Source organism: Kogia breviceps, chromosome 11 (assembly GCF_026419965.1).
Source record: "Kogia breviceps isolate mKogBre1 chromosome 11, mKogBre1 haplotype 1, whole genome shotgun sequence".
Lineage (NCBI taxonomy): Eukaryota > Metazoa > Chordata > Mammalia > Artiodactyla > Physeteridae > Kogia > Kogia breviceps.
The window spans coordinates 15,414,040-15,486,128 of record NC_081320.1 but is presented as its reverse complement, the minus strand read 5'-3'; the positions used below and the strand labels follow the sequence as shown (position 1 = coordinate 15,486,128).

At 36.9% G+C, this 72,089-nt stretch overlaps 1 pseudogene; it reads left to right on the top strand.

Moving 5' to 3' along the window:
- The first annotated feature begins 51,163 nt into the window (after window positions 1-51,163).
- LOC131765774 (large ribosomal subunit protein P2 pseudogene) lies at window positions 51,164-57,690 on the top strand (annotated as a pseudogene).
- The last annotated feature ends 14,399 nt before the right edge of the window (window positions 57,691-72,089 follow it).

Sequence of the window (72,089 nt, the reverse complement as noted above, 5' to 3'; positions counted from 1 at the left end):
CAGTCTGTTCTAAAGAATCAATTCAACCTTGCTTCTCCTTGTACCGACTTAGCATCAAACTAGGTGAGGCAGAAGAAAATCCTATCTCACCCCCCAGCCTTCCTCAGGTAAAAATGAGAAAGTTTTTTCTATCTCAGAAATTCAGATGCCAACTTGAAAAGGATAAGAACAATCTCACCAGCTAGAGTTTTGGGAAAATGACACTTCTTTGAACAAAGCAGTCTCCTGAGGCTAATTATTTTAGAGCTTTGTGCCCTCAGATAGCTTCACCTTTGATGTGTCACCCACCATCCACTTTTTCAGATTAAGTAACAAAGAGATAGAAAGGTCAGCTGGCTTTTCAAGATCAGGAAAACATATCAAGGGGTTAGAGTCACAACTTTCTGATTTCCAGGAATTGAGCTTCTATTGCTAGGCTGGCTCTGTCCTGGATACTCTGTTTACATTCAGAGGCTGTTGTAATGCTTCCTTGGTATACAACAATCTTTTCAGTTTATTGGGTTTCTCTGCAAATTTATTATAGCAGCTGCTTAACTTACATAAGTCCCCTGATTCTAATTGTTGAGTTCATTCATCCCTGGTGTTAAGGGTGCTGATACAATCTGTCTTCCAAAGGCCCAGATCTGAAGGCCAGATTCTGATCCTTGGTGAATTGTCCAAGGCAAATACTCCTTGGAAAGCCTTTTCAGCTAACAACCTGGTGTAGCACATGAAACTGTCCAAAGCTATTAGTCACCAATACATTAAATCACAAGGCTTGCTTAAATGGTCTGTAGACTTATATGTTGGATGAGACTTCCTTAAACCAGTCTAGGAAGCAAAAAAGACCCAATAAAAGGCCAGAAGGTATGGCTCTAATTTGTCTAAAATTATTAAACTGATTATCAGCTAACTCAGTTCAAATTAATTGCAATCATGATTTGACTGAGGCTTCATTACCTAACAATACACTCTTTTTGGCAACAAGGTAAAGATAAATCTGTAATAGAATTCACTTCACTGTCAGGCAGTCCACAGTATAATTGACACCCCCGTCAAACACCCTGAAACCTCACATGGTTTGTGAATTCTAAGAGTGAACTTCACAATTCACCTTGCATTTTATGTGCTTTCACTACTACTCAAATGGAAAAAAGAAATAAAAAGACAAGTGATTGTCACTTATGGAATTATTTAATCTCAAATTACATTGTCTTTTCCGTTTCTTATTGTGTTCCCACTTTACCACGTAAGAATGTCTCCACCCTACCCGCCGTGGGGCAGAAGCAAGTTTATGATGTTCTCAGAGAATTAACATCTTACAGAAGTATTCTTAAGACTCATCCTTCAGTTGCTGAAGAACTACTTTGGAGTATTCTATGAACTCTTAACATAGTGGGGGTATTTGGGCTAGGCATTGTGCATTTGCCTGTACTGGTGCTTGATCTTGGTTAAATGATAGGTCCTCAATGCTCAGTTGACATCCTTAAAGTACCACAGTACCAAATGCTGGCTTTAAGATGCTCTATTCTGAGATATGCCTGCCTTTGGCTAGCCGAGGGTACGTGTTCTTATCTTCTTGGTAGTGTTATGTTTCATTTTAGAGCAAATCTAGAAAAGCTGTCTATTTTTCTTTGGCTAAGGCTGAGATGTCTATCTAAGACCCAGAGGAGAGTTCTCTTGGAAGAGTCAAACACAAGTTCTCAGGTGTCTCACGTGGGAAGAGTTGTGAACCCACCTTCTATATCACCTTATGGGAAGAAGGGAAGAGGTGAGGGGAGTTGGAGCTCTTCCCATAGGTTGAAAAGACGAGGAAAAGTTTTCCATCACTGAAAGGATGAGAGATCCGGTTTTGCAAGGAGAAGCAAAGCATTCAGGAACTTTGGAGTCAGGGCTGGTACAGCTCAGTGATATTAGCCTTGTGAAAATCCTTCCACAGAGTGGCCTCAAGATGCCTATCATGGTTTGTGCAACCCGGGTGATCTCCCCCACCATTGAGTACCAGCAGGAGAAGAGCCCGTGCAGGCAGCCATGAGCAGGAGAAGTAAGTGGCCAGAGAGCATCTTGCGCAGCGTCACCCCCCTCCCTCATCCCCAGTAATTTCTTTGCTTACCTTAACCAGTCTACAAGATAAATACAGAAGGAAAAGTTTTCCCTGTTTAACAGCAGAGAAAACAGAACCTCAGAGAGGCTCATGCTTACCCCATGTGTCAGGAATTTGTTCTGTTTTCTTCTATCGCCCTATGTCTCTCTCTAGGTCCCATATTACTGTTCCTTTTCTTTCCCACTCCTACCCTAAACGTATGTACTCAGGATACAAAATAGCCCATTTACTGATAAAATCATGCATATGATTATTTAATAATAATAATAATAATAAGCCTTACCTAAATGTTAAGATCTGTGCAAGAACTTTTGCAGATTTTGCCTTTTTTTTTTCTATTGTGAATTGACTTTGCTTTTCCTCATTGTTGTTTACAAAATGCAGATTTTAAAATCTAAATTGAAATGTTTTAACTCCTTCATAATTCTGATTAAATCACTGTTATATAAAAAGACAATTGATTTGTATTTTCTTTAGAAAATGTACGTCTATAGAAAGAGGTAACATGCAGCAGTGTCCCACTTTTATAAATTATCCAGATTAACAGTTCAAAACTATTTTTCCTATCTTATCTGCCTGAAATAATGTCCTAATTCATTTCTATGAATCTGAGAGACTTAAAAATGAGGAATAATTCTAATATACTTTTTTTTAGTTGTTGAGTATATTGTTCACCTCAACTGTTAAGAAAAATAAGAACAATAGATGAATATCTCCATCTAGAGCCTGTTTAGGAAAAATGTAATTGCTCAGAAGAAGTCATTCTATATTCTGATAATGGGCTGCAATTCAACAGCTCATCAGTATGTCAGGAGAAAATATCAAGGACATGACTAACCTCAGTTTAGGATGGACACCGTGTGATCAGATTTATATTCCCTGGGATGCTGGTTTAGTTTCTATTCATGTGTCCTAAGATTGCTGGGCACAAAGTAATTTAATGTTTTATAGCTCAAATGAACCAAACAGAGCTCTAACTTCTCTCTGTGCCTGATACCAACCCTGCATAAGCAGCAAATAAATTATTTGGAGTCTGTGTAAATTCCATCATAAAAATAAGCAAAGAGTGCACTGGAAAGAAAAGAAATGTTACTTAAGTCATGAATAGGTATTTTTATTTTTAATGATAATTTTATTTAATTTGTCTTTATGGACATTTTGAGTTTTAGTTATAAATATTCACACACACTCCATTCCATCTCCTCCTTCATCTTACTCTATCAATTATTCATATCTCTACTTTTTTCCATTTCTAAGGGGACCTTCCCCTTGGCTCATTATCAGTTCTTCTTTTACTTATTTGATTTGTCAGTCCTTTGTGACGTTGTTTAATACATCTTCCTCCCAGGAACCCTTCCCTTGCTTCTCATGGCACTAAACTGTAGCAGGTACTGTTCATGTTCCATCCTTGGCTCTTAAGCCTTTAATATTTCCATGCGTGACAGCCCAGACTTACAATCACCAGCACATGATGCTCTTTTGCCTGACCACCAGAACCCACTCTTACTGCACATGTGTTAGGCCAGCAGTGCCAGGGAATTAACCCCTGAGAACCCCACCCCCAGCCAGTAACTAACAGCAACTGGCATACAAATATTTGTGCTCATTCACTCCTCGAGCAGGATAATTCTGCCACACATGTCTACACTGAGTGTCAGAGTTCTGCAGTGAAACTAAGCTTCAGTTGCTCACAACTAAAAACAGCCTTTATTGGCTTTATTCTCTTCTCTGGCTCACCTCTTCACTCATCTATTGCTATGTCCTAGGGTCGTTTACCAACTAAATTCCTTGCACTCAAACCTTGTCTTGGCATCTTCTTATGGAATCCAAAGATAAAATTTTAGTTTTATAGTTACTTCCCTAAATTTTTCTTTCAGGATTTTTTTCTCTCCCTGAAGCTCTTTAACTATCAGGGATTTCAAAGTTTCATTCTCTGCTTGAGCTCATGAACATTCTTGTTTGCACTTACCATCTATAGATTGATGACTCTCAAATCAATTCATCTAGCTGTATAACTTTCAAAGATTTACTTTCACCAGGCTGTTACTGTCCCCCAAACTACTGTGAATTCTTTGAAGACTGGCCTGTCTTTTTTTATTTCTTTATTTCCAGGCTTTAAAATAGTATCTGACATGCCATACATATTGAGTAAATGATATTTGAATTTATTAGAACATGAAACTACAGGACAAATGTCAATTTATTGCATACACGCAAGTACTAGAATCATTCTGTGCCTACATAGTAACAAAAGAAAGACCGTTTAATCAATTAATATGAAAATATATTCACATCTGTGAAGAAGGAAAAAACCCGACTTTTTTGGAGCATGGTAACATAAATCTCCAGCTGACTGAGCATCCCATGTTCTGACTGAATTTACTGATAAATTCAACAATTTGAGTATTAAGTGCTAAATATCAGTATTTAATAGCTGTAGCTTTTATTCCCCTCTCAGTTAATCGGCTATTCAAAAAGTATCTTGCTCAACTGAAGTCAATTTGTCTAGTTTTCAGTATATCTGTTAACCACCAGGAACTGTATTTCCTATATTTAAAATAAATGAGAGCACCAGCAAGGCTTCTCCTTTCCATTTAGAAAATGGAAGGCTGCCAGATAGAGTACCCAGCTCAACTGCTGACATTTAAATAGCTATTTGCTTAATTCCAATGAAATATTTCATGTGTAAGAATTAAGATTGTAAGCAATAAATTAGGCACATTTTTGTCATGAATCCTTTAAGGAATCATCCTCTAGAGTAGCAGAATTTTAGTGTTAATTACAATTTAAGTCAACTGCCTTATTTCAGAGGGAAAGCAGCTGAGATTTAGACACATGGAGCAGCTTTTCTAGAGCACAGCACAGATGCTGAGCTGAGACCAAGGCATCACCCTATGGTTTATACCCAGGCCCTCCCGTACCCCATCTGTATATTGTTTCAAAAACTGTAATGTCAAAGATAATACAATGGCTCTGCACCCATTGAATTTATGGGGCAATATTTGTTAGAATTAGAAAAAAAAATGACCTGGAAGAGACTTTAGAGATTATTAAGTACAGCTCTTTTTCCTGATAAATATATCCACTCTATAATATCTAAAAAGTGGGTTTCAATAATTTAGTTTCCAGTCTGACATACACAAAGTTTGGATCATCACTTTTGTTTTCACAAGAAAAGTAGCTGAACAAAATGAAAATCATCAACTCTACTTAGATCCATCAGAGAATTGAGATCACAGGTCAAACTGCCACCCTGAAACTGGAGAGACAGATAATCACAGCTTACCAGGGGCAGAAGCTTCTGCTGGAGCCTTTTAGGAACACTTAAAGGATAATTGAATAGTTGCTGGAGATGAAACATTGACTAATGAATGAGAGATAAAGACTCATGGGGGCACCCATACTTTCTTGAGATTTACTTCAAAGAACTCCACTGAGTTCTCACTGTGAAAATCAGAGAAAAAGCCTTTCATGTTTCTGACAGAAGGAGGGGAAAGTAACAACTTTTAGATAAGTTCAGAGCTTGTTCTCCTTAACAACTGCCTGTCCTCAAGGGAAACTATTTTACCAGAGCTTAACCAACTAGGGTTGTACTAGAGCCTAAATGACCTGTAGGAAGGGACTTGCCCAATTCCAGCCTCCTATAGACTTCTTGTCTCACCTAAAAGGAGAGGTGTAAGCTGAGAAGCACTTGTGAAAGTAACAGCCGAGGGACACAGGCTCACTAAAATACTGAGAATTAATCATAAGACTATAGAACACTTCCCCTCCCCTATACCTTACCAGCCTCCAGAGGGACTGCATCTCTATTGACACCTTGATTTTGAGCTTTGGACCTCCAGAAATGTGAGAGAATAAATTTATGTTGTTTTAAACCACCAACTTTGTGCTAATTTGTTACAGCAGCCACAGAAACTAATACAATATTCAACTCAACAGCTAGTTTCTTTGGCAAAATTCCCATAGAAAATACCATGCAATTAGCCAAACACCAGCTAATAGCATCAAGCTACAGGAAATCATTTAAGCTGAATTGTCAGCCTAAATGACAAATACTGGCCTGTCAAGATATTCCAGAAATCTTAAGTACTTTTCTCATAATGATGTTTTTTTTTTGTTGTGTTTTGTTTTGTTTTAAATGGAAAGCTTTGATAAATGTCTGTGCTTCTCTTTTAAATTTATATTTATTATATTGAATTGGCTCTTGGAAATTTCACTTACTTGAGTCCAGTCAAACTGTACATACCATTTATAGTAGTCTTGAGTATGAACAAAGGGAAGACAAATTTAAGGTAGAGGTACATCAGTTGTGAAGGTATTGTCCACAAACTCAGATAAAGTGACTTATACAGTCCTCTGTTTGCAGCTCCGTATTAATATGTACCTGATTCCTGACTACATAGCTCCCTATCTGCACACTCTCTTCGTTATAGGAGAAAATCAGAAAACTGTTTTCCTTTCCTTCTCCAACGTCAAAACTTCCATACTCAGCATTTTCAAGCCATATCATTCTGTTCTTACTGAAATTTTCTCACAACTCAAGGCCTGGCTCACAGCCACAGGTATTGTGAAATTCACATGGGTTTCACTACCTCCTAGTCCATGTCAGTGAGACCACATTTTAGAAAGGAGTTCATCCTGTCTTTTTGTTTTATTATTATTATTGGGGTATAGTTATTTTACAATGTTGTGTTAGTTTCTACTGTACAGTGAAGTGGAGTTCCCTGTGCTATACAGCAGGTTCTTATTAGTTATCTATTTTGTACATATTAGTATATATATGTCAATCCCAATCTCCCAATTCATCCTACCCTCCTTCCCCCCCTTGTGTCCATATGTTTCTTCTCTATGTCTGTGTCTCTATTTCTGCCTTGCAAACTGGTTCATCTGTACCATTTTTCTAGATTCCACATATATATGTTAATATATGATATTTGTTTTTCTCTTTCTGACTTACTTCATTCTGTATGACAGTCCCTCGGTCCATCCACATCTCTACAAATGACCCCATTTCATTCCTTTTTATGGCTGAGTAATATTCCATTGTATATGTGTACCACATCTTCTTTATCTATTAGTCTATTGGTGGGCATTTAGGTTACTTCCATGACCTGGCTATTGTAAATAGTGTCACAGTGAATATTGGGGTGCATGTGTCTTTTTGAATTATGGCTTTTTCTGGCTATATGCCCAGTAGTGGGATTGCTAGGTCATATTGTAATTATATTTTTAGTTTTTTAAGGAACATTCATACTCTTCTCCATAGTGGCTGTATCCAATTCCCACCAACAGTGCAAGAGGGTTCCCTTTTCTGCACACCCTCTCCAGCATTTATTATATGTAGATTTTTTGATGATAGCCATTCTGACCAGTATGAGTTGATACCTCATTGTAGTTTTGATTTGCATTTCTCTAATAATTAGTGATGTGGAGCATCTTTTCATGTGTCTTTTGGCCATCTGTCTGTTCTTTGGAGAAATGTCTATTTAGGTCTTCTGCCCATTTATGGATTGTGTTGTTTGTTTTTTTGATATTGAGCTGTATGAGCTGCTTGTATATTTCGGAGATTAATCCTTTGTTAGTTGCTTCATTGGCAAATATTTTCTCCCATTCTGAGGATTGTCTTTCTGTCTTGTTTATAGTTTCCTTTGCTGTGGAAAGCTTTTAAGTTTCATTAAGCCCCATTTGTTTATTTTTGTTTTATTTCCATTACTCTAGAAGGTGGGTCAAAAAAGATCTTGCTATGATTTATGTCAAAGAGTGTTTCTTCCTATATCTTCCTCTAAGTTTTCCTCTAAGTGTCCAGTCTTATATTTAGGTCTTTAATCCATTTTGAATTTATTTTGGTGTATGGTGTTAGGGAGTGTTCTAATTTCATTCTTTTCCATGTGCAGTTTTCCCAGCACCACTTTTTGAAGAGACTGTCTTTTTTATCCTTTCTTAAAGTGTATTTATTTAATGTTTACCATTTATCTTTCCCATCAGGCCAGTAATTTTCAATCTGGATTAGGGGTGAGATCCTACAGAATGACCTAGAAAAATAGTTTGTAGTTCTGTGCGTCCCCCTCCCTGAAATTCTGACTCAGTAGATGGTCGATGGGAATGAGCTCCTCAGATAGCTCTGAAACTTACCTCCCTTCCCACTCCCTCAACTTCAACTTTATCTGCATAGCATTGGAATATTTTGCCTGAATAAAAATAGGCATTTGACAACTGCCTATTTTATTGAAAGTAATCCACTCTGATGGGTTTTGTACTGCACACTGATTTTCATACCAGCAGACACAAAGGAAATAAAATATAAGTCCTCTGACCATAGAGAGCTTGGATTTCAAAGTATTTTTGAGTTTATAGATCCCTTTAGAAATCCCATCAAAGCTGTGGATTCATACTTTTAGATAAACATATACATAAAGTTTGCCTGTAAATTCAGGGGATCTATAGCCTTCTGAAAATCATTCTTGAACCCCCTAAAGATCCAAGAGCCTCAAGTTAGAAGCCCTAGGTTAAAGCGTAATGTGGAAGATAGTGTTACATGGAGGACACCCCAAAAATATTTGTTTAATTAAAAATGCTATATAAATTTATACACTAATCTCCTGAGTTGCCTACAGCAACTTTGATTTGAAATCATGAAGGATACATGCATTTGCCTATAACCAGTCTCTTGGTATCCCTGCATGAGACAAATTATAGAGTGAATATATTTATAAAAATGACACAAAAGAAAAGAAAAAGGGGTAATACACAAGAAACAAGTCAGAGCTGAACAAATGTCATTTCTTTTGGAAAAAACAAATCCCAAAATGGCCAGTCTTATCATGCACTAAAAACATAAATCCTCAATCATTCTCTTATTACTGCCTCGAGTTCCTGAGGAAAATAAAAAGACAGTTGTCCAGGCAAAGTTATTTCATTTATTTAAATATTTTCCTCAAACAATATTAAACTTTCCTGATTGGTTAGACAAGGCCCCATAAGCTATAAAGAAGGCTTTGTCTCAAAATAAATGAGCCTAGAAGTGGAATCAAAAGGAAGCACACTGGCTTTATCAGCACCTTCTCCCTAGACCACACCCAATTCTCAATCATCTGATCTAGACTTAGCATCTCAATGCTGAAAAAAAAAAAAAAATTCCAGGGTAAAGAATGGAGGAAAGAGAAGTTCTCACCTAAAGACCTGACCTGTAGGACTGAGCTACTTTACATATCTCCTTCCCCTGGGAGGGGCTATGATTCTCATGGGCTCTGTTAGCCCATTTTTTTAAGATAAAAGAGACCTGAAAACTTTTCCTACCCATTTGTAGGGAAGAAATAGAAAACATCATAGAGATAAATTCCAAAATGTTCCAAAAGAGGGACATTCAACCTAAGGGCTCAGAAAATTAACTTTTTCCTTCAACATGACTAACTTCAGCACAGCCCAGTGGGCCAGTAATGATCCTTAGACTAGTCCTCAAGAAAGGATATTAGGGAAGAACCTTGAACCTAGTGACTGCCAATCATTTACCCAAAACAACTGGCTCAGAAAAGTGCTGGAACTGAAATCCAGATATTTGGATAACCAGCCACTGTTATTTCTACCCCACTATAAACTCTAGGCTTAATCTATTATTACAAGAGATGAAATACATTATCACTGTGGGAATAATAACCTTTCCAGGAAAAAAACAACTTTATCTTCAGTTGGATATTCCTGAGCACTATATTTAATTCCTTTGTAATCCATAGATATTTGTTTTTCACCTTGAAGTAGCACTGATTTAATCAAAAGAAAGCTGGAGGGCTTCCCTGGTGGCACAGTTGTTGAGAGTTCACCTGCCGATGCAGGGGACACAGGTTCGTACCCCAGTCCAGGAAGATCCCACATGTCATGGAGAGGCTAGACCCTTGAGCCATGGCCACTGAGCCTGTGCATCCGGAACCTGTGCTCCTCAACAGGAGAGGCCACAAGAGTGAGAGGCCCGCATACCACAAAAATAAAAATAAAAATAAAGAAAGCTGGAGTAGCAATTCCCATATCAGACAAAAGAGATAAATGATCTATTTTCCTAATGACCAAGTGATCAATCAAAGAAGAAGATATAACAATGGTAAATATTTATGCACCCTAAATAGGAGTACCTCAATAGATAAGGAAAATGCTAACAACCATAAAAGGGGAAATTGACAGTAACATAATCCTAGTAGGGGACTTTAACACCTCACTTTCACTAATGTACAGATCATGCAAAATGAAAATAAATAAGGAAACCCAAGCTTTAAATGATATGTTAAAAAAGATGGAGTTAATTGATATTTATAGGACATTCAGTCCAAAAACGACAGAATAAACTTTCTTCTCAAGTGCTCATGGAACATTCTCCAGGGTAGATCATATCTTGGGTCACAAAGCAAGCCTTGGTAAATTTAAGAAAATTGAAATTGTATCACGTATCTTTTCTGATCACAGTGCTATGAGACTGGATATCAATTACAGGAAAAAATCTGTAAAAAATACATGGAGGGTAAACAAGACGCTGCTTAATAACCAAGAGATCACTGAAGAAATCAAAGAGGAAATCAAAAACTGCAGAGAAAAAAATAACAATGAAAACATGCTGATGCAAAACCTATGGGATGCAGCAAAAGCAGTTCTAAGAGGGAAGTTTATAACAATAAAATCATACCTCAAGAAACAAGAAAAATCTCAAATAAACAACTTAACCTTACAACTAAAGCAATCAGAGCAAGAAGAACATAAAAAGCCCTAGAAGGTAGCAGAAGGAAAGAAATCATAAGATCAGATCAGAAATAAATGAAAGAGAAATGAAGGAAAGAATAACAAAGATCAATAAAACTAAAAGCTTGTTCTTTGAGAAGATAAGCAAAACTGATAAAACATTAGCCAGACTCATCAAGAAAAAAAGGGAGAAGACTGTAAGCAACAGAATTAGAAATGAAAAAGAAGTAACCACTAACACTGCAGAAATACAAAGGATCACGGGAGATTACTACAAGCAACTATATGCCAATAAAACAGGCAACCTGGAAGAAATGGACAAATTCTAGAAAAGCACCACATTCCAAGACTGAACCAGAAAGAAATAGAAAATATAAACAGACCAATTACAAGGACTGAAATTGAAACATTGATTAAAATTCCCCTGACAAAGAAAAGCCCAGGATAACGTGGCTTCACAGGTGAATTCTATCAAACATTTAAAGAAGAGTTAACACCTATCCTTCTCAAATTCTTCCAAATTATACCAGAGGGAGGAACACTCCCAAACTCGTTCTGTGAGGCCACCATCACCCTGATACCAAAACTAGACAAAGATGTCACCCAAAAAAAGAAAACTACAGGCCAATAACACTGGTGAACTTAGATGCAAAAATCCCCAGCAAAATACTAGCAAACAGAATCCAACAACACATTAAAAGGATCATACACCATGAACAAGTGGTTTTTATTCCAGGAATGAAGGGACTCTTCAATATATGCAAATGAATCAATGTGATACACTATATTAACTACTTGAAGGATAAAAACCATATGGTAATCTCAACAGATGCAGAAAAAGCTTTCAACAAAATTCAACACCGGTTTATGATAAAAATCCTCCAGAAAGTAGGCATAGAGGGAACTTACCTCAACATAATAAAGGCCATATATGACAAACCCACAGCCAACATCATTCCCAATGGTGAAAAACTGAAATCCTTTCCACTAAGATCAGGAATAAGACAAGGTTGCCCACTCTCACCACTATTATTCAGCATAGTTTTGGAAGTTTTAGCCACAGCAATCAGAGAAGAAAAAGGAATCCAAATTGGAAAAGCAGTAAAACTGCCACTGTTTGCAGATGACATGATACTAAACATAGAGAATCCTAAAGATGCCACCAGAAAACTACTAGAGTCAATCAATGAATTTGTTAAAATTGCAGTACAGAAAATTAATGCACAGAAATCTCTTGCATTCCTATACAATAATGATGAAAAATCTGAAAGTGAAACTAAGGAAACAATCTCATACACCACTGCAACAAAAAGAAAAAAAAAATACCTAGCAATAAACCTACAGAAGGAGACAAAAGACCTGTATGCAGAAAACTATAAGACACTGAAGAAAGAAATTAAAGATGATACAAAGAGATAGAGTGATGTATCATGTTCTTGGATTGGAAGAATCAACATTGTGAAAATGACTATACTACCCAAAGCAATCTACAGATTCAATGCAATCCCCAACAAACTACCAATGATATTTTTCACAAAACTAGAACAAAAATTTCACAATGTGTAAGGAAACAAAAGACCCCGAATAGCCAAAGCAGTCTTGAGAAAGAAAAACAGAGCTGGAGGGATCAGGCTCCCTAACTTCAGACTATACCGCAAAGCTACAGTAAACAAGACAATATGGTACTGGCCCAAAAAACAGAAATATAGATCAATGGAACAGGATAGAAAGCCCAGAGATAAACCCACACACATACGGTCACCTTATTTTTGATAAAAGCAGCAAGAATATACAATGGAGAAAAGACAGCCTCTTTAATAAGTGGTACTGGGAAAACTGGACAGCTACATGGAAAAGAATGAAACTAGAACACTTCCTAACACCATACACAAAAATAACTCAAAAGGGACTACAGATCTAAATGTAAGGGCAGACACTGTAAAACTCTTAGAGGAAACATAGGTAGAACACCCTATGACGTAAATCATAGCATGATCCTTTTGGACCCACTTCCTAGAGAAATGGAAATAAAAACAAAAATAAACAAAAGGGCCCTAATGAAACTTAAAAGCTCTTGTACAACAAAGGAAACCATAAAAAAGATGAAAAGACAACCCTCAGAATGGTAGAAACTATTGCAAACGAAGAATGTGACAATCTGTTAATCTCCAAATATACAAGCAGCTCATGCAGCTCAATATAAAAAAAAAAAAAACAATCCAGTCAAAAAATGGATGGAAGACCTAATTAGACATTCCTCCAAAGAAGATATACCGATTGGCAACAAACACATGAAAGGATGCTCAACATCACTAATCATTAGAGAACTGCAAACCAAAACTGCAATTCAGTATCACCTCACATCAATCAGAATGGCCATCATCAAAAAATCTACAAACAATGAATGCAGGAGAGGGTGTAGAGAAAAGGGAACCCTCTTGCACTGTTGGCGGGAATGTAAATTGATATAGCCACTATGGAGAACAGTATGGAGGTTCCTTAAAAAACTAGAACTACCATACGACCCAGCAATCCCACTACTGGGCATGTACCCTGAGAAAACCATAATTCAAAAAGAGTCATGTACCACAATGTCCATTGCAGCTCTATTTACAATAGCCAGGACATGGAAGCAACCTAAGTGTCCATCGACAGAGGAATGGATAAAGAAGATGTGGCATACATATATATACAGTGGGATATTCCTTAGCCATAAAAACAAACGAAATTGAGTTATTTGTAGTGAGGTGAATGGACCTAGAGACTGTCAGAGTGAAGTAAATCAGAAGGAGGAAAACAAATACCGTATGTTAACACATATTTATGGAATCTAAAAAAAAAAAAAAAAAAAATGGTTCTGAAGAACGTAGGGGCAGGACAGGAATAAAGACCCAGACATAGAGAATGGACTTAAGGTCACGGGGAGGGGAAAGGTAAGCTGGGACGAAGTGAGAGAGTAGCATTGGCGTATCTACACTACCAAATGTAAAATATATAGCTAGTGGAAAGCAGCTTCATCACATGGGAAATCAGCTTGGTGTTTGTGACCACCTAGAGTGTTGGGAAAAGGAGCATGGGAGGGAGGCACAAGAGGGAGGGTATATGGGGATATATATGTATATATATATAGCCTATTCACTTTGTTATACAGCAGAAACTAATACAACATTGTAAAGCTATTATAATGCAATAAATTTAAAAAGAAAAATACTTTGTAAAATTGAGAGGAGTGTCTTCTTTGAGGAGCTCTAAATTTTTCCTTTATTCTGTGTTTTGGAGCCTCTGGTTCTATCTAATTAGATCATTTGAAACCACCACAGAGCCTTTTCTTTGACAGGTCACCCTCTATTCTTTATTCATTGACCAATTAACCTTTACTTGGAAAGAGTAAGCTATGAACATCAGCATTAACATCAAGATCCATAATTAAGTTGATAAAAATCTTCTCTTTAGACCTTCAGATCACTTCCACTTGGTTTGTACAAATACAGGGGTGACATTTCAGTTTTCATCTTCACCTTGCACTTAGACTTTGACAAGATGTTACCATGTTTTAAACAGCCAGTCAATGTTCCCCCACCCCACCCCCTTACATGTGTGTGAGTTAGGACAAAGGCAACTCTTTTAATAAATGGCATGTCTTAGGTATAAGCAAAAGGAAACATTTGTTCCTTCCCCTCACTAAACTTGCTTTGTAACCTTCTTCCCCAGCCATAGCTGGGAATATCAGCTAGGATTCTGAGGGTTTTTTCTTGTGTTTTTTTTTAAGTAAGACACATATGTCAGAATTAGGTTAATTATAATTCTGGGTTCATGACCCATTACTGCTTCATGAATGTGCCTTTTTATTGTGTTATATTACATACTACATGTAGTTATTTATTTTAATAAGATAATAAACCTCCACAATCCAGCCAACCCCATGATGAGAATGTTGCCAATAACTTATTTCTATCGAACTCATCCCCTGCCTTGCTTCCCAACCACAGAGGTTAGTAAAACTCTAAATTTTATTCCTCTTATTCCTCTGCCTTAAATCACCCAATATATTGGCAAATATTGAAATATATTGTTTAGTTTTACTTGCTTCAGCCTTATTAAAAAAGATAATACACTATATGTGGTCCTCTGGGACTTTTTTTTCCCTCTTTGATCTATAACTACAGTTCATCTTTATTATTAAATATACTTGTGTTTTATTCACTTTCACTGCCCTATAGTATTCCATTCCATAAGACAATCTATTTTTTAAATTCTTCTATCAATGAGAATTTGTGATATTTACATTTTTTGCTATTATGGACAGCAAAATATTCTGTTATGAATATTATGCATATTTCCGAGTACACATGTGCTAAGTAGTATATGCATATACATTACATAATAAAATGTTTTCTTGTCATTCCCAAGCATTCAAGAATCTACTCCAGTAAAAATGAACAAATTCTAAAATATGCTCTGATGTTGGATCCATCCCCTCCTTCAGCTGAAGCCACTTGGGGGCCCAGACACCTGAAGTGAAGGTGGGCACTGGGTTGTCCATATTTCTTGTTCTACCTCCTTCCCCACTTGCTGGAGGCTGTTTCAGGACCCTAAGGCAGAGGGAACAAAGGAGGTTGGGCATAATCTTACAGTTCTGGTACAACTGTAATCAATATGATTACCTTTTATTGCTCTTTTAAAAAAATAACGACCTCTCATGGTTTTCTCAGAGATTCTTCTGCTGGAAGATACCTCTTGCAAACACCTTAATACTGAGAGGTCTTTTGTGACCCTCTTCTTAACTCATAGGCTTCCCACCATGTCCTCTTCTGTGGGCATCCCTTTGCCTCTCTGGGTAGTCAATTTGGCAAGATCCCTTTTAAGATGATTTCAGGTCTGCTGTGGGTCCAGCCTCCAGAACTCATGCACCTTGGCCTTTCTTTTTCGTTTGTTTGTTTTTTAAAGATATTTATTTATTTATTTATTTATTTATTTTAGCTGCACCAGGTCTCACTTGCAGCACGCAGGATCTTAGTTGTGCCATGTGGGATCTTTTAGTTGTGGCTTGTGGACTATTGAAGAGAACGCAGCCACCTGCTCCCAAGACAGTTATCAATACATTCCTTCTCTCTCTTGCCTCAGGCTCCAACTTAATGTGATTTGAGGTCTCTCCCAGTGGAGTTGAATAGCAGTTTCAGGGTGCTCCAAATTTGAGGGATGCATATCAAGCTCTCTGAGCTATTTTATTGATGCTCCCTTTACTTAGCTTAATATGTGTCCATCACCTGTCCCTGCCCTTCTGAGAGAAGGAGAGAACAGCCTCAAAACCCTAATAGCTCCTTCCATTGAAAGTCTCTCCCAAATCAAATAGAAATCTCTCACATAGTCTGGAAGTGGGCGTTCCACTTACACAGGCAGAACTGGTTTTACAATCTCTTGTCATGTCCTTCACAGGTATTCTAACTCCTTATTTTAAGATATGGGGATATCTGGCACCCATTCTATCATTCTCAGGCATTAAGGTCTCTACTGAAATTCCAAGACCTAAAATGTCTCATTTGAATATCTTGTTACACTTGCAACCTAAAAGGCCTTTCACCAAATTTAGGAGTATGAGTTCTGATTTGACTTCTTCCATATCCATTGGAAGAAAACAAAAGTAAGACTCCAAGCTTTAATTGCAGGAGTCCATAGTCCCTGCCTAGTGGGTGAGAATCATTCAGGAAGAGAGGAGGGTCCCTGGCCTGGATCTGTAGAAGACATGGAAATCAATAAGATGTGGAGAATCACCAATCAAAAAGGAAGAATAGACAGGTTATTGAGGAGTCCTAAGGTCTCACCAAACAGAGAAGCAGTGAACGATTTGCAGAAGCAAATAAAGAATTCCAGGGCATGGTACCAAGGAGGAGAGCAGCAGGAATAGGAATATAAGAAAAAAATTGAGAAGTGAGTCATACCTGGAGCAAGCAGACATGTCTTTGCCTACACCAGCATGCATAGCAGGCTTGTATTGACTAAACTGAATGCTTCAGTTTTCCCAAGTCCTGCATCATCTTATAATAATAATGTCATCTGTGGCACCTAAACTTTAAGCTTCTATCCTCGTTTTTTTTTTTTTTTTTTTCTCTAGAGAACCTGCCCTTTCTTATAGAACAGGACTCAGCAAACTTTTCCTGTAAAGTGCCAAATAGTAATTTTTTTTAATTAAGGCTTTGCAGACCATTCTGTCTATTCAGCTCATTCCTACAATTGTAGCATGAAAGCATCCATAGATAATGTGTAAACAAATGGGATTGACTGTGTTCCAATTAAGCATCATTTATAGACATTGAAATTTAATTTCATGTCATTTTTCATGTGACATAAAATATTATTCTTTATTTTCTACCACTTAAAAATGTAAAAAACAATCATTTTAGCTCACAAGTCTTACAAAAATAAGTGACAAGTTGGACTTTAATCACAGGCTGTAGTTTGCCAACTCCTGTAATAGAACATGCGTTATCTGATTTTGTGATCAATTTTTACCTCCTTATAATTTCAACTTCATAAGTCATACTTTTGTATCTTTCCAAACATTTTGGGATAACTTTCAGAAATATTTAGGTGGTACCCAAGCATTGTGAATAAGAGTATGTGCTCAGAGTCAGGCTGAGTTCAGAGGATGACTCTGCCGTTAATTAGCTATGTGATCTAGGGCAAGTTAGTTAACATCTCTATATATCTTCAGTTTATTTATTTATTTTTATTTATTTGTTTGTTTGTTTATTTATATTTATTTTTGGCTGCATTGGGTCTTCATTGCTGCACTCAGGCTTTCTCTAGTTACGGTGAGCAGGGGCTACTCTTCGTTGCGGTGCGTGGGCTTCTCATTACGGTGGCTTCTCTTGTTGCAGAACACAGGATCTATGTGCCCGGGCTCCAGTAGTTTTGGTATGTGGGCTCAGTAGTTGTGGCTTGCAGGCCCTAGAGCACAGGCTCAGTAGTTGTGGCACACAGGCTTAGTTGCTCTGTGGCATGTGGGATCTTCCGGGACCAGGGCTCAAACCCGTGTCCCCTGTATTGGCAGGCAGATTCTTAACCACTGTGCCACCAGGGAAGTCCCCTATTTTCAATTTTTTCATTAGTTAAAAGTGGATAATAATAGCACCCATCTTATAGGATCATTGTGAAGTTTAGATGTAATAATATTGTAGAGGCCCTGGAATATTGACCAAGCACAGATAATTATAAGTTGCTAGTACTGGTACTAAACAGTTTACATTTCTTTACGTACAAACTTTTTCCCCAGTATTCTTATTTCTTCACTAACTCTAGTTCATTCTTCCCAGAAGCACCTGTTTCATAGTATATGAACAGGTAGCAGGCCACAGAAAGTGCTTCATGATTAGGTCAGATTGGGAACTTCTAGACTAAATAATGTTAAATCATACCCCTCTCTGTGCTTTTGGGTTTTGGGGAAACATGTCATAATTTCTCAGAGTTACCTAAATGTTGTTTATTTTAACTCAGCAAGAGGGGTATCTCAAAAGATAGTTTGGGAAATACTGTCCCAATGGTTCATAGGCAAATCTCTTCACTTCGTGTGTTACAGTTCTTACTGGCACACCTCTCCTTGGCATGTTTTCTTGTTCCCTGTTTCTTGAAACTTGCATCTTTTTCCCTGGGCTCTGTTAGAGCACATCCTCTTGGCTCTTCTCATGTCCAACATTGTTCCTCAACTTCTTTTGCTGAGTTTTCTACCTCTGCCCACTCTTCAAGGTCTTATCCTGCCCATCTTCTCCTCAATAATTTCATTCACTCTCAGAATTTTAACCTGAACTTAAGACTCGCACATATGTATCTCTATCCCATAACTTTCTCCTGATCCTAAACCACATAACTAGCTGCCTGCTAAAAGATACCCATGTACTCAAAGCTGAACTCACTATCTTTGATGAAGAACCTGATAGTCTATCTCTATTAATAGCATTACAACCATGAAGCAGAACTCTGATAGTAATCTCTAGACTGTTCCTTCCAACTCAACCTCCACATCTCATCAAATGTCATTCCTTCCCATTCTGTCTTTTTAATTGTTTTCTTTGCTTTTCCCTCTTCTTCCTCTCTTTGTACCTCCTGCCTTTTCACCTGTTTCTCACCTCTGGTTTCATAGCCCTAATATCTATCTTTTATTCTATTGGTCAGTTGATCTTTATGAATGCAAATCTGATCTTTTTGCCTCTCAATAGCTCCAGATTGGCTATTTGCCAAGCTACTCAGCATGGTACATAAGGTCCTTATTTATTTCACTGCCAACTTATCACTACAAGCTGATAACTCAACACAACCCTCCACATACCCTATATGGTTTCTATAATGCACAATCATTCTGTCTCATTTTCTAGAATGAGCACCTAACCTGTCCCCAAAACAGGTTCTCAGTTTGTTTTCTCTCAGAAAAGAATTCTTGTTGTAAGAAAACATTATAAAAGTTTTTGAAATGGAAAAAAATGAAAAGACCACTGAATACCCTGTCGAGCACACCCGCCCAGGTTGCCTCCACCTTTCATTGTCTTTGATCTTTAATTTGTAGGAAACTGTTAGCTATGCAAGTGATTCTTGTCCACACACATATAGACTGTGTCCAGTGGAATACAGTTGATTCTTGTCCTGCAAATATTGATCAGTTCTGCCAGTTTTGCATCTATATGTAAATTTATATTACAGCATTCCTTATCTGTCATCTACATATAGTAATTTAAATTATCTTTTGAATAAGGTTGTCATATTTAGCAAACCAAACTAACAAGATGCCCAGTTATATTGAAATTTCAAATAAACAATTATTTTTTGGCATAAGTATAGTCCCTTGAAATATTTGGAATATATTTATGATAAAAAATTATAAGCTGTTTATATTAAATTCAAATTTTACTGAGCATCCTGATTTTACCTGGGAATTCTACATTTGATTCGGTTGTGACTTCTCACCAGTTCCCTCATTTTCATCATTAATTTATGAATTAAATAGAATCTTTGTTATGTTTTCGGTTTACAGTTGCATGAGAGTATTGTTTTCATTAAAAAAAAAAAAAAAAATTATCCCACAACAGCGGGCAAGTGGTTTATTTGGAAAGTAGGAAAATAGGGAAGTGACAGGAAAGGAAAGTCAGCTAATAAATGTACATTACAAATCCAGTCACTACTGTGGTTAAGGCCTTTACTCTGCCTGGGGAACCCCCAATCAGGGTGGTACTATTTCCTCAGAATGATCTCACTCATGGGTATTGGAGGTGTGGTATTTATCCATCTACTCCTGTATGTGACACGTCATCCCAGACCCTTGTCTATGATTGAGGACAAGAACGAGGGAGTGGTTAACTGCCAGCATGTCCCACCTGCCATGAGTATGGCCAAAGGTCCAGCTCTAATGCCATTTGAGCCAGTAGGCATTGATGTTGTAAAGACAAAAATATTTATGTAGTCAGTCTATCAGCAGCTTCAGCGATATTGGCCACATTCCTCGAGATAATCACAAATGCCACTTTCTCTAAGACATCTTTGCTTAGTTCCCAAGAGTGATTAACAGTCCTTGCCTTAGTGAACTACTTATGCTTCGTAAAGACTTCTCTAATAGAAGCTTTGACAGGTATTGCACTTATTTTTCTCAACATATATATCTCCTCCAAATAGATTATAAACTTCTAGAGTATAGAGATTAAGTCTTATTGGTATTTATAAACCCCAATTCCTGGTAGATAATTAGAAAGTTTTATTGAATGAATGATTAAGTATGTGAGTGAATGAATTTACAGCAATTTGGGGTAAGAGGAAACTGGAGTAGGCTTCAGGAAAGAATTATATCTAAGCAGGGTCTTGAAGGATAATAAAGAATCTACCAAGGTAGAGAAATCACTTCAATCAAAGAACCCATTAGAAGCAAATGAATGAAGAGAGAGGATTTATATTCACAAAGATGTTTGTTCTTTTCAGTAACAACCATTTATATTTTCCTATATATGTTGGGTGCATTTCTGCTCTTGTTCTTAAAGCATTTTAAAAGTCCAACCTCCAGGAAGGTCTTTAAAAATAATGACAAAGCTATACTGTGAAAATCTTTACCACAGCTTCTGACAGAGTAAATATAGCCCAGAAGCACAAATAAATGTTTCATTTGAAGTAATTCAGTATTGAAAGGTACTAACACTGCTGTCATTTCCCTCCAAAGAGGTTATCATTGCATTGCATCTTCTATGCAATTAAAATGTTCATACCACCCTCAAGCTTGGTGTATATACAAACTAAATAATTAAAGTCACTCTCTTTTGAGTTCCTTACCCACCAGGAAATTACCCCAAATCCCTCCCTTTTATCCTGGTATAATATTAGCGTTCCCAACATATAAAATGGCAGGTTTCGTCAACTTAATGAAAGCATGAATACCTCTGTCACTCATCCCTGGGGCTCACCAATTTTTTTACTTTAAAAGCTGGGAGATGAAAAATAAAAAGAGCTGTGCAGGCCGATCAATGGAGAAATACATGAATCTGTGAGCAATCTGAATAAGCATGACTAAGGTGACTAATAAGGTGATTAAGATCACTGAAAGCAAACACTTTGGCATCAATCAGGAAATGTTAATTGGGGAATTTAAGATTTATGAAATATCTCTAATTACACAGATTAAAGGAAAGACAATGGCTACTCTAAGAAGTGATGGAAAATGTGGGAGGCATTCCAGGCTTTACCAGGAAGCATACCAGGCCCTTTGTTAATCTGATTTGACTACTGGGAGAAGACAGGAAGCCAAGTCTCTGTATGGCTGAAGCTTATGAACAAAAACACAATCAACAAATGGTCTTTGATGGGTTAATTGTTAATTTAATAAACTCAATATAGGAATCTGGCAAACCCAGTCCTGACTGGGGGACGCGTTCATGTCTAATAGAGAGGAATAGTGTGTTTGTATACGAGCATTCATGTGTTTGTTGGTTGTGGTCAAGTTCCAGTGAAAAAACACATTGTGAATCTGGTAGATTCATTTATTTTGCAGCTGGTCACCAACCAGTAGACATTGTCCAGCCCACATATCTAAGAGATGGGAATTACAAATGTTCATGGATATTTTAGGGGTTTGGCAAGATCTTTTTATTAGAGTCAAACTTGACCTGGGATATCGGATCCATTTTCTCCCCTTGTTATTCTCTGTGAACTTCAGTTTGCTTACCTATAAAATGGAAATTTTAATAGATTATAATACTTTAGAGGATTATTTGAGTAGTAAATCAATCCCTGTATGAAAATCCCTTAGCAAAATGTCTGGATAATTATAAGTGTTCAACAATATATTTTTGTTTTCTTTCTGCTTCTCTAAATCCCAGAAAATTGAGACAGATGAAAAATAATTTTGATTTGGCCAAAAAAGGTGAATTTTGTAACCTATGGCTGTCTGAAGTTTTCTGTAAGAGCATACTATAATAAGTCTTTAACCTTTAACAGCAGGATTAATTTTATACTTGATTTATATAGAGAGATTGGAAACACCAAATGCATTACCTTCTCTAACCAGAATTAGATTAGGAATTGGAGCTGAGATTGCTGAAAAAAGTGGTGTCTTGGATTACTAGTCTCTTTATATAAAAGACGAACACATATGAATAAAATAGTACTGGAGGGTAACCAAATGAGAAAAAAAAATATTTCCTTGCTTTACTTGTCTCACTTAGCAGAAAACGTTGGACTTAAATGTAAGTATATTCCAATGATTTTTACCTATGTTTTGATAAACAGACTCAAAATAAAATACTCTCAAAATGATATTTCAAGAAAATCTATTCAGAGATTCCTGTTGAAATAGAATTGTGAGTTTTGAGATCAACAATTCAGCTCCAAATGGTGGAGGATACCTTGTCAAGGATCTGAAAGATTTTCTGGCTAATTGTAAATGAACTAGATCAAAGAAATGATCAACATCACTGGCACTGGGACAACAGCATCAACATTTCAGAAGACACTACTCAGCCCACATTCTTTTTATTTCTGGACTTTTCTTCATTCCCACCGAGTTCCACTAAGGTGAGCTTCTTTATTTTCAGTCATTCACTGACTAAACAAATGCAATTTCCTGGATGAGATGGTGTGCTTTACAGATAGCAATATTGTTCTGGGAAAGTTGACATGATCTTAAAAATAAAATGTACTACCAAAAGGGCCTAAATCTTTTTCTTAGCACTCTTTTGTCTAATAGTATCTTTCTGCCACTTCTGTAGTCAAAATTATTCATTAAATTTGATTGACTTTGTAATTCTGTTTACAGTTAAATTGTGCTCTCATTTCATTCTGTAGTTAGTTAAGAGATATTGGAAAAGGAATTTATACCTGGTTCCTTGTGCATATATGCTTAAAGAACATTATAAGAAAATAGTATAAATCTGAATGAAAGAATCTAGCAGATATTTTTCCTTTAATAGAGGTTCACGGATTACTAAAGTTTAAGATATGCTTGAGCTGTACAGGAGACCAATGCTTTGTTGTGGAGACATGGGTTCAAACCTTAGCTCTACCATTTACTGGCTCAATGATCTTAGTTGAATTCTCTTTCTGAGTCACAGTTTCCTCATCAATAAAACATGAATGATAATAATAATACCTGCTTCAAAGGATTTCTGTGGAAAATAAAATTTATCCTATATAAAATGATTGGTTCATAGTAAGCACAGAATAAAAATAAACCCCATTCTTATTCCTTCCTTTTATTGTTTTCTTCTCAACAGGCAAGATAATAACAAGTAAAACTTATTCAAAGAATAAAGGGTTTCCAAAAGAAAAGGAGTCTTTTCTTCTTAAAAGAAATTTCTAACAGAGCTTCTATTTAATTGGCATTTTACCAGTTGATAACTGATTGAATCACACCAGTAACCAAAATAATAGAAATAAACTGACCATTCAAAGAGAAGTTTAATTAATAGTAATAAGATGAAAAGTGGCTATCATTTTTGAGCAACTATTATGAGTAGGCACCTTATTAAAAATTGTAAGACCTTATCTATAATCCTCGCAAAGTAAATATTATTATTTTCAAATCAGAGAAGGAGATAAAGATTAGTAAATTGTCTATCATTCCTTCAAAAATTATTTGGTCGGAAATTATCCAGTCTCAGCTACAATATGAAAAGAGCTTGAAATGTATCATTCCCCTCCTTACAACAAGGAAAAGCTGAACAAACTGAAAGTTTTATGAATTTCCTTGGAACCATTAGAGAACTGAAGTCAAAGGGCAAATCTCCATCCCTGAATCTGGAGGCAGGCAAACATCACAGAGAATCACAGAGGAAATTGATACCTGGAGCAGAAGTCCCTGGAACCATAAACTGGTAGGAATACTCTAATGGTCATTTTAATGACTTGCTCTAGTCTAAGTATGGACTAACTTGAAAAGGAGAAACTTCTGGAGACCACAATTTTAGTGGAGCCCCATACTTTCATAAGTTTTGCCACTAAGAAACCCACCAGGTTGTCATTGTTAAGAGCCGAGAAATATCCCCAAAAGGCTCTGGCAGGGAGAGGGAAAACATAAGCACTGAGAAATACTACATACAGAGAATCTTCATAGCAAAGGTCTACTCTCCAGGGAAAAAGACTACCAGAACCTTATCCCACTAGGGGGAAGGGCATTTACTCCTGACCAATCCCCTCTAGCCTTCCTGTATCACCTAAGTGGGGAAGGGGAGCTAAGAAACACTTGTGAAGGTCACAACTCAGGGATACAGACTCACTAAAACATTAATATTTAATCATAAGATTATAGAATACTTCTCCTTCCCCATGCCTTAGCACCACACAAATGGCTCTAATATCATAACAGTGAATTACAGCCAAAAAAATGGTGCAAGATGCAAACTCTATCTAAGGAGGAGCTCTATGGGAAGCCAAAAGTTAAGAGGATAGACAAAAAACAACACTAGAGGAATTTGAAACCTCTGGTACCTACAGCTGCACCAAACATTAAACATAGCCCAAATTTTAGACAGATTAACAAGATTTCACATGAAAAGTCTATTTATCTCAATTCTTATTGCTCAATAAAATATGTCTGGCTTTCAACAAAAAATTACAAGGCATACTAAAAGACAAGAAATATTGCAACCTGAAGAAACAAAGCAAGAATACCAGACAAAGATGACACAGATTTTGAAATCATGAGATAGAAAATTTTAAATAACTATAATTGTTAAAATAAGGATTCTAATGGAAAAAGTAGACAACATGACAGAATAGGTGGGTAATGTAAAGAGAGAGATAGAGTCTCTAAGAAAGAATCAAAAGAAAATGATAGAAATCAAAAACACTGTAACAGAAATGAAGAATGTCTTTCATGGGCCCTCAATAGTCTGGATATGACCAAGAAAAGAATCAGTGAACTTAATATAGGTTAGTGGAAACTTCCTAAACTGAAATACAAAAAGAACAATGAATGGGAAAACTTTCTTAAAGAACTGTGGGACAATTTAAAACTTTGAAATGCCAGAAATGAAACACTTTAAAATATCAGAAGGAAATACCACACTGTGAAAAATAGGAAAGAAAAGAAATATTTGAATTAAAAAGCACCAAAGATATTCCAAAATTAATGACAGACCCCAAACCACAGGTCCAGAAGGGTTTGAGAACATCATACAGAATAAATACCAAAAAATCTACACCTAGGCATATCACATTCAAATTGAAAAAAAAAAAAATCAAAGACAAAGACGAAATATCTTGAAAAGATCCAGAGATGGGGGAAACACCACAACAATAGAGGAATGAGGACCGTAATTTCAGTGGACTTATCATGCAAGTAACAAGAGAGTTGAGTAAAATATTTAAAGTGCTGAAAGAATAAAATCACCATTCTAGAATTTTATATTCAGTGAAATTATCCTTCAAAAATGAAGGATAAATAATGGATAAATAATTAATTTATCAAACAAACAAAAACTGAAGGAATTCACCACCAGCAAATGGGCCCTACAAGTTGTGTAAAAATAAGTTCTTCATGGAGAAGGAAAATTATATAGGTTGGAACACAGATCTACACAAAGAAGGTCAGAAAAGAGTAAATGAGGATAAAGTAATTTTTTAAAATGTTCTTATTCTTAAGTGATCTAAAAGATAACTGTTTAAAGTAATAATAGTAACAATATACTGGGTGATTTAGCATATGGATATGTGAAATGAGTGACAACTATGTATTAAGGAACTGGAAGGAGGAATTGAGAATTCCCTGCAGGCACCTGCACTACTTGTGAAATAGCGGAATGAAAGTGGATTTAGATTAGTTGTAAATGTATATTTCAAACTCCAGGGCAACAACTAAAATAGTTTTTTGAAAGAACTATAATTGACATGTGAAGAGAGGAGATAAAATAGAATCATAAAACCCTCAACTAAAACTAGAAAAGACAGAAAAAATGTAGGGGAGAAACAAAAATCAAATGCAGCATTTAAGAAACAGTCACAAACATGCTAACTGTCAGTGCAAACACATCAATAATCATTTTATTTAATTTACTTATGTTTTTAATTTTATTTTTATTTTTTGGTTGCATTGGGTCTTTGTTGCTGTGCTCAGGCTTTCCCTAGTTGTGGAGAGTGAGGGTTACTCTTCATTGCAGTGAACGAGCTTCTTATTGGCTTCTCTTCTTATGGAACACAGGTTTTAGGCACGTGGGTCTCAGTAGTTGTGGCATGGGCTCTAGGGTGCACAGGCTCAGTAGTTGTAGCTTGCAAGCTCCAGAGCGCAGGCTCAGTAGTTGTGGTGCAAGGGTTTAGTTGCTCTGTGTCATGTGGGATCTTCCCAGACCAGGGATCGAACCACTGTCCCCTGCATAGGCAGATTCTTAACCACTGCACCACCAGGGAAGTCCCCTCAATAATCATTTTAAATATGGATGATCCAAGTGCACCAATTAAAAGAAATTGTCAGAGTAGATAAACATGATTCAGTCACCTCAGGTAGATACAACCTTTTTATTCCAAATGAGTGCATTGAAAGGAAATATCAGTTTTAATGGGTTGGATTTTCATTTTAAAAATACACTTATAAAATTTAAAAAAATAAAAATACACTTTAGGTAGAGACATTACTTTCATAAACTTGGAGTATATTTATTTATAACATGTGAGACTAGAGGTGGAAGCATTTAAGGCAGATGAAATAGAATGTGCCAAGACTGGAGGTTAAAGTTGAGCTTGACTTGTTGGAAAATCTAAAGGAGTCCAGCAGGTGAGAGGATTGAGTTTCTGGGGGAGGTGGAGTTGAGAGAGGGAACTGGAGAACTAAGCAAAATCACAGATATCACAGATAAGGCCTGACCTTGTGAGAAACCAAATGACCTTCATACCAAGGTCAGTAAGAAGCCACTGCCAAGTTAGAAGGAAGGTGGGAAGTTGATCTGCCTTCTAACAAATTCAGCTCTTTGGTAGGTTGGATGAAATGGGGAACAGAAGTAAGGACATTCACTCAGGACAAGGCATGATGGTGGCTGGAACTGGGATGGAGATATCAAAATATTTGACCTTGTGATTGATGTGACATGGGGGTGAATCAAGACAAATGGAGCATAAAAGACCCTGGGTGAATATGAGTCCCATTTACCAGTAGAGAAGCAAGTTTAAGTTTCATCTAGTGTTAGGAATTACAAGCAATAAACAAGAAAGAATGGGAGAAGGAACACAAGAGATGTCTTATAATTCATCAAGGTAGGAGTAATAAAACAAGTACTATTTATTTTTAAAATACTATGTATATGTGTAAATCACTTTATATTCATTAAAATAATACATAAATCATATAGTTGGAAAACAGATAGAAAATAGATACCTAGATATACCTACAGCATCCAGAGTATCAAAATAATAGCTTCACCTTAAGTTCAAAAGAATAAAGCAATTTTAATAACACCAAATCTTCATGCATATATGGCAATTTTGCTTTATTATTAACTATCTTTTTTAAAGTAGTAGTGTTACAATTACAATATGAACAACTGATAAACACTTTAACATAGGTGAAATGGTAACTAGTCATTTATATACCTTTCAACCCACTTCACTTTACAAAAATGTATACTGTCAAGTTTTAAGTATGACATGCAGCTTTAACAACCCACATGGATTTTAATCAGATTTGTTATGAAATGATAGCTACAGAGTATGTAGTATGAGAGAAATGCTAGTATTCTAAGATTAGAGAGAATTGATTTAATCAGGAAATAATTGAATTTCAGGGAAAGTGTTGTATTACTTACTGAAATTAGAAAATATTTTAAACCATGTCCCAGATACATGGAACAAGGAAATCTTATAAAAATTAAAATTAATTGATAAGATTAAACCAAACAAGATGGATTTTCTGGTCTTCAAATCTATTTCAAATGACAAAATATGGCAGATGAGAAGACAATGGCAATTTTGTCTCATTGGTTACCCAAAGTTAATTAAAAAGTCAACTCACTTATTCTGAACCATGTAAGATGCCTAAAGGAACAGGACTTAAAGAAACTCTGTTATCACCACAACAGTGACTGGGATTAACTAAAATGTGATTAATCTGCCCAAGTTTATTATATAATATTTTCAAATATCATAAGCCCTCTTATTCTAGAATAGATGCAGCCCATCAAAATTGACTCTCAAATATATTCTACTGCTCCACTTCCTTCCAAAATCAGAACTATGTTCTTTTAGGAGAAGAAAAAGGAGAAGGAAAAAAAAAAAAAGATGAGAAGAAAGAGAAAAAGGATAAGACAAAGAAGAAGGAAGAAGAGGAGGATAAGAAAGAGAAATAAAGAAATGAGGAGGAAGAAGAGAAAGAGGAGAAGTAAAAGAAAAAGGGAAATAGTAGCAGGAGGAGAAGAAATAATGGAAAGGAGGGGAGGAAAAAAGAAGGAAGGAAACAAGAGGAGGAAGTAATGATGCAGAGATTGAAGAATTCTACTGCAAGTAGGTGGTGTTACTGGACACTGAAGCTTCATGTGCTGGTGTCTCCAGGTTCTCCATCAATTCAGAGCAATTTCTGGATGCAATTCCCTTCCCTTCACAAGATAATCGTCTTCTGACATCCCTCACCATTTAAAACCTTCTTTCTTAGCACGGAAAACGTGCCTCTCAACCACCATGTCCCAGCTCTGTGCTCCTTTCTCTTTTTTTTTTTTTTTTCCAGATTTACTTCTACTAGAATAAGGCTTTAATATGCCTCCAGCTAATGGACACAGCTGCCTAACACATGAGGAGACTACACATCTCTATCTGTTTGTGTATGTGTGTGAGATTTGTTCTGTATTTTCAAAACATTATTGGTAGCATTTACTTAGAGGGAACAAAGTAGAGACCTATCTGATTCTAGAGAATTGGGAATTTTTTTAAATGATTTTCTAGAATGTTTCCAAAATATGATTTTTATGCTAAACTGAGCTCATTTTTTTTTTAATCTGAAAATAAACTTGATCTTTCTCAGTCTTCTCTCTACTGCTGAGATGCACAGTGAACTAATCATCCTCCACTGCTCAGGAATCTAAGGCAGAACAGACATCAGCACATGCTTATTGACTACTTTTTGTGTCAAATGCTGTGGTGAGCATTGTAATAAAGATAAGGCAGCTCCTAGCCTCAAGACTGTAATCCATCGTGGTAAGTCCTGGAATAACCCCCTCACCCCAATATGTGGAAATGGTTCCACAAAGAAGAAAACATTTGAGAGGAGTCTTGGGGGTTATACTGAACTTAGCCAAGGAGAAAGAAGGGTCAGGTTGTTGTGGCAGACAGGCTAAAGATATGAAGGTATAAAAGAGCATACATAGTTCTAGAAGTCCACACAAACGTCCACATTGCTGGCTGCTTAAAAAAATTAGATTTGGATACACTGAAGCAGGATGTAAATATGGAGCTGAGTAGTGATTGTACCTGGACAAAAAGCAGAGTCTTTGGTTTGTTGGAAAGGCCTACACTAGCCACTTTTCTTGCCTGTCCTAAGACACTTCTCTCATTTATAATACCCAGGTAGCCCATAGTCATTTGACTTTCTCAATCCTGGCTTAAAATGGTGAGTCTACACTCTTCAGTATGGGATTTTTGCCCTTTCCCCTCATTGACCATGTTCTCTTGTATGAGGCTTGGAGCCCCAGCTGACACCACTTCCCAACAGAGTGCCAGGTATCCTGCTCTGAGTGCATTTCCCCTACAGTCACTCAGACACTTTTCACTCCTTCCCATACCTTGATCCACTGGGGATGCTGCTTGCCTTTCTCCAATATCTCCTATCTACACTGTTAAAAAAAGACTCACATCAAAGATTTATTTCTTCCATGAGGACACTCAGATTAATCTTTATATCAATTCTATGAGGCTTTATCTGAATTACTTTACAACAGAAGGAGGCTGAGGGAGTTTATGAAATTTTACTAAAGTTATAGGATTAGTGAGAAATGAAGCCAGGATTTGAATCCATGATGTCTGATTACAAAAGTCAAACTCTGTCACTCCTATGACAAACTAGAACATGCAAACAGTCACATCCATACTTTTTAAAATTTATTTTATTGAAGTATAACTGATTTCCAATGTTTTGTTAATTTCTGGTGTACAGCAAAGTGTTTCAGTTATACATATACATACATTCTTTTTCATATTCTTTTCCATTATGGTTTATCACAGTATATTGAATACAGTTCTCTGTGCTATACAGTAGGACCTTATTGTTTAGCCATTCTATGTATAATAATTTGCATCTGCTAATCCCAAACTCCCAATCCATCCCTCCTGGCACATCCACATTTTAAATGCAGTCTGAATTCTTCTCTGTTTTTGTTTGTTTTCCTTGTTTGTGTTTGCATTTAAATATTTATATATATTTATATATTCCTTCTTAAACTGACTTTAAATTCCTTAAATTTCAAGAACTGAATATACTACTTTGTATATATTACTTAGATTTGGATTTAAACAATTAACATTGTTTTAGTGTCTACTCTGATCTAAGCATCCAGTGAAATTTTTCGTGTTTATTGATCAATATGTAAGACACTGAGATAACATGTATTATTATATTTACTTTTCAGATTTGGTCACTGACATCTAAATCATTAGAGAGTAGAAGACTGAATTTGATTGCAGGGGGCCTGGCATCAAACTCCAACTCTTTCTTCTACAAAACTCACTGCTTCGCATCACACTAGATACAGAGAGGACATTTGTTAGATAAATGAAGAGTTAAAAGGATTCAACGACAATGTCATAAAAGTCACTCAAGCAGAGATGTGTATTATAATAATACAAACTTCTTCCAAATCAGTCAATTACATGGATATCATCCTGAAGAGAATGCAAAACCACAGAATATTTTGAGAAAGAAATTAAATGATGGCTTTTGAAAGATTGAATAGTGGAGGTGTGCAAGACAGCATGATATCGGAATAGGTTAGGGACAAAATGCATAGTTAGGAGACAGTTGTAACTCAGATATGATGTGTTAAAGAATCCCTTTGCTACTGGGTCAGGATTTAAAAGGGTCTGCTCCTTCCCACATAGCACTAATGCTCTAAATTGGAATTGAGGGACTGGCTATTTGCACATTCAGCTCCCCCTCCTCCTTTTCTCCTACCCCTACTCATGTATTCCCCCGTGGAATTTGCGTACATTTTTTTCTATCCTCCACTAGATATGGTGGGATGGAGGGAGGGAATTCAAATAGACTATATCTTGTTAATCTTTGAAAACTTCAAGACCATGTTCCCCACACTGTTTCCAAATAAGGTTCAGATTTATCAGAATGAACCAAGTAAAACAGGTGTCCTTTGTAGAACTTCTCAAAGCTTTACTTTCTTAATATGTCTTATGAATTCCCAGGAGAAGGATACAGTTTACAGCTTTTCCCAAACTTTTAGAAACACAGATTCTGCTCCCTCCTCTCACCTCCAAGGAGTATTTATTTCTAGGGATCAATGTCTCTGAGTACAGATGAGATAAGATTGTTCAAAGATTTAACATTGTTCAATTGTGATAGTGTCACAATTGAAGAAGTTCCCCCTAAATGTTCATTAAATGAGAGACTGCCTCTGTAAAAGTCAATCACACTTTACATTTTAATTATGTCATTTTACAATATCCCTGACATTTTAGTACTGCTACTTAGGTTGTGATATTTTTCTCTGTTTACCCACTTGTATTTACAGTGTTTGATCTTGCACTCTTAGCTTTAATATTATGCTTCATAAATCCTCCTCATTGAACAGTTTAATTGCCTCTACATTTGTTGACCCCTATCAATATGGAACAAAGAAGACACTTATTTTCTCATATTGGCTGGTGTGACTCTGAGTTTTGACACACAAAAGGTCAGTGGCTTACATGACTAAGGCTTATTTCTTGCTCATGTTACCTGTACTACTGCCCGGTGCAGGTTGTCTATGACTTATTCCATGTTATCTTCATTCTGGGACCGAGGCTAAGAAGCACATATGGAAGATGCCAGTTTCAGATAAAAAAGAAAGCATGGTGAAATTTTATGGTGCTCTTAAAGCTTATGCCCTGATGTGGCAGACAGCTCTTCCCTCACACTTCTTTGGACTAAGTAAGACAATGGCTAAATCCCATGTCGGTGGAAGAGGGAAGTATACTCCTTTCACAGGATGGGAGCAGCAAACATTTTTAACATAATAATATCCATCCACTACACTGGGTTTTTCCTTGCCAGTCTAGTTCAGATCTTATAAACAGGTAGCAAATTAATTTATCAGATCATTCTGGCTTAGACATTTAACAAGTACATAAAAAATGCAATTATTACAATTTTATCTTTTTCATTTCATGTTCTAGTAGACAAATTCAATCTTCAGATTCACTCCTCTATGAATTCCCTATTAAATAGAATTCTGGACAACTTGCTCCTTCTTCTGGAATGTGAATAGCCCAATACTTCTTTCTCTAGCTAAGGATATAATGAATTTAGAGAATCATAAATACTGCTATTAAGTAGTGATACCTACCACATTCTGAATCCATTCCCTGATTGCCAAATTCCATTGATGTTGATTCAAGATACAAAAAAAATTAAATAAAGTAAGACAATACAAAATATTGTCTTTGTAAATGTAAGTTAATCACAAGCCTTAAAGTGAAAAGTTTACAATTTATGCCTGTTTACTGTGCAACACAATAAGGATTATGTGTTCCATAAAAAGTCAGATAAACTGTGTTGTAAATTTTATTTTATCACAACAGTAAACTCTGTTCATATATTCACTTGTTGCTCAGGAATCATGAATCATCTGCTCACAACCTAGAATAATAGCAAGATGTTGATACACAGAACACAGTTAATAAAGTTGTTCAATTTTACCTTAAACAAACCACAACCCCACTGACAATCATAAACCTTCACCATCTTGTTCAATTAAATAAAAGTTACATCATTTTCTCTGCAAACACAGACTGTATCTTGCATGGTAAATGGTTTAATATGTAAAGTCAATAGGAAAATATATAGAAGCAAAATAAATACACTCAAAACTCAAGTTGGTGACTTTCATACAGATCTTATTTGGTCTGATCAAAGTAGAACATGTATCTGTTACATATTGGATATTATCTAGGACCACTGTGTTACCCAATTCCAGAGATACACTTTGCATTGCATTTTTTTAATGATCGCCACATCTGGGTGGTATATAGAGTACAATGCAAATGGTGCCCCCTGGAGTATGAAATTGGTAATACAACAGTGTACCCTGATCCATGGTTTCGCTTCCAGAAATGAAACAATTCATAGTTTTAAACTCATCATTCTGAGTAGCATGATGAAATCTTGAGCCTTCCCACTCTGTGCTGCCCGGGACGTAAATCAACGCCCTGTCCAGCACATCCCTTCTGTTAGTCACTTCATAGCTCTCGGTCATCAGAGCGACTGTCCATGTACCACAGTGCTTGTTTCCAAGTAACCCTTATTTTACTGAATAATGGCCCCAAAGCTTACGTGTAGTCATGCTGGCAAAGAGAATCCATATGCCAAAGAGAATCCATAAAGTGCTGTCCTTAAGTGAAAAGGTGTAAGTTCTCAACTTAATAAGGAAAGAAAAAATCATATACTGAGTTTGCCAAGATCTACAGTAAGAACGAATCTTCTGACTGTGAAGTTCTGAAGAAGGAAAAGAAATCCATGCTAGTCTTGCTGTCAACTTCAAACTAGGTATGGTAATTGCCTAGTTAAGATGGGAAAAGCATGAAATCTGTACAATATTTTGAGAGAGAGAAAGAAACCACATTCACATAACTTTCATTATGGTACACTGTTATAATTGTTCTATTTTATTATTAGTTATTGTTGTTAATCTCTTACTGTACCTAAAAGTAGATTAAACTTTATAATAAATAAATATGTAGAGGTAAAATAGTATATGTAGAGTTCAGGACTATCAGCAGTTTCAGGCATCCACTGGGGGTCTTGGAAAGTATTCTCCACAGATAAGGGGGGACCACTATATTGAGTCTTATTCTCTCATTTAATAGATGTGGAAACTCAGACCCAGGAAGAAGAAGTTCTCTGCCCTGACACATTCTTAAACCTGGCTTTGACACAGAAAGAGTAAGTCCCATGAGTAACTGGTGTTGACAAGTCCTTCATACCGTTGCTCCTGGAATTTTACATTGATACCTCACACTTAAGTTCAAATCTTGATCCACCTAGAATCCAATTGCTTTAAACTGTCCCCCATCATTTTTTTATGCAGCATTCTCAAAATAAAGAAGAGAGCAGTTTTTGGTAGGGCAAGAAGTGAGATATCCCAAGTTTTGGTAGAATGTACAAGAGGTAATGTGTGAGGACATGAAGGGAAGTGGTAGTGGGAAGAGTTTGAACAGGAATCTGATGATACCAAACACAAATTAAATTCATGCAATATAGGTTAAAATCAAGGCCACTCCTAATCTCACTTCCTACACTTCTTATTGGAGTTTTAAAACCTATTCCTATAAGTATTTGGCTTCTTATGGTTTGTGAAATCTGAAATACCTGTTCTGAGCCAAATTTGTCTGTTCTGATAATTATTTAGCTATTTAGTAGTATTGTATAGACACAAATAAGGGTAGCACCAATTTGACAAAGAATGTGGATATCCAGAATCATGACAAATTTAATGCAAAATAAGACTGGAAAATATGAGTTAGAGAAAAAAGAACTGGATCAGAAGGACAAAAAATAAACAGATATTATGAACTAGACATTAATATTTACGGGCTTTTTTTTTTCTCTTGTTCTTGTTGTTCTCAACAACAAAAACTCCCCAATTTTTAGCTATGCATATTGCACACAAATAAAGAACACATTTCTCAATTTCTTTTGCAACTAGGTGTTGTCATGTGACTAAATTCTGCCAATGAAATTTAGTGGAAGCGTTGTGTTACAGCTTCTTAAAAGTGTCCTCAATAGATAGCTAGTGTGTGTTCTTTGGATTTCTTTTTTCATTATCCTTTCTTCCATCTGCAGGCTGGAATGCAGATGTGTTGGTTAAAGGCTGACAATGTGTTATCACATGGTAACTATGTCAGAGCAGTGAATTGAAACTGACATGAATCTAACATCTTTGTGGAGCCATATAACGTCCCTAGATCTTCCATTTCAAAACATTTTTCCATATGATAAAAATAAACTTTCATCTCATCTGAGTTACATAATTTGAGGTTTCTGTTATCTGAAACTAAACTTATTCCCAATTTACATTCCTTCAATTTAAAAATGCAAAACTTGAGAATGAAACAAGAAAGGAAAATGCCCATTCAATTTGAAAATCAGTGGTAGAGACAGTATTTATAGTAAGACGATTTATAACTGCAAGATCTGTATTATTTATCTAGAATGTAAAATCTCCTGGTTAGCACTAAGGATGGTTAGAAATAGAAGATAGCCCGCAGGCAAAGAACAAAGGACAGATTAACTAGATTCCTTGAGGTCTGAAGCAATCATTTAAGTCTTATGCAAGACAAATCACAGCAAAATTTCTGCTGTGGATAATCAATAAATAAAGAAAGGAGTCAAGATTGTTTCCTGGATTTTATCCTTGGCTGACTAAGTAAATGGTGGTGGTATTTGTTTAAATGGAACAAGATAGATAATCAACTCATTAATCTAGGTTTAGTGCATGAGCCCTCTCAGTTCCTTCAGCCTTTTTCCATGAGATCTCAAACTAACCCAGCAGAACATAATTTATTCTTATTCTAAAATCTGAATACATTATTAATAAGCCACTCATATTATTTTTATCAGATGTTGACTTGTATCAAAGTAAAAATGTATTATCTTTCTAAATGTACTGCAATCTTCTAAAATATTTTCATATCTTTACATCTCACAAAATATAAAATGAACACCAAATAACAGTTCAATAGTCAACACAGAATGGGTGAAAATATTTACAAACTATGTATCTGATAAGGGCTTAATATCCAAATATTTAAGAACTCATACAACTGAATAACAACAACAACAAAAAAAAACAAATAATCTGATTAAAAAGTGGCAAGAAGACCTGGATAGACCTTTATCCAAAGAAGACATATGAATGGCCAACCGGTATAGGAAAAGGTACTCAGCATTACTAACTAATCATCAAGGAAATTCAAATCAACACCAAAATAAGATATCATCTCACAAATGGTCAAATGGCTATTATTTAAAAACAAAACAAAACAAAAACCCGCAAAAAAAAAATTACAGGTGCTTGAAAGGATGTTGAGAAAAAGTAACCCTTGTGCATTATTGGTGGGAAAGTAAATTGGCACAGCTCCTAGAAAAACACCATGGAGTTTCCTCAAAAATGAAAAATAGAACTACCATATGATCTAGCAATAACAATTGTAGGTATATAACCAAAGGAGATAAAATTAGGATCTCAAAAAGATATCTGCACCCCCATGTTCATAGCAGCATTATTCACAATATCCAAGACATGGAAACAACATAAGTATCAACTGATGAATGAATGGATATAGAAAATGTGACATATATACAAAAAAAAAAAGACCATCCTACCATTTGCAGCAATATGAATGGACCTTGAAGGTATTATGCTAAGTGAAATAAGTCAGAGCAAAAAAAAAAAAAAAAAGACAAATACTGCATGATCTCACTTATTTGTGAAATCTAAAAAGCCTAACTAATAGAAATAGAGAATGAGATTTTGGTTGCCTTAGGCTAGGAGCTGGGAGAAATGGGAAATGTTGGTCAAAGGGTGCAAACTTCCAATTATAAGATGAATAAGCTCTTGAGATCTAACCTACAAATGATGACTATAGTTAACAATGCTGTATTACATACTTGAAAGTTGCTAAGAGTGTAGATATTAAATACTCTCACTATAAAATGGGGGATGGGGGATAAAAAATGCTTAAATGTACTCAGTGATTCTGTAATTTCCAATCCATTGTTAATTTAGAGCTAGAGTGGAATTTTTAAAGAAAAAATACCACAATGTTTCTCCCCATGTTAATCCCCTTCTTTGGTTTCCCTTTACATTTAAAACATAAACCAAACTCCTTTAGTGGCCAGTGATGCACTGCATAATCTGAATCTTGCTTCTTCACTATTTTCTCTTTTCTGCTTGTTCACTATATTCCAGCCACTTTGATCTCCCTTGCATTCTTTAAAGATAACAAGACTTCTCTTGCCTTTAGACCATTGCACTTTCTGTCTCCTCTGCTGGAAATGTTCTTCACTTCTTTCTGGTACCTTCTCTGTTGACAAGCCACCTCTCCAATGAGGCCTTAGCTAACCACTACATATAAATTAGCCTTCCTCTATTCCCCATCCAGTTACTACCTATGGCATAACTGGTTTCCTTTTTAACATTTTTTCACAAAATGTGTCTATTCAACTTTCAACTTGTTTATTGTCTTCTTCCTTCCACTAAAAATGTTCCATGATGGCAGGGAAATTGTTTTTTACACCATCATGTCCCTGGAACTTACAAAATAGTGGCACATAGAAGTGGTCAAAAAATATTTGATAAATAAAAAATAAAGGAATGGAAATTTCCACTTTATCCTAACAACAAGTAAAAAGCTGCACAGACTGAAAAATCAACAATCCGTAAGGATCCTGAGATCTATGAAGGACACAGAGCAAACTGCTGTCTCCATAATTGGAGACACAGACAAGTATCAATAAACATAGGGAGTCACAATTCACAAAGCAGAGACTTATGAGCAGTAACTGCTGGGGTACAGGTGTTAGAGTAGGAAAACCTGAACTATGATTGACAAGTTCCTGAAGGACCATTATGGACAAGTCCGGGAGTTTTAAATTCCAGGGGGACTCAGTCACCAAGAGGCCCCCACAATATTGTGAGATTTACCTCCAGGAACTTGACCAGAATCCCATAATAAATATCAGAGAAAACAATCATCTTGTACTTCTAGTAGGGACAGGGGAAAAGGAACCATCTTGAAATACCACAAAGGACTCTATTCTTCTTAACAAGACCTGCCCTAAAGAGAAAATGGTTAACCAGAGCCTAACTTTATGGGGTATTATCAAAGCCTAACTGACCTAGGGAAGAGAAATACCCAATTCCAGTCAGCTCTAGTCTTCTATGTGGCAGAAGGAAAATACACAACTTCAGCCCCCTCTAGCCTTCCAAGTGGGATGAAGAAAATATGCAACTCCAGCCCAGCCTAGCCATTCTGTCTCACCTAAAGGAGAAGAGAAAACTAAGAGACACTTGCGAAGTTTACAGTCCAGAGGCATTGACTTGATAAAAAACTGAGACCAAATCATAGGACAGCAGAATGCTTTCCCTCCTCACACACCTCACTACCACATTACCAAAAGCCTATTTACAGCAGTCCTTTTATCTAGTATATTGCCCAGATATAAAGAAAGAAAAAAAAAAGACAAGACATACTAAAAGGTAAAAACCAACATTTAAAGAGACATAGCAAGCATCAGAGCCTAACATGGCAGGGATATTAGAATTATAAGACCAGAAATTTAAAACAATTTAAATTTAAATTTAAATTTAAATTTAAAACAATGATTAATGTGCTAAGAGCTCTAATGGATAAAGTAGACAGCATGTAAATACAGATAGTCAATGTAAGCAGAGAGATGGAAATCTTAAGAAAGAAAGGGAAAAAAAATGCTGGAGATCAAAAACACTGTAACAGAAATGAAGAAAGCCTTGATGGGCTTATTAGTAGCCTGGATATGACTGAGGAAAGAAGCTCTGAGCTTGAGGGTATATAAATATAAATTTCAAAACCAGAAAAGCAAAGAAAAGAGACTGATAAAGCAGAACAGAATATCTAAGGACCACAGGACAACTACAAGGGATGTAACACATGTGTAATGAACATACCAGAAGGAAAAGACAGAGAGAAAGGAACAGAAAAAAATTTATAAGACAATAATGACTGAGAATTTCATTCATTAGTGGGGGGTCCCACAAAATTATCAAGTTAATGTCAGACATGAAACCACAGGCCAGGAAACTTGGAGAATTCCAAGCAGAATAGATGCAAAAAAACTACACCTAGGCATATAATTTTCAAATTGCAGAAAACAAAGGTAAAGAAAAAATCCCAAAAGAAGCCAGAGAGGAAAAACCCTTACCCACAGGGGATCAAAGATAAGAATTACTTCTGACTTATGCTCAGAAATCATGCAAACAACTAGAGAGTGAAGTGAAACATTTAAATATTGAGAGAGAGAAAAAAGCACCAACTTAGAATGCTGTACCTTGTGGAATTATCTCTCAAAAATGAAGGAGAAATAAAGACTTTATCAGACAAACAAAAATTAATAAAATACGTTGCCAGTAGACCTGCCTTACAAGAAATGTTAAAAGAAGTTCTTTAGAGAGAAAGCAAATAAGTCAGAAATTGCATGTTCTCTCTCATCACTCCTTTTCAACATCATACTGAAAGTTCTAGCCAATGTAATATAAGAAAAGAAAAGGAAATAGAAGGTATATAGATAAAGAAGAAAGAGAGAAGACTGTCTTCACTCACAGATGACACAAACATCCCTATAGAAAATCCTTAAGAACTGACAAAACTGCTGAAATTAATAAGTAGTTATAGAAATTTTCCAGGATATAGGGTTAACATACAAGTCAATTGCTTTACTATGACCAGCAATGAACAAGTGGAATTTAAATTTTAAAAAATATATCATTCACCCAAAAAGTGAAATACTTAGGTAAAAACCTAACAAAATATATACAAGAGCTATGTGAGGAAAACTAAAAAAACCTGATAAATGAAATAAAAAATGAATTAAATAACTAGAGATATTCCATGTTCATGGATAGGAACACAATATTTTCAAGATGTCGGTTCTCTTCAGCTTGATCTATAAATTCAATACAATCTCAACCAAAATCACAGCTAATTATTTTACAGATATCGACAAACTGATTCTCAAGTTTATATGGAAAGTCAAAGACCCAGAATAGCCAACACAATATTAAAGGAGTAAAACAAAGCTGAAGGACTGAAGCTACCCAACTTCAAAACTTACTATAAAGCTATAATAATCAACAAAATGTGGTATTGATAGCAGAATAGATAAATAGGTCAGTGGAACAGGACAGAGAGATCAGGAATAGACTCACATAAATATAGTCAACTAATCTTTGACAAAGGGGCAAGGGCAATGCAATGGAGCAAAGACTGTCTTTTCAACAAATGGTGCTAGAACAGTTGAATATCCACATTAAAAAAAAAAAAAAATCTAGACACAGACTTTATATCCATCCCAAAGATTAACTCAAAATAGATTACAGACCTCAATGTAAAATGCAAAGCTATCAAAATCCTAGAAGATAACACAGGAGAAGACCTAGATGACCTTGGGTATGTCAATGACTTTTCAGGTTGGACACCAAAGGAATGATCCATGAAAGAAATAATTGATAAGCTAGAGTTAATTAAAATTAAAAACTTCTGCTCTGCAAAATACAATGTCAAGAGAATGAGAAGATAAGCCACAGGCCGGGAGAAAATATTTTCAAAATACATATCTGATAAAGGACTATTATCTAAAATTAAAAAAGGACTCAACACTCAATAATAAGAAAACAAACAACTTGATTAAAAAATAGGCCAAAGACCTGAACAGATACCTCACCAAAGAGAATATACAGATGGTAAATAAGCATATGAAAAGATGCTCCACAGCATATGTCATCAGGGAAGTGCAAATTAAAACAACAGTGAGAAACTTCTACACACCTATTAGAATGGTCAAAATCCAGAACGCTGACAGCACCAACTGATGGTGAGGAGCAATAGGAACGCTCATTCATTGCTGGTGGGAATGTTAAATGGTGCAGCCACTTTGGAAAACAGTCTGGTAGTTTTATAAAACTTAACACACTCTTACCTTATGATCTAGCAATCCCACTCCTTGATATTTACCCAAAGGATTTGAAAATAAGTCCACACAAAAACCTGAACAAGGATGCTTATACTGGTTTTATTCATAACTGTCAACACTTGGATGCAACCAAAATGTCTTTCAGTAAGTGAATGGATAAACTGTGGTACACCCAAGCAAAGGACTATTATTCAGTGTTAGAAAAAAATGAGCTATAAAGCCATAAAAAGACATGGGGGAACCTTAAATGCCTATTGCTAAGTTGAAGAAACCAATCTGAGAAGGCTACATACTGTATAATTCCAACTATATAATATTCTGGAAAAGGCAAAACTATAGAGACAATAAAAAGATAAGTGATTGCTTTGGTTGGGTGTGGGCAGGGGGGTGGGGGGCAACAGAGTTGAATAGATGAACCACAGAGAAACTTTAGTGTAATAAGATAATAGAATGTATAACACCAAACATGAACTCTAATGTAAACTATGGACTTTGGGTGATGATGATATGTCAATGTAGGTTCATCAATTGTAACAAATGTACTATGCTGGTGGTGGATGTTGATAATGAGGGAGGTTATGCATGTGTGGAATCAAGGAAATATCTCTACTGTCCTCCTAATTTTACTGTGAATCTAAAATTTCTATAAAAAATTAAGTCTAAGAAAAATAAAGTGATGAAATAGTTGTGAAGTGTGAAAAGTAATAAAGTTTCAAAACCATTTCTCAGTTTCTCGCTTGTTCCTTGACAGGTGATGGTGTTAATTATTGAGAAAAGGAGCACTAAAATAAGACCAGCTCTAGGTGGAAGATTATGAATTTTGAACATGTTGACTTGATATGCCTTTGAGACTTTCATGGAGATATAAAATGGGTAATAGGATTTATTGATCTGGAATGCAGAGAACAGAACTGGACTGGAGATAGGAATGTAGGAGTCACCAAGCAGCATGCAATGAGGAATTGAAGACAGGGACGGTAGTCCCAAAGATAAGCTTGCACATGTTCTGGCAGTGCTTTCTTGTGACTCTCAAGCTATTTCACCTGTATGTCTTCTCTTTAAACTTCACTGTCTGCACAACTTCTATTTCCCCAGGGTATCTGGCACCATGCATTGCCTTATGCCTACTGTCATTTTCAATGAAATCTTGCCAGATAGGTATCCTTGAAAGAATAATTTTTTATACATCTTTATTCAGTAAACCTCACCAATAGAAAAAATAATCCTTCTTTTCCCCTTATCATTTAGTATTTTTGTTTCCCTTATCTCACTTTGATTTCTTATGGTGAGTAAGCAGAGGCTAAAAGAGAGGCCTTCCATTGATGTGATATAGAAAGAAATCTTTCTTCTTTCTTTAACAGCTTGATACAGTCTTCTTTGGGGATCTTATATTCAAAATTAGAGAGTCTTTTGGTTCTGTGAGGGACCCGTGATAGGAAAGCAAGAGAGGAAGTCCACACATAAGGAAATGACCTCCTTAACTTGGGTCACCTTTCTAATTGTTTTTGTTTTGTTTTGTTTTAAGCTATGCTGCCTATAGCTTTGGGTGCTAGATGGGTATACAATGCAATATGAAATCAGCCCTCGGGACTCAAATCCCTGGTATATTCAGTCAGAGAAAACCATTTCAGGGAAGGAATTAGTTCAACTAACCGCTTGACTGCTCTGACAAAACTGGCCAGTTGTCTGACCTTCTTTAGAAGCTGGGGAGGAATTTTCTTCCCTCCATGACTCTGGCAGAGATGCTGTTTCTGATTTCTCCACATCAGAGGGGAGCATCAAACTCCTGGTTTTCAAGTGACTCAACATTTTGTTTCATTAAACAGAGGCAAGGAAAACCAGTAGATATTCATTTGTGGATTGTGTGTGAAGAATCTTGTTTCAAGATTAAGTGAAAATTCAATTGTTGAACATTGAGAGTATCTTTTGATTTTTCATAAAGTATACTTTGAAGTTAGTCTTCTGGTCATATATTGAAAATTTCAGTAAATATGTTTCACCTGTTGATGAATCATTACCCTTTTCTGAAAGTCTGCTATTCTAGCCGTTGCTTTTTGCTGGTGCCTTCCAACTGTGGACCCTAGGATTTTCAAGCAGACTTTCAGAATGGCACAGGGGGTAAAATGATGCTAATGAGGCAAGACTCAGATTTGAACAGCACTTTACTTTTTCTTTTTTTTGCGGTAGCACTTTCCTTTTTTTTTTTTTTTTTTTTATTGCGGTACGCGGGCCTCTCACTGTTGTGACCTCTCCCGTTGCGGAGCATAGGCTCCGGACGCGCAGGCTCAGCGGCCACGGCTCACGGGCCCAGCCGCTCCGCAGCATGTGGGATCTTCCCGGACCAGGGCACGAACCCGTGTCCCCTGCATCGGCAGGCGGACTCTCAACCACTGCGCCACCAGGGAAGCCCCAGCACTTTACTTTTTTTTACTTTTCATTATTTCTGTTGATTCTTAAAATAATCCTGTGGTGAGGACAAGGGTTAATATCTCCATTTTTTTTTAATGAAGAAATAAAGATTCAGAGATGTTAAGCAACTTTCCTACCACTACAGCTAATTAAGGATGGAGCCAGTCCTTTAATGCAAGTCCTATTTCCTTGTCTCTAAAGCCAGTGCTCGTTTTGCTGTCCTACATCATTCCCACTCAAAGATAAACTCTTGAGATCAAAAGTCACATATATACACCATGCCATCTACTTGCAGGGTGTGTGTGTGTGTGTGTGTGTGTGTGTGTGTACGCGCATTTGTGAATGTTATGTTAAGACTCTTATGAAATATTTAAAATGTGTTTCCCAGTGATTGAACACATATACACAGCAGACTATACAAATTATTAAACCTACCTAATACTTTTATTTCCATGCACTTTACAAACTGGAAAATGCTTACATAATTAGACCAGGAGATATTATCAAATTCATTCCAAAAATGCATATTGGACAAAATTCAAGTAATGTGTCCACGGTCATTTAGCTAACATGTGGTAGAGCTTGAATTTATCCAGGCTTGGCATTGTCTTCAGGGATGCATAGTTTCAGGTGTTTTATGCAAATAAGGGAAAGAAGCACAGATTTTCAGAGCAGGATTAATTAACGGAGGACTTTTAAGAACAGTGAGTATGTGTGTGTACCAGAGTCTGCTCTGTAAGTCACTCTGGGTGAGACTGGTTTGTCAGGAATTCCTTTTAGCTCTTGGGTAAGTAAACCTCCTTGTGTGAAATCTAAGGATGCACCCACCTCACACAAAATCTCCCTTAGAGCAAATTAGGCTTTAGGAAAGCCTTAGGACATTTGTTCAGAAGGACACCAGGAAGACAGTGGAAAGTCTTTTTAAAAAGAGGTGAGTCAAAACCAGCAGAAGAGGGGCTTCCCTAGTGGCGCAGTGGTTGAGAGTCCGCCTGCCGATGCAGAGGACACGGGTTCGTGCCCCGGTCCGGGAAGATCCCACGTGCCACGGAGCGGCTGGGCCCGTGAGCCATGGCCGCTGAGCCTGCGCGTCCCAAGCCTGTGCTCCTCAACGGGAGAGGCCACGGCAGTGAGAGGCCCGCGTACACACACACGCACACACACACACACACACACACAGAAAAAAAAAAAAAAAAACAGCAGAAGAGGGAGACATGGTAACTTTGAAAGAAAACATTTTAGAAATAATAGGAAAAAGTAGGTCAGGACCTGCCAGAGCCAAAGCCTGTCTGTCAGTGGTCTTCATTTTCTTGTGTGTCTCTCTACAAATCCTGATGGCCTCAGGCCACAGCTAAGGATTAGCTGGAACCCTCAAATCAAATGCAGCCACATTTCTGGCTGAGGCAAGAGCCTGCAAAGGTGATACCCAAGGACCTTGGGCCTGTCCAACAGCTGTATTTTTGTACTTTTGATGTCCCATCTTGTTCAGTCCTCTGTAGTTTGCAATTCCATGTACATAATTCTAGACTAAGAGGTCAGTGAACTACCACCAACCACCACCTGTTTTTATGCCACAAGTGAGTTAAGAGTGATTTTGATTTTTTTTTTTTTTTTTTTTTTTGTGGTACGCAGGCCTCTCACTGTTGTGGCCTCTCCCGTTGTGGAGCACAGGCTCCGGACGCGCAGGCTCAGCGGCCATGGCTCACGGGCCCAGCCGCTCCGCGGCATGTGGGATCTTCCCAGACCGGGGCATGAACCCGTGTCCCCTGCATCGGCAGGCGGACTCTCAACCACTGCACCACCAGGGAAGCCGTTGATATTTTTAAATGCCTAAAACAAAACATAAACAAAAGAAGGATAAATAAAATTCAAATTTCCGTGCCTATAAAATTTTATTGGAACACAGCCTCGCCCGTTCATTTACAGTTTTCTATACCTGCTTTTTTGCCACCATGACAGAGTTGGTAGGGCTGACAGAGACATTTAATGCCCCCCAAACCTAAAATATCAATATTTACCATCCAGCCTATTATGAAGTCTGCCAGCTTCTGCTTTAGACTTACTGCTTCCTATGAACCTCTCACTTTATAAGTCCCCTACCTGGCTTACCTGCTCTGACCTTGTTGGAACCTCTTGCCTCATTTCCCAGGTTTTTTTTAAAGATGTCTTGGTCTTGACACCTCATCTTGTGTCCACAGCCAGTGACACCCTGCATCACAGCACAATACTATTAAAAATAAATCTGTAAGTCCTATTCAATTAGCATTCAATTTGCTAAATGAAAAAAAATATATCACTTTCTGCCTCATGGCTCTTCTTGGCTTAATGAACACATTAGCAGCTAATGAAGACATGCACTGTACTATTACATGGTATGGGGTTTGTGTTTGCCACGTTTGTGACAATTGTTTACCACCAAGCTCAGGGAGATGGAGCATTCCTTTGGAGGGTAGACCAGCAGTAGAGCAGCCAGTTATGAGAGCTGAAACAGAAGGAAAAGAGAAACACCTTTCATATCTGTCTTCTTGATGTTATGAAAAGACGATTTTCTATGGAGAACCAAAGGATAAAAAAATAAAGATAATTATTTTGGGAGACTTACTGTGTTCCAGCTAATATGCTTAAAATTTTTTTGCCATTGTCACACATAATCACTGAAATTTCTACCATGAAGTAGGTATCATGCTTATTTTACAGGTGTGAAAACAAGGCAAGGTAGGGCCACACAGATAGTAAATGGCAAAGCTAGGACTAGGACTCCTGTCTCCCTGACATCAGAGCTATGGCAGTAACCACTGCACTGCATTACCTCCTCAACTCCATTTATGGATCTGGTTAAGAAGAAATGTGTTCTGAAAATCCTAATAAAACAGGGCTAAGTTTGTATGTGTTATGGGGGATGGTGAGGTAAAAAGGACCAATGGATAGAGTAGGAGCTTGTGTTCTAGGCTCTATAAAAAAAAATGTTACCGATATTATATACTACATGGTGAAATTCAGTACAAAATTAGCTGGTAGGAGGTCTCATTCAAAGGAGGATTATCCTCCAATTGTCTGAAAGAGCTTAGGCCTATCAGCTGCTCTGCAAAGGCAGTAAAGTTCCAGTGCATTTAATCACAGCCCATGGGATAGGTGCAATGGGAAGGCATGTCAAGGTCCTAGTGATCATCTAGTCCATCCCATTCCTTTTACAGATTTGGAGATTGAAGCTCAAAATGGGAAGTTGAATGTCCTGGTGTCATACAGCTGTTAGTGCCAAGTGCCAGATTGAGTGGCAATCTCCATTACACTATGAACCATGACAAGGTGGCAGGAGAGTGGACTTTGGATGCAGACTGACCAGGGTGAGCGAGCCCTGTGGAGCTGGCCCAACAGCTGGTGGTCAGCAGATCTCCTCCTTTTGACACCCTCCACATATCCAGGAGTGCAGAGATCTAGTTCCTTCTAATTGATACCTTAACTCAAGTTCGTTCAACATCTTCCACTAAAGATAATTACCACTGGCACAGGGCTTTGTACTCTACAAAGCACCTTCACTACAGCAGTCATTATCTAACAAAGGAGGAAATCTGAGGGGAGAGAAATGGATGGCCTGGATCTGGGTCACCTGACATGGCAATGCCCTTCGTCTACCTGGAAATGACTCCCAACAAAGAAAAGGAATGTTATCGTGGGTTCTCTGGTTCCTGCAGAGAAGCATGCTTCTTTCTTCCTGGGGGCTTTTTTAAAATTTTATTTATTTATTTTGGCCGTGATGGGTCTTTGTTGCTGCCTGCAGGCTTTCTCTAGTTGTGGCAAGCGGGAGCTAGTCTTTGTTGCTGTGCACGGACTTCTCATTGTGGTGGCTTCTCTTATGGTGGAGCACCGACTCTAGGCACATGGGCATCCGTAGTTATAGCACATGGGCTCAGCAGTTGTGGCACACGGGCCCTAGAGCACAGGCTCAGTAGTTGTGGTGCACGGGCTTAGTTGCTCTGCGACACGTGATATCTTCCTGGACCAGGGCTCGACCTCGCATCCCCTGAACTGGCAGGCGGATTTCTAACCACTGCACCACCAGAGAAGCCCTCCCTGGGGGCTTTTGCCATAAATAAAGTTTTTGTGCCACAGTGGTAGAGTTGAGTAGATGTGATGGAGATGTATAATATCCAGCAACCTAAAATATTTATTATCCAGACCATTACAGACAAAGTATTTCATGAGCTTAAAATCTATTCATGGGTCAGATATTATTTCTAATTTTTTATGAGCAAAACTTCTCCCAGTTTCCCAAATCAAGTTGAAATGGATTCTGTTGTACTTTCATTAGCAAAGTTCTTTAGAACATAAAGTTCTTACTATATTTATCCATTCAACAAACATGATTGCACTTCTAAAATGTCCAAAAAGTATTACCTGGATTGTGAGAAATCCTCACAAGAATGCTGTGAGATGAGCATTGCTATCTCCATGCATCACATAAGTCAAGTGAGGCTCTTTAATGATTAGATAACTTACCAAGAGTCACAGTAAGTAAGTGACAAAGAATTTAAATAGTTTGCCCAACATTTTTCTGCTTCTTTCTCTTCTGATGTATCATCAAAGCCTCGTGGCAATCCAGTGAAATTATTGGTCAGGAAGAATGATTCCCATTTTACCAAAGAGGAAACTGAAGCACAGAGAGCCGAAACCTCTTGCTCAAGTCACATACTAAACTTGATGAGTCAGGATTTGGATTTGGGCTTTCTGATTAAATTCTGGAGCTCCTTTTGGTGTTTTACCAAATGCCCCAAAGACACCTCCATATATACTAATTTTAACAAATAGTATTTCTTTAGGAAATGATTGCTATAGATAAAGAGATATGTTTCTGATATCCTGTTATCTTTTGCATCTAAATTATGTACATATTGTTTATGATTGGGGTGGAGATAAGCATGAAGATTTCTGCCATGGGTAGCATAACAACTATCCCAACTGGAGTTCTTCAAATTTGAGGTTTCTCTGGAGATTTAATCGTCATTCTGGACTCATAAAAAGCATTCTGGCTGCTCATGTAATAATTTCAATACCTTTGTAATGATATTTATCTTTAATTTCCCTGCAAATGGGGATGCATTACTCAATCAGACCATTTTCATTTACCTTGTGATTCGTTTGTGGGAAAATCATACCCAATTTGAAAGCAGCACAGTATTTCCTTGGGACCTCTCACTAAGGGGATTATATAGTGCATCACACTTGATGGCAAATGAAACACAGAGGGGTTCACTGATACACCAAATCCCACTCTGGGAAGTCTGTTTCAGTGGAAGACTGCAAACAAGCATTATTTTGTCACTTGGAACGAAAGCCCTCATTAAAAATTAAAATCCATTCTGTACTGATAAATATACCACTGACTAATTACTCACAAGATTTATATTTGTGGTCCTAATACCCTCAAAATGGTTATTTTTTTTTAACTCCCTATAAACCAGAACACAATGAGCTTGACAGTGTCAAGCTTCAATAAACATTTGGTTGCCCTTTTTATTAGATAGATCAGTTCCTTACCAATAATGTTTTAAAATACTTAAATACTTCATGAGAAGAGAACTATGTCCCTTCCATTAAATGGTTTTCAACGTAGGAAGAAGTGTATATTTAGAGTATTTAGAGACACCTAATTATGGCTAATTTAAATTTTCTTTTCTGCCAACTGGATCTTCAAATTTGCCATCACACAAATTTCCTCAACATTCACAAAGAAACACACACAATCATAATAAAAGCAACAAAAATACTAAAATAAATAAAACAAAGAAAAATAAAATAATAGCTTCCAGTAACTTCAAGGATTTTTTTAAGGCTGGTATGGAAGGGGAAGTGGGAGCCATGATTAAAAGGAGTTCATAAAAATAAATGGAGGAAAGAGTGAAGTCAGCAAAATTGATGTAGTAGGCCGTGCCAAGGACACATCCGTCCATAGAAATATTTTAAAATCAAGCAAAAACTGCCAGAAGCAAACTTGTCATAACTCTAGAAAACATTCAAAAGTTTACAGCAACTAAGTGAATACTGAATCAAGAAAAAGGCAATTTGAAACTGGTATTTTTTATTTACACTAGCTCCACCTGCCATCCCTCCATAGCCCCTGGCTCAGTGGTGGTCCTGAAGACATCAGTCCACATGCCCAGTGAAGGATTTGGGGCCCTGGTTCTGGAAAGGGAAAAACAAACCTTGTTTGCAAAGAATTGTCTGCTTTAACCTGCTTTGGGGCTAGATGAAAATTTGATGCAAAAGATTACAAAAGCACTGCAAATGATAGAAAGGGGAAACAGTTTTTAACTTATTCTATGGGGCCAGAATTCTCCTGATACTAAATCCAGACAGACACCACAAGAAAAGAGAATTAAAAACCAATTTTATTAATGAATATAGATGCAAAAATCCTGAAGAAATTACCAGAAAACTGAATCCAGCAACATGTTTATAAAGTTACACACCATGACTAAGTGAGCTTTATCCCAGGAATATGTGTATAACATTAAAAAACAATCAATAAATTTAGTATCCCACATTAATAAAACAAAGGGAAAAAACACATAATAATCTTAATTGACACAGAAAAACTTTTAACAAAATCTAATAACACACTTTCATGATAAAAATACTCAGAAAACTAGGAATAGGAAGGAATTTTCTAAATATAATAAAGGGCATTTAAGAAAAAACTACAGTTAACATCATACTCAGTCATGAAAAACTGAAAGCATTTCCCCCAAGATCAGGAAAAAAATGAGGATGTCGGCTGACACAATTACTATTTAACGTTATGTGGAAAGTTCAAGACAGAGCAATTAGGTAAGAAAAAAAAAAAAAAACATCCAAATTGAAAAGGAATAAGTAAAACTATTTCTATTAGCAAATTACATCTTATATTAGGAAAATTCCAAAGAATCTAAAAAAATTTAAAAGACCATTAAAGTTAATAAAAGAATTCAGCAAAGTTGGTGCATACAAGGTCAACACACCAAAATTAGTTTGGTACATTAGCGATGAACAATCCAAAATGAAATTAAGAAAACTATTCCATTTACATTAACATCAAAGAGAATAAAATATGAATAAATTTAACCAAGGAGGTGCAAAGGCTTTTACATTGAAAAGTCCTAAACGTTACTGAAAGAAATTAAAGAATATCTAAATAAATGGAAAGACATCCCAGATTCATGAATTAGAAGACTTAGTATTGTTACATTGGCAACACTGCTCAAGGTGATCTACAGATTCAAGGCAATCCCTATAAAAATTCCAATGTTCTTTTATGCAGAACTGGAAAATCTTATCCTCAAATTCACATGGAATTACAAGGAGACATAAATAAATAAAAACAATATTGAAAAAGAAGAACAAAGTTGGAGGACTCACACTTCTCTACTTCGGAAACTATTAGAAAGCTACTGTAATCAAAATAGTGTGGTACTGGAAAAAGGACAGACATATAGATCAATAGAGTAGAAGTGAGATTTCAGAAATAAACCTATTTATCTATGGCCAATTGGTTTTCAACAAGGGTGGACCAAGAACATTCAATGAGGAGGTAATAATTTCTTCAACAAATGCAACTGGGACAGCTGGAAATTCACATGCAAAATAATGAAGTTGAAACAGTACCTCAAACCATGTACAAAAATCAACTCAAAATGGATCAAAGATCTAAAGTTAAAACTATCAAACTTTTAGAAGAAAACCTAGGGGTAAATTTTCATAATCTAGGACTTGGCAATGGCATCTTAGATAAGACACCAAAAGCACAAGCAGCAAAAGAAGTAAGAAAGTAGGCTTCATCAAATTTAAAAACTTGTTTTTTTAATGAAAGTTATCAAGAAAATGAAAAGACAACCTACAAAATGAGAGAAAATATTTGCGAATCATATCCCTAGAAGAGTCTAGTATCCAGAATACATAAAGAACTCTTACAACTCAACAACCAAAAATAAACTACCCAATTTTTAAAACAGGAAAAGAACTTGAATACACATGTCTCCAAACAACATATACAAATGGCCAACAAGTACATGAAAAGATGTTCAACATCATTAGCCATTAGGAAGAAACAAATTCAAAACCACAAAGAGGTGATACCTCTTATGCCCAGTAGGATGGCTATTTTTAAAAAGAGAAAGAAAAGAAAAAAATGTGTTGTTTAGAATGTGGAGAAATTGGAAATCTCATACATTGCTTGTGGGAATGGAAAATGGATAAGCCACTATGGATAACAATTTTTGTGGGAATGGAAAATGGATAAGCCACTATGGATAACAATTTGTTGGTTCCTTAAAAAGGTAAACATAGACCGAGCAATTCCACTCCAAAAGAATTGAAAACAGATACACAAATGCATGTACATATATATTCATAGCAGCACTTCTTAATAGTAGCCAAAAACTTGGAATAACACAAATTTCCATCAACAGATGAATGGATAAGCATGTTATATACATGCAATGGAACATTACTCAGATAAAAAAAAGCAATACAGTATTGATACATACTATAATATGATGAATCTCAAGAAATATTTTGCTAAGAGAAAGAAGCCAGAAACATAAAAGTTCACATATTATATGATTCCATTTATATGAAACATCCAGGATAGGTAAATTCATACAGACAAAAACCAAACTAATGGTTTTGTTCTGAGGAGTTTCCAGGGAGAGGAGAGCATTGGGAAGTAACTGCTTAATGAATATGGGGTTCCTTTTTGGGATGATGAAAATGTTTTGGAATTAGATAGCACAATATTATGAATGTAAAATGCCAGTGAATTGTTCATTTTAAAATGGCGAATTTTATGTTATTTGAATTTCACCTCAATTGTTAAAGAATAAAAAATATTAAAAATAAATAGAGGAGATGATACAAGGTTTAGAGATGATAATGGGAAGTGTAGCAGGAAAGAAGAAAGGGAGGTGTCTGGGATAGAATGTGGTACATATTTGAAAGGGAGAAAAGAACATGAAACATGTGAGAAGAGAGAATCCTGGTTTCCTTCCATTCCGCCCCCTACAAATTGTTTCATATACTGCTGTCGGATTTACCTTTTTAAAACAAATATCTGAGCATCCTGATACCATCCCCACAAGTCTCCAGTTTAGAAGCTTTCATTGCACCTACCCCCCAACTCTTATTGCCTCCATGGCAGCTGCCCCATTCCATCTTGCTCTACATTTTCTTCTCTGACTCTTGAAGCTTTGCCCTCCCCACTCCACTCCCCAAGCACCACGTGCTCCCATATCTTTTTCCACTTCCTGAACCCCACCGGATTTCCCACAACTCTGTGTCATTACTCATGCCGTTAACCCTTTTGTATAAATCTTACCTCCCCTCAGGACTTAGCTCAACTGCCAATTTTTATGACTTTTTTCCCAGAATATCTAAGCTGAAAGCAGCTTATGGTAGTAGAAAGAACACAGACTTTGAAAACAGCCAAATCTAGGCTCCAAAAGTTGATATATATCAATCACGTAATTTTGGGCCCTTTATTTCACTTCTGTGAGCCTCAATATCTTAGTCCATTCAGGCCACTATAACAAAAATACCACAGAGTGGGTGGCTTCAACAGCAAACATTTATTTCTCACAGTTCTGAAGTTTGGAAAGTCAAAGATCAAGGGGCTGGAAGATTCAGTGTCTGATGGAGACCCAATTCCTGGTTCACAGTTGTCTGTCTTCTTGCTTTGTCCTCACATGTTGGAAGGAGCAAGAGAGTTTTCTGTGGTCTCTTTGATGATAAGGTCACTAAATCTCACTATGAGGACTTAATCCTCAACAACTAATTAGCCTGAAAAGTCTCTACCTCCAAATACCATCACTTTGGGGGTTAGGATTCCAGCATATGAATTTTTGAGGGGGCACAAACATTCAGTCCATAACACCCAGTTTCCTCATCTATGAAATGGAATTAATATCGCATTGGATTTTTGTGAAGATAAAATTAAAAATCTAGGCAGAGGTCTCTTTACCTGGAAGATATTCAATACATACTTTTCTCCTCACCTTCCCAATGGTCCATGAAAAGTACATGCTACTGTAATGGACAAATAATCCTCCCTTGAATGTGTATGGTGTCTTAATATTTCAAAGCACATTACTTATAATCTCTCATTTGATCTGGAGAAGAATTATTGGTATCCATTAGGATAATGTGAGCTTAAAAGGACAAAATTTAGAGTCCAAGTGACTTTAACAATAAATAAATGTATAATGTTTCTTTACTGAAGTTCCAGAAATGGAGTAAACTCCACACAGGGCCTGACCGGTGACCCAATAATCTGGGTTCTTTCCAAACTCTCATCTTCTCTCCTTACTATTGACTCCATCATGTGGCTGACTCTCCTCAGTGTCACAATTTGCCCACCAGTGACAAATGGAAATACAGCAGGAAGATTTTCTGTATTGAACATAATACCCTCTCTCTTCCACCTGCCTGGACCAAATTAAGAGGTGTTCCCATTAGACCAATCACACCTGCCAGAAGGACGCCACACATTGATAGGTTACACCTGCAGCAGAATGGGTTTGGGGGAGCTAGTTTTACTATCCACCATGGAAAGTATGGAGTTTCTGCTCCAGAAAGAAAATGACATGCCCTAAATCACACAGATCATCAATGCCCAACCTAAGATGGAAGCTCAGATCCCTGACTTCTATTCTCACCACATAGAAGCTTAGATACCATATGGGTTATTTTGTTTTAGGCTTCCAAGTTACAGACAGCTTCAACTCAAAATGTCTTAAAAAAAGAGAGTGTTTATTATATCACACATAAAGGAGTGCAGAAAGAAATAAGCTATCGAGCCATGAAAATACATGGAAGAACCTTAAATGTATATTGCCAAATGAAAGAAGCCAATCTAAAAAGGCTACATCCTGTATGATTCCAACTATGTGACATTCTGGAGAAAGAAAAATTATGGAGACAGTGAAAAGGTCAGTGTTGCCAGGGTTTAGGGAGGAGAGTGGAATGAATAAGTGGAACACAAAGAATTTTTAGGGCAGTGAAAATACTTTGTATGACACTGTAATGGTGGATATAGATCATAATACATTTGTTAAAACCCATAGAATGTACAACACCAAGAGTAAACCCTAATATAAAGTTTAGACTTTAGGTGATAGTAACGTGTCAACATAGGGTCATGGGCAGTAATAAATGTGTGGAGTGTTGATAGTGGAGAAAGCTGTTGGGAGAGGGAAGAAGGGCTAGGTGGGAAATCTCTGTACCTTCTGTTCCACTTTTCTGTGAACCTAAAGGTCTCTAAAGCAGTGTGTGTGTGTGTGTGTGTGTGTGTGTGTGTGTGTGTGTGTGTGCGCGCGCGCGCGCGCACCAAGGAAAGGCTCTAGATTTTATTGATTTCGAGACTAAGCAGCATCATCAAGGACATCAAGAAACAAAATGTGTTTCTTTCTGTCTCTTCATTCTACCTTCTTCAACAGCTCAGTTTCACCTCCAGGCTCGCTACTCACAGAGCAAGGTTGTTGCTGGAATTCAAAACATTACATACACAGACAGTAGCCGAAGGAGAGAAAGCACAATGTTCTCTGGAATCTCCTGCTCAAGAGCAGAAACTCTTAAGGAGACCTGTCCTTTTGGTTGCTGGCCAGAACTGGATTACAAGCCCATCCTAAACAAATCACAGAGTAAGAGACTAAAACCAACAAGTTTTAATCAGAATTGACAGTCATGTGGATACTTGAACTTAAATCATGGTTCTATTTGGGAAAATAAAAAGGATTGGGGAATAAATAGTCAAAGGAAACCAACAATTTCGGCTACTGAGAATACTCCTAGAAAAGGTTACTTTCTAGTGGGCATATCTGCTCTTTTCCCTTTTCCTTCCCCCTGTTGGCCATAGGCAAGAGCCCAGATGAAGTAGGTCCCATGGTTGACTGAGGTAGTGAGCTAACCAAAACTTCAGAGGGCCTGAACACAGAGCCAAAGAGGATTATTTTTGTTGTTGTTTATATACCTGAATAAGCAATAGACCAAGCCACTTTCATAAACCTTTTGGAGAAAGCAATTTTGAAAAGTGACCCATTTTCTTTAAAACTTAGTGGTGTATTAGGCAAAGCTACAACTTACATCATCAATGACTTAGCCAGAGTTTTTGCGGTCTTCTCACAACTCTGTGATATCCGACACTCTTCAGCTGATAAGAATCCCATCAGAAATTTTAACCATACTTTTCTTTTTGGTCCTTGTAGCCCCACACCTTTAATGACTCCCTAGATTTGGAGGATAGAATCCAATCTTCAGAGTTCAGTTCCTCACTTCTCAAGAAGAACTGCTCATTCCTATATCAAGGAAAGTACAAACCCACATGACAGCTAAGACCCATCTTCCTAGATCAATCACTGTCAATTTGACCACCCATCAGAAACATCTGCACAGCTCTAGCAAAAATATGCCAGAGTCCATATCTCTAAAATTCTAATTCAGTAGAACAGAAGTTTACTAATTCAGTAAACACAGGATTGAGGCAATAAGTTATATTTTCACTTATTAAAGCAAACATGGCTATTGTATGGAGGACAGTACAAAAATGCATACATTTTTAAAGTAAAAGTATGATTATTACAAAAATGTGTTTTGAATTTTCTAGCAGAATTTTCGATAGCTACTTCAGGCTATTACTCTGAAGATATTCACTAACTCTTACTGGCCGTTAGAAGATATTTAAGAAAAAGTTTGAAATACTTCCCAGGTTAGGAATAATGCTTCTCCTCAGAAACCATGGCAGGTGGAGGAGAGTTTTATGATGACTGTATGCAAAATTCATTACGCAGTCAGTGCTTAATAAGCCTGAACTTTCGGTCTTAAGATGGTACAGATGTTTTTTATGGTTTAATAAAAATCCCTTCTTGAAGTTTACATTATCAAGTTGCAATATTACACTCTTCTGTCTTCTTGACCTTTCTGCAGCTGGTTCACTGTTTGTCCTTAAAACTCCTCACTCCACTTATCCTGAATAAGTAGGGATGCTGTGTCGTAATCCACAATCAATCCACATAAATAAAACAATTCAGCACAGATGTGACCTGAATATACATTTAGAGTCTGCTAATTGTGCAAAGTGGTGGCACAAGGTTTCAAGGTCAAACAAACCAGCAATGAAATTGCTCTGTGGAAAACCACAGAGGGGGCAATGCTGCTGTTTATTATTAAAATTGTTATTTTGCAAAGTTGTAGACAGTTCTCCACTCTGCAGACATTTCATAACCCATACCAACTGCTTTTTCCTCAGGTAGCAATGAGAGTAGGTTTAAAAGGAAAGGCTTACTTGCTACAAAACCACTAAAAGGTAAATTCAGTCTAGTCTAAACCCTCCTAGAGCAGAGAAATAGAAAGAACACAGACTTCAAATTTGAGTGAAATTTGAAATCTGGTTTAACTCCTTATTAGGATAGATTCTTGAGCACTTTAACTTAACCTATAATGTCTCTTCTTTGTGATATGGGTCAAAAACTAGTATTTGATTCTGATTTACAATAAGAAGCAGAATTAGCACAGCCTGCTGGCTCCTTCTCCTAAGATCCATGGTAGGTGAGGGAACTACTGAAACTTAGAAACCTGAGGAATAAAAGAGACAGCTGTGGGAAGCACGTGGAGAGAGGAAGAGCTGTTTGAAATATTGTGTAGATAGGAGATGGGGTCCAGCCAGTGGGATCGGGGTGGCTAAATTAGGAAAAGCCCCTTTCCTTCCCTGACGCCGCCGAGGTCGCACGCGTGAGGCTTCTCTGTCGCCGCCAAGGTGCATTACGTTGCCTCCTACCGGCTCGCCGCCCTTGGGGACGATACCTCCCCCAGCGCCAAGGACATCAAGAAGATCCTGGACAGCGTGGGCATCGAGGCGGACGACGACCGGCTCAACGAGGTCATCAGTGAGCTGAACAGCAAGAACATTGAGGACGTCATTGCCCAGGGTACCCGCAAGCTGGCCAGCATGCCCGCTGGCAGGACTGTGGCCGTCTCTGCTGCCCCAGGAGCTGCAGCTCTTGCTGCAGGTTCTGCCCCAGCCGCAGCAGAGGAGAAGGAGGAGTCGGAGGAGTCAGATGACGCCATGGGATTTGGCTCGTTTGACTAGAGTCCCGCTCCCCTGCAAATAAGACCCTTTTTACGTAAAACAAAACAAAAAATAGGAAAAGCCCTTTGAGTGCAGCTGTTGTCTTGAAGCCATCAACGTCCACTCCTTAAAACTCAGCATGGCTGCACAGAAGCTCTCAGAGAGGAGCAGTGAAAAGTAGCCCATTTATTCAGTCCCCTACCCCTTCCTTCTCCGACCTCAGTGGGGAAAGTCTCTTCCGCAACATAGGGGTGAGGAGAAGCAGCCAAGAATAAAATACTCACTGAAGAGCTGTTCAGTGGAGAAGAAGAGTGATGACCTGTGCTTTTCTGTAGTTGTTCACACGAGAGCTTTCCCTCTTCTCCTTTGAACTCACCTGGGTTGTCACAAAAAAGGGCTCTGATGTCCATCCCTTTATCTTAACACGGACCTTGACAACAATGAAATACAATCACTTCAGAAGAAAACAGTGAAGTAAGCTCCAGAGATCAGCTGTACAACATAGTGCCTACAATTAATAGTAAGGCATTCTGCACCCCAAAATTCATTAACTGTAGATCCCATGTTAAGTATTCTTACCAAAAAAGGGAGTGGGGTGGGGATACAAGGAAGCTTTTGGAGGTGATGGATAGGTTTATTCCCTTGATTGTGGTGGTGGTACTGTGAGTGTATTCATCTGTCCAAACCCACCAAATTGTATAAATTAATTATGTGCAGTTTTTTGTATACCAGTTATACCTTAATAAAGCTGAAAAAACAAAAGAAATAATGAACTATATAATAGATATCATCAGAGGCAGATATATTAAACAAAACAAACCCACACACCTATGGTCAGCTAATCTATGACAAAGGAGGCAAGGATATACAGTGAAGAAAACACAGCCTCTTCAGTAAGTGATGCTGGGAAAACTGGACAGCTACATGTAAAAGAATGAAATTATAACAGTCCCTAACACCATACACGAAAATAAACTCAAAATGGATTAAAGACCTAAATGTAAGCCCAGACACTATAAAACTCTTAGGGGAAAACATAGGAAGAACACTCTTTGACATAAATCACCGCAAGATCTTTTTTGACCCACCTCTAGAGAAAAGAAAATAAAACAAAAATAAACAAAACAGAACAAGAAATTTTATAGTAAATATATCTATAATATTGATATAAAACATTAAAAAAAATAATTTAAGATATCTAGTTAGAAATATTGGGTATGGAAAGACAATTTTCAAAATGAACCAATACTGCATAGCAAAAAATTAACTTTACCCAAAGAGATATTTGGTCTTTGGGAAATAACCTGTAAATGCTTGGAATTCCCCAAATGATGGAAGTGTCTTTCTTATTCTTATAATCCCCTTGAAACTGAAAGCTTATGCTAATAAGATGACTCAGGGTGGGGGCGCCCAGAGCAGAAAGACCAACCTTGTGATTAGAGGGTTGGAGTTTGAGCCACATGAAATCAGCCCAACCTGTGGCGGTGGGCGGGTGGGAGGGTGGGGGGCGCTAGAGATTGAGTTCAATTGTATGGGTAATAACTCAATCAATAATGGTTATGTAATGAAGCCTCAATAAATACTTTGGACACTGACACTGGGCTGAGCTTCCTAGGCTGGCAGGTATTGCCACATATCAAAGTCAGAAGGATAATGAGCCCTAAAGACACAGAAGTTTTGCATTTGGGAGCCTCCTAGTCCCAGATTCCACTCTCTGCATCTCTTCCTTTGTCCAGTTCTGATTTGTTATCTTTTTGCTATGATAAAACTATAATGATAACTACAACACTTTCCTGAGTTTTGTAAGTAATTCTAGCAAATTATTGAATCCGGGGAAGTCCATGGTGACCCTTGAATTTGTAACTAGGTACTGTGAAGTGAGAGTATCCCTGGGGACACATAAACTTGCAGCTAGTGTCAGAAATCCTGGGCTGACTTGGCAGTCTGGAGGACTATGCCTTAATCTTGCAGTTGGGCTACCTATGAGTAAATACACTGGTAAAGAAAAAAAGTGAATACAGCAAAAGAACAAATTACTGGGTGGTAACATCAAGTTAAGGACTTATTCCAGAAAAAAGGAGGAAAGGTTAAAAACTGATAAAATTAAATGCCAGTGTCTGAATAATAGGAATCACAGAAGGAAAAAATATCCAATAGAAGAAAATATTTGGAGGAATAATTAAGTTAAATTCCCCAGAATAACAGGAAGGAAGGAAGGAAGGAAGGAAAAAGGAAGGAAGGAAGGAAGGAAGGAAGGAAGGAAACATCTGACTGGAAAATTCTATAGAATGTCAAAAGAGAGATGAAAAGCCATTTTATAGGAAAATTTAAGAAAATCAAAGATAAATAGAAGATTCTAAAATATCCAGCAAAACAAAAAAAGAGAACATCATATTCAAAGGGAAAGATCATATTGACCTCAGTCTTCTTAACTGCAACACTGGAGTTGAGAAATCAATAAAGGAATATTTTTAAAGAATTAAAGGTAAATAATGTTTGTTTTGTTGAAGTATAGTTGATTTACAATATTTCAGGTATACATCAAAATGACATATATATATTCTCTTTTTCAGATTCTTTTCCATTATAGGTTATTATAAGACACTGTATATAATTCCCTGTGTTATATAGTAGGTCCTTGTTGGCTATCTATTTTATATATAGTAGTATATATCTGTTAATCCCAAATCCCCATTTATCCCTCTCCAATAAATGCAAATAACTTTGAATCTAGAATTTTATATCTTGCCAAATTGCTGTTCAAATGAGAAAATATATATATATATTTATTTATGTTTGTGTTTTGTGTTTGTGTTAACAGAGTAGATAAACCTCTTAGATAAAGACGTCAGAAGATTTGACACATAGTTACTTCATTGAAAACATTTTGGAGGAAATGTTAAAAGAGGAGAAACAAATCAAAAAGGTGATGTAAAAGAAATCTCTATATATTACATATTACTAATATAGAGAGAATAATTGTTTGTAATTCTCATTAAAATTCCAAAAAAGTATTTACATAATAACGCAGAATTAAAATTCTGTATAATATGAATAGTCTAGAATTTGAGAAAAGGGGAAATAAATAGCGTGCAAAAATTTATGTCTGAGGGCAAAAACATGTACATCAATTCTTACAAAAAAGTAAATTATAAGAAACAAAGAAAAGGTAAGGCAAATGAACAATAAACAAAGATAATAGAAATAAATCCAAGTATTATATTAAGAATTTCAATAAATAGAAGAATAAACTCACCAAGTAAAAGACAGAGATTATCAGGTTTGTTTTTTTTTTTTAATCTGTACAGAAGAAACACACTTAAACCAAAAAAATTTAAAAGGTTGAAATTAAAAGGATGCAAAAAGAGATAACCAAGTTCTAAACAAACAAACAAAAATATGCTAGTACAGCTACTTTAATATTAGACAAAATGGGCTTTAAATTTAAAAATCTTTACTAGGAATAGAGAAATTTCTTATTGCTGAAGTTTCCATTCACCATAATGGAAGATATAAAATTTTAAACATATGTACAACTAAAAAGTGGTTTCATGTATATTATATAATAAAATGATAGAGCAACATTTATAAATAGATAAATCCATCATCAGAGTGGGAAATTGCAATGTAACTTTCTCACTTATTAATAGATCAATCAGATAGCACATAAATAAGCATATATATGATCTAAACACAATTATGAAGCTTGACTTCTACATGGATATATGTAGAATGTTGACCTTAAATACTTGAGAAAAAAATCTGCTTGTCAAGGATATATGTATATGTATAACTGATTCACTTGCTGTACACCTGAAACTAATACATTATAAGTCAACTATACTTCAATAAAAATTAAAAATAAATAAATAATTTTTTTAAAATTTAAAAAGTAATATAGAGCAAGCCTCCACAAATTTCAAAGAATAGGTATAAAACAGACTATTTCTTGATCATAATGCAAATTAGTTAAAAATTATAAAAAGCAAAAATTTTCCACACATTTTAAAATCCAAACAAAAATGTATCTAAATAACTCATGAGAATATATAATTATCTAGAACTGCTTACTAATGACACACTATGTATCAAAACTTGTGGACTACACCTAAAGTGGTATAGTTGACACACTGTAAATAGAGAAAATTTTGTAGCATTATGTACTGTGTAAGAAAATAATACAATCTAAACATTAATAAGTTAAGGATCCCACTTAAGAAGTTAAAATAAACAACAAGATAAACCCAAAGAAATTAGAAGGAAAGAGATAATATAAGACCAGAAATTGATGAAGTTCTGAGATCAATAAAGCTAAAAATTAGATCTTTGAAAATATTAATAAAATAGACTATATTCTGGCAATATTAATCAAGAGAAAAAGAGGAAAAGAAAAAATAAAAACGTTTTGAGTGGCCAGTCCAAAAAACTACATACTATATGTTTCCATTTATATAGCATTTTGGAAAAGGCAAAATTATAGGGACAGTAAAAATGTCAGTGGTTGCCAGGGCTTTAAGCAAAGGTGGAGAGAGGGTTGAATAAGTGGAGCACAGGGGATTTTTAGGGAATGAAAGTATTTTGTGAGATATTGTAATGATGGATACATGACATTCTACATTTGTTAAAACCCATAAAATTATACAACACAAAGAGTAATCTCTAATGTATATTATGGACTATTAAAAATATATCATTCACAACAGTATCAAGGAATACCAAGTGTCTGGTAAGAAACTTCAAAATGTCCTGAAATTCTTTTTTTTTTTTTAAATTTATTTATTTATTTTTGGCTGTGTTGCGTCTTCGTTTCTGTGCGAGGGCTTTCTCTAGTTGCGGCAAGCGGGGGCCACTCTTCATCGCGGTGCGCGGGCCTCTCACTGTCTCGGCCTCTCGTGTTGCGGAGCACAGGCTCCAGACGCGCAGGCTCAGTAATTGTGGCTCACGGGCCCAGTTGCTCCGCGGCACGTGGGATCTTCCCAGACCAGGGCGCGAACCCGCATCCCCTGCATTGGCAGGCAGATTCTCAACCACTGTGCCACCAGGGAAGCCCCCTGAAATTCTTATATATGAAAAAGAAAAATCACAAATGTATATTAGGAGATGTAAGAATGAACATGACAGTATTTTCCATAATAGCAAAAATCATTAATAGGAGTATAATTAAGTACAATTTTTTTGAAATAGATTATTACACAATAGTAAAATTGTATGAATTACAGCTACACAGCTACACAAACAAAAGAATTAATCTTAATAAGATAGTATTGAGCAAACAAAACTAAATGCCAAAAGAATACAGTAAGTCCCCTACATACAAACCAGGTCTGTTCTGAGAGCATTTGTAAATCCAATTTGTTCGTAAGTCCAACAAAGTTAGCCTAGGTACCCAACCAGCACAACTGGCTATATACTGCTGCTTTGATGCTTGCTTCATCCTGGGCTTGAAATAAAGATACTGTACTACTGTACTCTATATAGTACTGTAGAGTAAAGTACACAAAAAAGTACACAAAAGCACAACCACTTGTAGAGGATGCACGCGCTTGACCATGTATACCAAACATGTGAACTGATTGGACATGCAAAGGCATCTTTGAAAGTTCACAACTTGAAGGTTCGTATGTAGGGAACTTACTGTATAGACTAATGTTTTCATTTCTCTTCAGAGGATTCTTACTAATAAAATTATTGAGCTGTATGATCAGTTTATTTTTAAGTTTGAAACTTTTTTCCAAAGTGTCTGAACCATTTTGAAGTCCCACCGTTGATTTATGAGGTTCCTGTTTTTCCACATCTTCACCAAACTTGGTATTACCTTTTTTTTTTTTTTTTTTTTTTTTTTGCGGTACGCGGGCCTCTCACTGTTGTGGCCTCTCCCTTTGCGGAGCACAGGCTCCGGACGCGCAGGCCCAGTGGCCATGGCTCATGGGCCCAGCTGCTTGGCGGCATGTGGGATCTTCCCGGGCCAGGCCACGAACCCGTGTCCCCTGCATCGCCAGGCGGACTCTCAACCACTGCGCCACCAGGGAAGCCCGGTATTACCTTTTTGTTTATAGTCATCCTAGTGGGTATGAAGTAGTATCTAGTTGTGGTTGTAATTCACATTTCTCTAATAACTACTGCTTTTGATCATATTTACCATATGTTTATTAGTCTTTTGTGTATCTACTTTCCTGAAATGTCTTTTCAAGTCTTTTGATCAAATTTTAATTGAATTGTTTGTTTGCCTATAATTGAGTTTAAAGAGTTCTTTTATTCTGGATACAAGTCTTTTATTACATTTTCTATTTGAAAACATTTTACATTTGCCTTTCCCTTTTTGAAATGGTTTTTATTTAATTACAGCAATTTTTTTTTATTTTAGCGAATTCCAATGTACAGATTTTTTTTCTTTTACAGCTGTGCTTTTGGTGCCATAGCTAAGAACCCTTTGCCTAACCCAAAGTCACAAAGATTTTATCTATGTTTTCTTCTGGAATTTTATAGTTTTAGCTCTTACGTTTAGGTCTATGGTCCATTTTGAGTTAATATTAGAGTATGGTGTGAGATAAGGGTCTCAGTTCATTTGTAGGGGGAGTGTGCACATGCACACACATATATTTGTATTTGCTTAACCATTTGTTAAACAGATTTAAATATAGTTTTAGTTTTAGATTCTGCATAGAGGGTCCCTCAGATGAGAGGAACCAGAGGAAAGAACAAATGTTACACAGGAGATGTCAGTTGCCATCAAAGTTCTAGTTTCATTGTTTGATGGTAGGTTCATGAGCATTTATAATATTATACAAGATGAATAAGCAAAGGAGTATAGAGTATACTCCAACAATAGAGTATATCCAGAACAATAATAGAGTATATCCAGAACTAGAGATTTTATCAAATCCAATTATTTGTTTCTGAAGTCCAATAAAAATGATAAAATGGGGATAAAAATGCCTAATTGGTAATGTTGCTTTACAAATCAGAGAAACATACATGTAAAGTGGCTGCCACATGGTAGATGCTCAACCCACAGAAGCTCTCGTGGTTACTATGAGTTTATTAATATGAGAGTTGAAGGAGAAAATAGACTAATTTCAGAATAAAGGGCCACAAAATAATTTGCTGGATTTAGGTTAGCCTCAGAAAGAGGGCTTATTAATGGTCCCTCATCAATAAAACTGTCTATCTCTGAGAATCCCATATATACTTGTGTATATTATTGAAATGACTCTATCCAAAATCCTGAAAGAAAAAACTAGGCATTTCATCTCTGCTCTGCTGAAATATTGGTTTAAAATATAACAGAAACCTTATCAAAGTGATTCAGGAAAATGTGCCATTATAATCAAAAGACTTCCCTTCCTCAAACTCACGAAAACAGCCTCTGTCAGGCATGTGCATTCTGTCTCCTGATGGATGCTTCAGTCACATCAGTTTCGCCCATGAATCCAAACACCAAGAAGGACATACAAATCTTCCTGTCTTTCAATATCTCTCGAGGAAAATAAAATCATATTTATATATTCAAACACAGATAGCTGTAGAGTAGAGTAGAGCATAACATAGTGTAGGATATATGGCAAGAAAAAAAAAACCACAAAACAATTTAGATTCCAAAGCCCCTTCCATTCTGAGCCTAGCAACTGAAAAGAAAATTGAAACAGGCTGAACATTCTGCTGTGAAAAGCCAAAACCACAGTGACAATGCTGAAAGGCACAGAGATGATTTAGTTCTTGATGTGAGCAAAAACCCAAATTACCTGCCCATTAATACTAATGAGACACACTGAGATACTCTCAGGCACTTAGATTTTTTACTCATTAATAAAAGTCAGAGAATAAGCAAACTTAGAGAAACTGTGGGAATAAAAACATGCTTTGTGCCTAACACCGGGAAAGACAATAACTCAGAAGAATAACACCCCAAAACAAAAGGATTTTAAAAAATAAGCATCAAGAATAGCCTCATTGATCCTATACTCCAAAGAGGCTATATTGGTGAGTGCGAGGCAGAAACAATTCTCTCCAATCCCTACAACCAGTCATGTTTTTGGTTGGTTGCTTGCTTGGTTGGTTTCTTTGTTTTCTCCCTCTCCCACTGCATGGCCTTTTTGTAAACTTTTACTTTAAACCTTCTCCCTCTTATGTGTTTCCTATATTAATGAAAACAAGAGCCCAGGTACCTAAGCCAGAGACCCAGGAGTCCTACTATATTCTCCTTCAGCCCTGCCCAAGCATCTCATCAATCATGAAATTCTGCTGATTCTATCACCTTACATACTGTTCATTCATCATCCCTATTGCTTTTCCAGGCATCTTCACTTCTTGCCTGAATTACTGCAACTGTCTTCTGGGCTCCCTGCCAGTTGCTTTACCCCCTTTCATTCCCTTCTCCAAAAGCAGACAGTGAACCTGCTGAGATGCACATCAGAGCTTCAGTGACTCCACAATGATAAAATGATAACATTTAAATGCCACAACATACCATTCAAGACCCAGTATAATCAGCCTCTGCTGAATGTCCCAACCTCGCCTCTTTCCATATCCCTCCTCATACTTTTCATTTCAGTCTGTCTAAGCCAGCATTGCCCAACAGAAATATAATGTAAGCTACACTTTAAAAGTAAAAAAGAGACAGGTAAAGTGAGTTTTAATAAAATACTCTATTTAACCCAATATCTGGAATTCTTAATTCCAGATAAAGAAGATGTGGTATATGTATATATATATATATATATATATATATATATACAATGGAATACCATTCAGCCATGAGAAAGAAGAAAATTCTGCCATTTGTGACAACATGGATGGACTTTGAGGGCATTATGCTAAATGAAAGTCACACAGAGAAAGACAAATACTTTATGATCTCACTGAAACATGGAATCTAAAAAAGCCAGACTCGTAAGAACAAAAAAAGTAAAATGGTGGTTTCCAGGAGCTTGCCGGGGGGTGGATAGGGGAATTACAGAGATATTGTTTAAAGGTAGACATTTGCAACTAGTAGTTAAATAAGTCCTGGAGATCTAATGCACAGCATATGATTACAGACAATAACACTGCATTATAAACTCCCAAGCTGACAAAAGATATATCCTAATTGTTCCCACTACAAAAAGAAATGGTAATTACGTGATGTGACGGAGGTGTTAGATAACACTGCAGTGGTAATCGTATTGCAATATATACATATATCAAATCAACACGTTGTACATCTCAAACTTTCACAATGTTATATGCCAATTATATCTCAATTCAAAAAGTCGTCATTCAAACATGAGGCATTAGCCAAATTTCAAGTGCTCAATAGCCACATACAGGTAGTAGCTACCATACCAGACAGTGCAGGTCTAAGACCCTTGCATTTTCTCCAGTCTTCCCCATGCTTACTTGTTTCTTGAATTTTCTATAAAGTGCTACCTCTGGAATTCCTTCCGTCCCCCTTCACAGCCTAACCCACTGTGCTCACTGCTCCTCTATTGTGCCTTTCCTGACTTACCTCCTCCAAACTGTGTCTTTTACATGCACTGCCCAAATATCCTGAGCTTTCCTCAGCCAGGAGTAGATAGGTTTGTTTTGTTCTGTTTTGTTTTAACTTGTGGCACACAAATCTTTTTTTTTTTTTTTTTGTGGTACGCGGGCCTCTCACTGCTGTGGCCTCTCCCGTTGCGGAGCACAGGCTCCGGACGCGCAGGCTCAGTGGCCATGGCTCACGGGCCCAGCCACTCCGCGGCATGTGGGATCTTCCCGGACTGGGGCACGAACCCGTGTCTCCTGCATTGGCAGGGGGACTCTCAACCACTGCGCCACCAGGGAAGCCCGTGGCACACGTATCTTAAGATGTCCAGCAATTGGCACGACACTTGACACATAGTAAGTGACATGGACACTCACGGTTGTCTGCCCGGTCATGATACCTGATAGTCCCAGGTATCTACTCAACCTCATATGGCCCATGTAACTCAGAGGATGTGGAGTCCATTTCAGCTCCTGTCGTGGATTCTAAGGTCAAATCGATCAGCATGTGATACTATGCTGGGGATTTTTATTGGTCCAGAACGAGAGTATGACCTAAGTTGATAGACTCAGGCTGAGGGGAAGAAACTCATCCCAGAGTTAAGGCAAAGTCTTTTGCTTTTATCCCACAATATGTGATCAAGAAAGTGTGCTGCCCCTATTGGAGCTGGCTAATCCCCTAAGGAGGATCCCTGCAACAGAGCAAAAATAAGAAAAGAACGCAGGGCCATTAAGTAACCCAGCTTTGAAGTCTGCAGTGTGTCTGGATTTCAGCATTTATGAGGTAATAAATTTCCTGATTTTTAAAGCCAGTTTGAATTAATCTTTTATTACCTGCAGCCAAAATATATAACTGATCCTGTTAACTTATGTTAAATAAATGTTAATTCTATGACAGACATTGTTTCAGACATTTTACAGATGATATGCCCTTTCCAACAACCGATATATGCTTGATATTTTTGATGTCTTTTAAATTTTACTTCTATGTCTTGTTGAAAATTATTTTCAGAGATAAGTTCTTCCTCTGACTAATTAGGGTATTCTTCCCCTTTTGTTACCTCTAAGGCAGGAAGCCTCCTCAGTATCTGTTCACTGCGATTGCAGATTAATGCAGTGCAGGGACTGGGGGCTGGTCCCAATTCTTATCTTCTGCCTGTGTTTACTGCTGTTACACCGTCCCTGTTCCACAATTGTATACAAGTATGGGGCAGTAGAACATATATCTCTTAATTCTCTATACCATCAAGCCAAAATGAGGGCTGAAAAAATGTGACAGAATGGACTGCACATTATCCAGTGACACAGGACCTTGACTAGATGGGGTTTGTGGCTGTATTCCTTAGGGGAAAAATGGGAGTAGGGAGTGTTTTATGTGTGGGAAAATACTGAGAGGGACATTTGATGAGCCGTGGCAGAGACAAAGCTAAGTACTCACAGAATCCCCTTTCACTCTCCTCTCCCTCATCTGCAGTTAGGTTGGGGGCCATGTGACTTAAGTCTGACCAAAGGAATGTGACTGTCTGTAATATCAATATAAGCCACTTCAGCTCTTGTCCTTGTAACAATCTCATGTGATAATCCACATTCTTCCAGGAAGGTCTGTGCTAAAAACGGTGACATTTGTGACATAGAAGGTGTAAGAATCCCCAGTGCACTGTTTGGAGAGGAGTCCAATCTCCACCAGATTGAAATATGAACCAGAAAGGAGGTCATCTTATTTTAAGCCACTGAGATTTTGGGGTGTTTCCTTAAAGCAGCTAGCATTACTTATGATGACTAAAATAATACTCAGTAAATGGTTGATGAACCAGTGAATTGGGTTAGGATAGGATATCATTGACTTAATGGAATGCCCACAGCAACTTCAGCCAAAACAAAAAATAGAAAATAAAATAAAATTCAGAACTGCACTCTCCATGAGAGCATCTAGAGCATCTGTATCTGAATCATTTACTACTAAGTGCTTAGATCTCAGCACTTGCCTGGCACAAAGTATGTGCTTAATAAACATTTATTTCCACTTTTCCTAAAAAGGGAGTTATGAGCTTACTGAATGCTTAGAGGTTCACAGGCTCCTCTTTAAGCCCAATTTTATGTAGCGATACATAATTTGTAGAATTATAGTTGATTTTCTTTTTGCACTTATACTTTCCTTTGTTTTACAAAATATATCCATTAGTCAGCATTGCAATCAGGAAAAGGTAAGTGCTAATTTTAAGAAGTTATAAATAAATGTTGGACATTTAGATAAGCAAAAACATGGTATTAAATTAAGATTTTAAGTAACAAAACAGACACTAGAGAAACCAAGAAATACATTCAGACGCATTAGCTGTATCTATGGTCATTATGAAAGGATTCTGCCCGGAAGCAATTCAAGCAAATGGCAACATAAGAAACAGTTACAAGAAAAATCAGCCTCATGTTTCTATTCTCTGTCTTACTTTGTAATAAAAATAAAATGGTCTGGGCTATTTAAGTTTCTGGAAAATTAGTTCCTATCACGTGGAAGCAGAACACATGATTTAACACAATGATCCTTAATGTACTAAAGTAAAATACATTGTGCTTTTTGACCAAAAGCAGGAATTAAGGAAGGTTACAGTGTCGATTTTGAGATTTGGAAAGGTAATTGGGAAATGATAAACAAGAGGAGCTAAGAACCCGGCAGGGATGAGGGAATCTGGTAGATTAGACTTCACTCATGCTTTGATTTAGCATCTTGTTCAACGACTCAGCATCTTATTCCCTAAGGAGTATTTATCTTTAAGTTTTGTGAAAAGTGTAAATTGCACATAGGAATTAATTAATTTAATGCTTCAGTGTCCTACCTAATCGGATAATAAATCACTGTCTCAGACAGTATCTTTTATAATCATGACATCCCTAAGAGCTAAATTTGTAGATTGGGTTATTGATTAAACGTGGGGAGGGTGAAAGTCATAAAATCGTCGGGATTGACTGTCAGAGTTTGGCATGAACAATTGAGTGGCTAATGGTGCCATTTATTGTGGCAGTCCACACATTCTAATGTGTATAGAAATCACCTGGAGAGTTTTTAACTATTTCAATTCCCTGGCCCACTTCCTAAAATTCTGGCTCAGTAGATTTATAGAGAGGAGCCCAAGAATTTGAATTTTTTTAAAAGCACCCCTGGATGATTCTGGTGCAGGTGGGTAGAGGGCTACCTTTTGAGGTATTTATAAACAGGAGAAGGAGAAATATATTTGGGAAAAAGGTCCTAAGTTTTAAGGGCGGAGAAGAATGTTCTTCTGGTGTGAATCTGAGTAAGTTGTTTCCCATCTGCCCTCTAATCTAACCCTGGAGAAGAATGAACCTTGAGAAGTACACAACTAGGATACTGAAGGATCCCCAAACCATTACAACATAGATAGTTCTAGGAATCCAGGAACTGTGTAGGCTCAGGCAAAGAAGTTTACCACAAAAAGGCTGTATTTCCAAGCCCTGAGAAGGGAGGTGGTAGTTGGATTAAAGATAAGAAAATAAGGCAAATGACCTGAGGTTGTGTTTGCACTGTCAATATCCATTCACAATCCAGACATTTTAATATTTGTTCTATGTGCTTTACAGTATTTTCTGTTCATTAAACTTCTAGCATGATTTCATGCTTACAAAGAATGACTAACAGTATCATGGGAGAGAGAGGAGGAGAGGGACACATCGAAGTGAAAATACAGGGCTGGAAATAGCCCTACAAAGATTGCCTAGCAAATAAGACAGGCAGCTTAGAAGAAGTCTGATCTGGAACTTGCAGTAGAGACAACAGAACTGAGCTCAGATTAACCTAGAACCTCAGACAAGGGAGAGTCCCCCCAGTGGAAATCAGCCATAGCAAAAGAAAGAGTCGTATTGTTATGCCAGTATCACTGGTTTTAAGAGTTCTGGGAAATGGTTTATGCTTTCATTTCAACATTTGAAGATGGTATCCTCAAAAGAACCAGAAAACACCATTTTTGAACACCTTATTTATGCAAAGCACTCTTTAATTTCACAGTAAGTATGACTTTGGCAATATTCTCAATTAAAGGGAGTGCTAGAAATGTACTGAAGCCATACAAATAATGGTGATCTGCCTCTCTTTGGGAAAATTTTTCTTTTTGAGAAAAAAAAAATGAGCAAATTATGAGGTGCTATTAATAACCACCAAGGAGAATAAGTTTGGAATAAAATTCAAAGAATATACCTATAATGTCTTCATACTCAGTAATGTCTTACCAATTTCTCTTTTAATGACTCAATACAATTCCATTGCTTTTGGCATTAAGAAGCTTCATTAGCATACTTCTACTTTCATTTAATTCTAAAAACAAAAAGATAGGGTTGAATAGTATCCAAGAGGAAAAAAAAAAGAAACATTTGGTGTATTCAGGCTTACCAGCACCCTGGTGCATAATTCTGTCCATGCTGAATATATCCTCCTGCCCAAATTCTATTTTCCAAGCTATACATTTCAGTTGTTCTCCCCCATATTATGCAGGTTAGGTAATGGATGATGCCCCTGTTAGAAGTGGCCAAAAGAACATGTACATTATTTTTTTAAGTGCATACCAAATGACAGACTCAATTATAAAAATAAATGGTTAGAATTTTCACTTACCCTTGAAGGATCAGGAAATTGCTCTTTTAATGCATTTAAATGGAAGAAAAATACTCTGATTCATTACGGAGCAGGTTGCTATGTAATTTGCTTACAGTGTTTTTGGCATTCACACACAAATTACATTATTTTGTACATGATACTTTTTAAGAAGATGTGTAAACTCTCTGGGTATGGATCCATTTTGAAAATCTAGTTTCTCTGAAACAAAGAAAGGCTTGAGGGCAAAAAACTGTAAAAAAGAAACTGACTCCAGAGACAGCCACCTGTGGCATTTACATGCATTCGGATTTTCAAG